The 60948-nt window shown below is 39.8% G+C and overlaps 2 protein-coding genes and 1 gene segment (V, D, J or C); 2 read left to right on the top strand and 1 right to left on the bottom strand.

Moving 5' to 3' along the window:
- Positions 1–2275: 2275 nt before the first annotated feature.
- LOC131979765 (T cell receptor alpha variable 3-like) lies at positions 2276–4941 on the bottom strand (the record flags this gene model as incomplete). The annotated part of the segment is given in 2 exon segments: positions 2276–2565; positions 4887–4941. Coding segments are annotated over 2 exon segments (345 nt in total), but the record flags the coding sequence as incomplete, so codon positions are not given.
- An 11453-nt stretch (positions 4942–16394) lies between these two features.
- LOC131980530 (armadillo repeat-containing protein 1-like) lies at positions 16395–24795 on the top strand. Of its 2 annotated transcripts, none has more exons than XM_059344785.1 (7): positions 16395–16564; positions 18696–18886; positions 18968–19059; positions 20801–20990; positions 21084–21200; positions 21806–21880; positions 22138–24795. In XM_059344785.1, the coding sequence occupies exons 2-7, from the start codon at positions 18728–18730 to the stop codon at positions 22324–22326; spliced, it is 822 nt and encodes a 273-aa protein (XP_059200768.1). In that variant the 5' UTR covers positions 16395–16564; positions 18696–18727; the 3' UTR covers positions 22327–24795. The 2 variants fall into 2 exon arrangements, with proteins under 2 accessions (XP_059200768.1, XP_059200767.1); XM_059344784.1 differs by having other exon boundaries at positions 16398–16576.
- Positions 24796–25432: 637 nt separating this feature from the next.
- LOC131980481 (cytochrome P450 7B1) lies at positions 25433–49132 on the top strand. The gene is made up of 6 exons (XM_059344727.1): positions 25433–25859; positions 40934–41070; positions 41140–41751; positions 41935–42141; positions 44309–44487; positions 44875–49132. The coding sequence occupies exons 1-6, from the start codon at positions 25783–25785 to the stop codon at positions 45166–45168; spliced, it is 1506 nt and encodes a 501-aa protein (XP_059200710.1). The 5' UTR covers positions 25433–25782; the 3' UTR covers positions 45169–49132.
- Positions 49133–60948: the final 11816 nt, after the last annotated feature.

The raw sequence follows: 60948 nt of genomic DNA, 5'->3' as shown, positions 1-60948 counted from the left end.
ACACTTCCTCTACTTTAATCTCTGAAACATGAATACTATTGATGAATTAATATAATTGTTTGATTTTGTGCTGACAATACTGTTGGGTCCACTGGTATGCCACAGAATGACTTTGCTAATTTGTACAAACTGGACTGGTTTGAATGTAAAGGAAACAACATTCTGGATCCCTTTGTTTTCCAACTGAGGACACAAACCCCCAAACTCCATCTCCCAGAAATCAAGTTAAGTTTTATAATTTCAGGACCCCTAGATATGTCTGATAACATCATCGGTTAGAGGACAGACTTGGGGCCTCCTGCTGAGACTTTTCTCCAGAGATAAGAGGTTCTGAAGGCACATAGTCCACCCTCCCCCGACTGCTATCTGATTTTCCTGCTTGAGTCCTATGCGGACATAGCCAAACCAAAGCTGTGCATCAAGACTTAATATAATAAATGAATACAATTTAATTTTCATTAATCAACACAAACCAACAGCACTCAGCCCAAGGCCACGGTAAAAGGTATATCAACTGCTTTAAAGAGTGGTGTGTACCAAACAACTCAACTTGGAAACCAGCAGTGAACAGTGTGCAACCACACCCAGCAATGGACTGCTGGGCTCCACCAACAACCAACTCTCCAGCTCTTTCTCTGTGCCTTTCTTCACAATCCTCCTATTGTGGACTGGTAACATCCTGGGCGTCGTTTGAGATTGCAGCAAACAATGGCTTAGTACAAGATTTCACCTGTAATCAATAACTTGATTTAATGTGTCTTGTACAGTATTATTGTTGTGATATCTGTGCAGGTTATTGGTATTAGGCTTTGCCACACCAGTTAATGTTGAATGTTCGTCTTCTCACAGACACAAGGTCGTGCATGCAACTTAACTCAATTAACTAATCCCTTTTAACCTGGCACATTGAATCACATAAAAAAAGCTCAGAATTGTCTTCAGACATAGACATACAACTCTAAAGAGGAACTCAAAGAACTTCTCCCTCTCCACCATCCTTGTTAGTACGGCTCTTTGTCTTCAAGCCATGTGGCGAGTTGGATAGCTGAGGCGGACATCTTGCCTCATAGCAAACCACTATGACAAAGTTCTAGACTAGACTCTATCATCAATATATTTACAGTGTGACTCACTCTAGTCCATACAGGCATCAACTAGATGAATGTAATGTAATGTTTAAAGATTAAACAGCAGTGGAGAGAAAGGAAGATGTTGGTGGCAGCCTCTCTGACTTTGGTTGCATCTTTTGAGCTTATTTTAAAATATCTTTCTAAAAAAACAAAAGTTTGTGACTCCCTCTAGTGGATGTTGTGGAGTATTGTGTTGTCTTTGCTCCAAAGGTTTTTGTACAGAGTTTTGGTGTTTCCTGTCACTGTGGGCTGCAGAGCACAGTAGTACACAGCAGAGTCAGACAGCTGAAGCTTCTGGATCTTCAGAGGAACTGATGTCTTGTTGATTGTAGCATCAAATTTGTCTTCCTGGAACTGTGGAGCTTTATATATTTTGTTTGATACAAACTTCAGCATGTACTTTGGGAAATCATTTGCTTCTTGTTTGTACCAAAACAAATACGGGAATGAAGCACTGGTATCAAAAGTACAGTCAAGTGTAACTGTCTCTTCTTCAGTAGAGATGATAGCTCTTGTTGGCTGGATCACCTTGTCTTCTCCTTTACACTCTGGGGAAGAAGAGAACATGCAGAGGAAGAGATGAATCAATGAAGTAGAACAATCAGTAGTTTTAGAGAGTTACCTAGCCAGAGAGTCAGAAACAGACATGTAGAATAATCTGGATATTCGCTGACTTCTGTCTGACGTCAGATTAAACCATATAAAAGTTATTTAGAAGTTATTAGATGCAATCATAAATGATCCGTTTCATTTTTCTGTGAAAGACATTAAAAGCAGTCACAGCTCAGGTATTTGTGAAAAATGCTGAGAAAATAAACATGTTGCTGTTTGTATCTTACCAAAGAAAAGAGCAGCAAGAATAATCCACAGCAAATGTTCCATCTCTACAACAAGGTTTAAATCAACAGGAGGAACTAGCTGATGTTCAACATTCAGTCTGAGAATTGTTCTCGTCACAGCAGCACTTATTATTGACTGAATGGTTGAACACAGTACAGAAGTAGTGCACCGCCTACTTGACAATGTGGCCCTCTAGTGGAGGTAAAACCTTCAGTACAACAGTGTGGAGAAAAGGCTTCCAGCAGCTTGTCAGTGTGTCAGCTTGTGTTTTTGTACAGAGTTTTGGTGTTTCCTGTCACTGTGGGCTTCACAGCACAGTAGTACACAGCAGAGTCTGTCACTGCAGCAGAGGAGATCTGCAGATCCAGATGGGTTTTATCCTTCCTCACGCTAACAGACAGTCCAGACTTTGTTTCATTCTTTGTCCCCAAGTGAAAGATGAGGAACTCTGGTGGGTTTCCTGGATATTGTTGATACCAGAAGAAATAATCGCTCCCAGTTGCTTCTTTGTAGTATCTGTAGGACAGAGTAACAGTGCTGCCTTCTAAACTGAACTCTTCTGTCTTCAGTGGAGTGAGTTCTTCACAGCTGACACCTAACGGAAGAGAAAAGAGTTTTACAGTTTACTATGTTATAAAACTCTCATGAAATTAATCACATTCATTAAACAGTAAAATGAAACAGATTTTCAAAAATCCTGAATGTAACGAGCCTGTTAGAATGGATAGAACCATCAGAGAAAACACACAGTGCTGCAGTGTCAGCATGTTGAATATAGGTAATGTTGATGGTTTGTGTATTGAACTCTGTTGAAGATAGAAGTTCCTCTCTCTTCTATAGTTCAGTCACAGTTTAGCTCCTCCCTGGATCTCTCCATCTCCTCTTAGATCTGTATTTTCCCCTTCTGTCAGTTTCACTTCCTCCTGGTTAACAGACTGGTAGCTGCATTTTGTACCAGCTGGAGGTGTTTACTGGTCACTCAACAGTAGAAAGTAGTAGTCTAGTCTGGGTATACCCGTACTGCTTTGCACGCTCGAATTTCATTTCAAACCTCCATCCCATCTGGCAACCAGGGCCGTTTCTTAGCCCTGTTTTAGGGATCCAATCACAGAACGGGAAGGGACAGCAAGACGGTGACGCGTACTACTCGACAGATGGCAGCAGACATGAAACTCTCTTTCGATCTAGCTGACGGCGTTTTAAATAGTTTAGAGCGACAGTTGATTTTAAAAGAACAACAATTGACTTTACACTCTTGTTTCACCGCGAAAAAGGATGATTTACCCTTGCTTCCGACAGGATTTGGCCAAAGCCTAATCTACCAAATAGCCCCGCCACTAGCGCCGTTACTAGCCCCGCTACTAGTGCTGCCACTAGCCCCGCTACTAGCCCCGCCACTAGCGACTCTACTAGCCCCGCTACCGCTCGCTGCTGTAACGCCGGTGATCTCGCTACGAGCCGGGGGACAGCGGAGCCGCCCAGAGACCCGCAGCAGCTTGTCTATTGCCCATAAAATCAGTGGATGTGTGTGGCTGAATGACATGAGGGGGAAATAAGGTTGAAAATAAATAATCTTGCAGAAAGTGAGAACTGGAGAAGCAAAGCAGCAAGCAACACTCTCTCACAGACACACACACACACACACACACACACCGCCGGTAGACGGTGAGCAGCCAGAGCCACAACATGCTGCAGAAAAACGTTGCAGAAGCACAACTGAGCATTTTAGTCTCAAAGTAAAGATGCTAGAAGGCTAGCCTGGCTATGTAAACATAAATTTCTGTCGCTCTACATACGTTATTTGGTAATAACTGATACGATTGGCTAAGTGCTACTTACAGACGCTTTTGATAGACATTCTTAGCGTCCAATAAATGGTTCTGGAGGATCGTAAACCACGCCTCCTCTACAGAAAAATGAATGGCTGGTTTCCAGACTAATCTAATTTGTGATTAGTCTGGTGTTAGCCAGGCTAAGAAAGGTCTGGAACACCAGAAATAAACCAGCTGCAATAAGAATTGGGTTTAATAAAATGTGTATTTACATACTGTCAGCAAAACGAGTGAAAGTTTTTATTGACTTTATAGGTCCATTGATCTACAGACAACATATAAATAGAAAATTAGAGGACCTATGATTGAACCCTGTCATACACCACAAGAAGTCACAGCCTGACAGAACAGAGAAACTTATTTTATAAAACAAAAAAAAAGATCAAACCTTGAGATACCAACCACTTCATGGAAATACCTGATTCCAATCTTTAATAAAATGGTTTCATATTTCAGCAGTTACCTTCAGGGTTTCATTGGTGCTCTTTCAATATGACTGTCCTTCAGTCTGTTTTATTTTAGTTCTTAGTTTAGTTATTATCTCCTCCACAACAAAATCTACAATGTATCATCAGCTATAGTTGAAGTGTGTGACTCCCTCTAGTGGATGTTGTGGAGTATTGTGTTGTCTTTGCTCCAAAGGTTTTTGTACAGAGTTTTGGTGTTTTCCTGTCACTGTGGGCCTCACAGCACAGTAGTACACAGCAGAGTCTGTCACTGCAGCAGAGGAGATCTGCATATCCAGATGGGTTTTATCCTTCCTCACATTAACAGACAGTCCAGACTTTGTTTCATTCTTTGTCCCAAAGTGAAGGATCAGGAACTGTGGTGGGTTTCCTGGATATTGTCGATACCAGAAGAAATAATCATTTGTATCAGCTTGTTTGGAGTATCTGTAGGACAGAGTAACAGTCCTGCCATCTAAACTAAACTCTTCTGTCTTCTCTGGAGTGAGTTCTTGACAGCTGACACCTGAAAGAAAAAATAACTCTGTTATATATTATGTTACAAAATTCCCTAGGTATTAATAAAGTTCATGAAACATGAAGTCAAACGTTTTTTTTAAATGTAGAATGTAATGTACCTGTTAGAATGGATAGAACCAGTAGAGAAAACATACAATTCTGCAGTGTCAGCATGTTGAATAAAGGTAATGTTGATGGTTTGTGTATTGAACTCTGTTGAATATAGAAGTTCCTCTCTCTTCTATAGTTCAGTCACAGTTTAGCTCCTCCCTGAATCTCTCCATCTCCTCTTAGATCTGTATTTTCTCTTCTCTCAGTTACACTTCCTCCTGGTTAACAGACTGGTAGCAGCATTTTGGACCAGCTCGAGATGATCATTGGTCACTCAGCTGCAGAAAGGTCTGGAACACCAGTAATAAACCAGCTGCAAGAAGAATTGGGTTTTCACTGACAAGCTGTAGAACATTTGGAGCTCCAGGATATCAGACTCTCCAGCTCTAAGATCAAGCCTGGGCTGCTCTACGGATCAGAGACATGGTGAACAACCAACACCACAATGATGAAAGTACAAACATTCATCAGTTCTGGGCTATCTTCAGGTCAGAGATCAAGATAGTAATATATAGAGGTGTGGACAAAAATCGATACAATATAATATTGCGATATTTTGCGTGGTAATATTAAATCGATACATGGCCGGCAAGTATCGATGTTTAGTGTTCCGTCATCGTCAGTATTTGTGTTTTTGTTTTTTCCAGAGGCCGTAGCAGGCTCTCTTTTAGGAATATACTAGAGATACTGGTATCACATGATACGAAAAGATCTCAGTGTTTCCCACACAGACCATTCTGTGGCGCACCGCCACAGAATAGAGACCGACCGCCACAAAATGATTCTGTTTTTTTTTTCCTCTCTAGGGGATTAAAAAAACTGTAACGTCTGTAACGTTAGCCAACACACAGAAAACACCACATTCACATCAATAAATAAATGTTACAATGAACCGGGCCGGTCTCAGAGCTGTCAAGACTCTCCGGTAACGTTAAGGCATATTGAATGGTTTCCTTAAATGCCGTTAACGGACGAGAGCAGTCAAAGCGGCTGCTTCAAGCTAGCTACATCGAGGGTAGGTTCGCTTCCTGTTTTCAAAGTAAAAGCACAAATTCTAACGTTATAAAGGGCAACGGGCGTTTTATTTTTGTGAATGTAACTGGAAGTGCGTTGCTCACGACGGCTAGCTTGAGTAGCGCCGAATTCGTCCGAACAAAATTGTAAACAACTGGTATTTAGACAAAGTAACGACGCACTGGGGATCTAAACGGTTACTTTCTCACCTAAAAAGGTTTAAAATGATAATAAAGTGATATATTTAAAGAATTTAGGACTTTACAGCCCTAATATTTGAGGGGATAGAGTAGACTACTATGCGCACAGTCAAATCAAAAAGAATAGACCACATTTTTTAAGTTATTATGAATATTATTATTGTTGTAGTTATCAGTAGTTTTTCTGAATGTTTCCTGCTTTAATCCAGATGAGTATTGAAAGTTTTTTTTCACGGCAAAAACGGCCTTGTCAAGAGGACAAGGAGCAGCATGAGGAGGTGAAACAAAGTTGAACAGTCAAATGGCTCGTAAACGTTAATTTATCTGAATGTTCTATAGGCATCAAACAGTGGTGCTCAGGGAGAAATAGAGGACAGCAGACAAAATGCTCCTGTAAGACAGGCAGCTGCGGAAACAACAGGTGAGGTGGAAACAGAGAAGTTTAGACTTTAAATAAATAAAAAAACGAGTGGGGAATGTAGCCTATTTTAATTCTGATTTGTCTGTGGCTGTTTTTTTGCTGTTTCTCAAGCAAGACTATCCATAAATGGGCCTGAACCCAAGGAGGTCCCTTATGTAGAGCTCTTGAGTTGTTTTTCAGGAAGCCAAGAAAAATTAGGTGTTCTGATAGGACATGAAGCTGTGCACTAAATAGGCTACAGTATAAGAACCTAAAAAGAATCTGAATCAGGCTTTGTTCCTTAGGTAGTTTGTTTATTTTCTTTATTTTATTTGTCTTCATATATTTTATTTTTTACATTATTTTACCAAAATAGTTAGAACAGGTTATTGGTTGAGGTAGGTCTTAAGTTAATTATTTGAAATAAAAACCTCCAATTGAAGTTGTTTTGTGCAAATCATTCCTGTCACAGAATCTAAAGATTGAACTAGTTGGGGTGAGGAATGAAACCAGGCAGGGTTCTGGTAAAAATGTTTTTAGTTGTCTTCTCTTAAATAACTTACTTTTAAAGAAGTAAGATTGAACTGAAATGCTGTAGCTTTATAGTGTCTCAGCAGGTGACTCTGAAGAACAATAGAAACAGTTTTTTTCATGTGGCAGCTTCAGAAAGTGTTGAACACCGCCCGCTGCATCCACCCGATGACCGACTCCACCACACTGCGACACTCGATTCACCCACCGGTGTCAGTGGAGCACCACACATTGCTACCTGGTCTGTGGGAAACACTGGATCTAAGGAATCTATTGGCACCATGTGGTTAGGATATCGTTTCGAGAAGTTGTCAAAACAACGCTGCAAATTTGGCAGTTTTTTTTTTATGTTCCATTCAATAAAAATTGAGAGCAGTGAAGCTTGTTGTTTGTGAGAGTTTGATAAAATGCTGCAGTTGTTGTCGTCCATACATGCTTGATATCAGTTCAGTTCAGTTTGACTGAATACTTCAGGCTGTGAGTTTGACTGTCATTGTGAAGAAATAAAAAGACTGAAGTGAGATGAATACACTGAGAATTTTCTCTGATTGGACAAAACAATTCTTGATTGAATTTAATTGAGAATTTTCTCTGATTGGACAAAACAATTCTTGATTGAATTTAATTTTGTGGACAAAAAATGCAGTTAAACAGATAAATCTCAATATATTGTATCAATACTCACCATATTGCAAAATGCTTAAAGTCGCAATAAATTCGTATTGTGACTTAATTATCGGGATAAAATCGTATCGTTGGGCCTTTGGGGATTCACACCTCTAGTAATATATCAACAACACACTCAGGCAGGTCTATAAATGTTTCCCCAAAGACCAGGAAAGACAGGCTGGAATCAGTGGGCTGACGTGGAAACAGCTGTAATGAAAGCCCAGGACAGGAAACCCTGGAGGACTATGGTCCACACAGAGCAAACGGCTCCAACAGCAACCCCAAATCTATTATTAATGACTCACTGCACTGTTTCTAATGAAGGGAAGAGCTGAAGGTTTTTGTACACAGACTGAGTGTTTCCTGTCACTGTGGGCCTCGCAGCACAGAGTCTGTCTCTGCAGCAACATCTCATCCAGACAGTTAACAAGAGAAGACTCTGCAGGTGCTCTGGATGTTAGAAGAAATAATGGCTCCCATCAGCTTGTTTGGAGTATCTGTACAGTACAGTACAGTACAGAGCTGAATCTGAGCCAGACTGGCACAGACTGTGTCAACCCTCTGGATCAGTGGCACCGGTACTTTCCCAGTGCTCCAGATCTGTTGTCAGTTACTCATTACAGGTTACAGTACCTGTTTTATTACTTTAGATTGTTGGCTCAGCTGCAACTAAACAGTACATTTACACAGCAGTGTTCTGTCTGTCCTCATTCTGTCTTCATTCAGTAACCTGTAAGTTCTAGTTCCCTATTATTACTTTTGTAACCCCTATTCTATGTATTAAAGCTGACTTATTTTTCCAACAACCTATCTTACTGTCTGCTTTTCAATAGAAGGGGGCCTGAGTTCATTTGATTCTCAGTTATTTATATTCCTATTTTATAACTGCGTTCTTAACCACAACACTTTCAAAACATTTAATTAAAATCAAAGGACACAAACAACTGTACTTTAAATCCAAGTTCCTGTATCAGGATTTTATTCACAAAATAAATAGTTGATAATGTAAAAGTAAATAAATAAATTATTTGGGTCACAGCTTATAAATCTGAGTTCACAGATACAGATTTCCTTTTGAAAAAACCTTCAGTTCAATCAAATAACCTTTAAATCAAACATTCAGTTTCCAAATTTAATTTAGTTACCTTTCAATTCACAATACCTTTATACCTTTTAAATTTGCTTCAGCCAATACACTTATCACCAACCTGTAATTTAATCCCAAACCAAAATTGTTAACACTTTATATAAACATTATATAAACATTATATATACATATATGTATATATATATATATCAATTTGTTTACCTGTGGTACCACACACACACAATAAATGTATAACCAAAAAAAAAGCCGGCAAAACACAAAATACCCAAAATAACCGTTGCAGGCCTGATACTTGCTGTTTTCCCGGGGTTCCTTAGAAACAGTTAGAACAATATGGCGTCCTCACGTCGGTAGAAATGAGTCAGCAATCCCAATGGCAAGCAGGGGAACAAAACGGCGGTTGAAGAAAACCAGAGAACACAAAAGGTCCTCTCTCTGGAAACACTGCGGCCAGCATGGGTCTCCCTCTCGTCAGCTGTCGTCTCCTTTTAGAAGATTAAAGTCCACTAAATGTCCATGCATCATTTTTTTAAATAACATTAGCGCTAGCAGTTTCATAAACAATAAGTTAACATGACGATAGCAATTTGCTAATATTAATAAACGGCACAGTCGCGAGCGAGAAGCTGGCGACACACAATTTAACACAACCTCACTGTAATTACCCATCACAGCTAATATTTACCTTTTTTGAAGATGCAATAAATATACTTTTTGTGAAGGAAACTAGTCGTCTGCTCCAGTTAAAAAGTAAAATACATTGTATCTCCTCTGACGGACAACGGCTCTTCCTTCTGTCTGGTTGGCAGGGAAAAAGAACTAACGGCACACACGCAGATTTTGGACCCAGTGTTAAATCCCGACCCTTAAACAAACACCAAAATCTGATTGGCTGGTAAAACCTTGAACATCCAATCAATAAGAAAAACCACAACAAGTTTGATAGCTCTAAATTGGAATGTAGTGGGGCGGATTAGCTGAACAATCGTTCACTTTGTGATAAAAGCATGAAATTTGGTAGATGTGTTGGTGAATATGTTTCAAACAAATCTGGATATTGGGCCACCTCAAAAGCGCCCCCTAGTGGCCGTGGCAGGCATTTGTTATACGAATAAATCAATAATGAATAAATACTGCCCTTTTAATAATACCAACTGGTGATGAATTTTATATTGTTGGAAAGCCTGATTAGTCACCTCTACAAAGAGGTACAGCTTGTAAGGATCGTGCATTCATGGAATGAGCAACGGGGCTAAACGTGTCGGTAGCACCCCCCAAAAATGTGCATCCCCTGTGGGGCGGATTAGCTCAATAAATCACAAGAATTGTTTATTTTGTGATAGAAGCACACAATTTGGTGGATGTGTTGGTGGATATGTTTCAAACAAATCTGTATATTAGGCCATCGCAAATTCGCCCCCAAGTGGCCATAGCAGTCATTTTCTTCGTTAAAATTACAAAAAATATTTAAATTATTTCTTAAAATATTTAAAAAATGTAAACTAAATATACAAACGTAAATTAAAAAGTGTAAATACACATATTAAATTAACAAATCTCCAGTTAGACACTCTTTCAGTTATTTTTCCTGCCCCACCACAATCGGGCTAGCCATCGAGCTAGCTAGCAAATGAGCTAGCTAGCATTTGCTACCTGGGACAAGCAGTGCAGTGGACTGTCCATCAAGGTATGTCTAAATATTTTATTTCACCTGTTATGAATAAAATATGCTATGAACATCATAAAGGCTACAGAGAAAAACAATCATCATGGGCCTTGGCGGAAAAGTAAATTAGCAAGATAGCAAAAATAGGTACTTAAGCTAGCTAGTTAGCTTGGAACATGTATCAGTGGCTGTTTGGTGTGAAAGCTTAATAAGACACTGTTAAATTATGTCCTGTGGAATGTGGACATCTCTCTCTGCACACACACACACACACACACACACACACACACAGGCACACACACGAACACACACACACACACACACACTATATGTCATATGTCTTCTTTGCCCATGTGGTTCTTTTTTTCTTTTTTTTAAAATGTATTTTATAACTCCATCAGAGTTAGTCAGGCGGCTTAGGACCAGATTTGAGAAGAAAGGGGACACGCCGGACAAAAGCACCAACATTTTTCCACATGCTCTCTATCACCAAAGGTTTCAACTTTTGGTAGGAGCCACTTCATCAAGATTGCAGATAGGAGATGGCAGCCATATAAGCCATAAGTCTATGAGAACCAATATATCTTCCAAGCCACTTAGAAGGTCAATCTTGGTGTCAAAATATACATTTTCTGGGTCAAAGAATAATTTAAAGCTATTGAGAATATCACTGGATGACTCACTGTAAATAATTTGTTGATCAAGATCTGACATGAGATGAAAGTGTACCCTTGATTTTTTTGAGCAGTGTACATGGCAGCTAATCCACACGTGAACATTGATTCCAAACAGTTTCAACTCAGGATACCCTGCTGCAGCACTTGAAGCGAGATGCCCAGTCTGAGTGAAAATGAACATATCTATTTGATCAAATTATCATCTAGTGATATTCTCAATAGCTTTAAATGATTCCTGGACCCAGAAAATGTATATTTTGACACCAAGATTGACCTTCTGAGTGGCTTGGAAGATATAGCATTTGTCATAGACTTTATATGGCTGCCATCACCGCAATCTTGATGAAGTGGCTCCTACTAAAAATTGAAACCTATAATGATAGAGAGTATGTGGAAAAAATGTGGTGCTCTTGTCCGGCGTGTCCCCTTTATTTGGCTAAGCCGCCTGACTAAGTCACACACCTCAGTACAAGGATTTTGCCAGAAAGAGTAACCTGCTACAAGTAACCCTAGTAGAATTTTTAAAATGTATGATTTTTTTCTCTGCCTAAATGTGTTTTATTTTTATTGTTGCAGGTCATACAATATTGAAAATTATTTTTTCTTTTTAAGGAGCAAAAGAAGAATACAAGCCAAAGAGGAGGCCGTAGCCTGTGAATGGGAATATCAAGACCTAATAAAATGTTATACAAAGTTAATGTTCTTTTCTATTAGACTGTAATAAAGCTTTTGTCACTTTAACATGTCTCTAAATTATATTTGTGGTGCTGAAAACATGAAACAGCAGCTGTAGGGTAGGCAAAGCATTCCACGCCAGTAACCACCGGCGGCCATTTTTAAAAATGGCCGCCACAGCCATCAGAATTTTTTTTTGCGATGGCCCAATATCCAGATTCACTAAACATGTATTCAGCAATGAGTGTACCAAATTTGATGCTTTTATCACAAAATGAACGATTGTTCAGCTAATCCGCCCCACCCCCCCGTCCCGGATGCTCATTTTTGGGGGGTGCTACCCAGACGTTTAGCCCCGTTGCTCATTCCATGAATGCACGATCCTTACAAGCTGTACCTCGTTGTAAAGGTGACTAATCAGGCTTTCCAACAATATACAATTCATCACCAGTTGGTATTATTAAAAGGGCAGTTTTTATTCATTATTGATTTATTCGTATAACGAATGCCTGCCACGGCCACTAGGGGGCGCTTTTGAGGAGGCCCAATATCCAGATTTGTTTGAAACATATTCACCAACACATCCACCAAATTTCATGCTTTTATCATAAAGTGAACGATTGGTGTAAAATATTGAGCTAATCCGCCCCACTAATGTACATTCAACCTAACCTGGAAAGGTGATGCATTCAAAGACCATAGTAAATTTAATCTTCAACTTTGTAAAAAACAAAAAACATCTATTTCAGTTTCCTATTTGATCTTATTAAATTTTGTACATATTAAAAGATACATTTCACAATAGCATGTGGGCTAATGAATCGTTTTAACCTTTTAACCTTTAGCCACTGGGCTACACTTTGATCCTGATGCTGTTATATAGCCGCAGTTTTCTGAGGAATGACCTCTCTGTTTTCTCTGTAAAGTCCTTTGAGATGACGAACTGTGCTTTGAGCAGAGTCTTCTCCCCCTAAAGATTTTCGAACAGGTTGTTTCTCCCAGCAGCTCAGTCTTTCATTTCTGAAGTTAGTGGCGCCTTCTAGTGGTGTAGTAATTGGGAGTATAAAGCACAAAGAGTCAGTTAGGGAAGGAGGGCGGTGAGGAGGACAGGTCCAACAAACCAGGACTTTCACCAGGAGATGGAGAGGACGGAAAATTACCAATAAAGACACAAAAAAACACAAAATTACCAAAACAATGTCAAGAAAGACCAACTAAATAGATAAAATTACCAAAAAAAATTATGTAAAATGACCAAGAAAGACACAAAAAGACACAAAATGATCAAAAAAGGTGCAAAATGACTTAAACAAAGTCATAAAAGACAACAAAAACCCTCAACTGTTTCCCAGCAGATCAGTGTTGGTGTCCATGTTTTACCAAAGTGCAGCATGTTATTCAAACATCTCTGAACTTTCCTCATCATGTTTTTACTGAACTATGTCACTTCCAGTAGTCACGTCGTCCTCCTAACTACATCACTTCCAGCATTTACATCATTTATTTCCTCTTTAAACTGTCTTTTAGAGCCAAACCAGGGACTGTTTGGCCCTAACCTTAGAGAAGTGCTGATGGAGCACAAATTCAACAAAACCAAAGCTTTTTGTTCCAGCACTGAACCTTACCATGATGTGTGATGATGAATGGTTGTTTCTAGAAACTCTGAACCAACGCTCCTACGGTGGTTTTGTGCTGACAGACGAGCTGTTCTGTCTTCAGGTTGGAGATCTTGTTGGTTTTCAGGTGATTCTCCATTCACAAGTTAGATTTTTTCAGCCAGGAGGAGGTGATCGGCTGAAAGGTTATTATGGGATGTTTGCCCAACGACTCGCAGTAAAAAACCTCCCCCAGTCTAGTGTGTTTAGCACACCCTCTAAGTAAATAAACCAGCTGGAGCAAAGGAGCAATATCTGAACTGTATAATTTGCTAATGTCATTGGGATGATAAGGGGATGGGACGGAGAGAGGATTTGGGGATAGAGATCTCCCCAGGGGACTGGAAATATATTTGTAGTAAAGCTCACACTCAAAATTAAGATTATTACAATATAAATGGACAATGCAAACTTATATCACATTATATACACATTAGACATTATTTCATTGCGGCAATGTGGGAAAATCAAGATTTTATGGGAGGAAGTTAAAAAAGCATTTGAAAAGGTTATCTCAAAAGATTGCTTGATGAACCCTGGCCTTTTTATTTTAGGATCCTATCCCACGGGTCACATGTGACCTGCACTTTTTGTAATATACATCCAGAGACTGTTTACAATCTATTTTTTGAATCCTATGGCAGGGCATCTGTCGTAACATTTGGGATAATATTGGTTTGCCTAAAAATGTACTATTTGGATCTACAATGTATGAAAAAATACTTATTATCAATATTTATTATTATAATTATTATCAAAAGATATTATCAATGTAACCTCATTACAATGTTAGCTAAGTTTTATATTCATAAATGCAAGGTTCTGAAAACCCAACCTGCTTTCTGAATGAGAACTTTACTTCAAAACGCTGTCTAACTCCCTCAACCAAAAAGCTGTAGAGTGTAATTCTGTGCTCCAGATTTAACATATTTACTGAATCTGTGTGAGTGTATAATTATAAATGCATATATGTATATATATATATATACATATATAAACTACACACAAAAAGTAAGGCAATTTGTGTTTGGTAGATTATTTTGTTGTTGTAACAATGCTTTTTGGCAATAAATCTTATACTGTTGGAAAGCCTGAAGCCTCCCCTTTGAAAAGGTACCACATGTGTAAGGAACATCCGTTTGTGGGATTAGCAGCAGAGCTGAGTGTGTAGGTTGCACCAAAGAAAAATGTGTCAAGTCTTCTCTGCCAATGCCTAGGCTACTTTGCCATTGACTCTTGTTTGGTGTTTGGTGGATTGGATGATTGAAGTTTGAAGGAACAAGACATATTGACAATTTAATAATTCATTAATTTAAGGAACATGAGCCTCAGGCCATTCCATCCTCTCCACAGCAGAGAGCCGTCGGCCATATTGTCTTGCAAACCTTGATTGCATATCTGCTGAAGTCAGCCTACGATGCCTAAGTGCTGACACTGTGAGAAAACGTCTTCTTGGGACGCCCACTTCGTGGCCTGTCTCTGACATCCCCCGTTATATTGAACTTGGCCTTCACTTTGAAGATGATACTAGGGTTCACTACAAATAATGCCGCAACTTGGTTTTGCGGAACATCAGCTTGAAGTTGCCCTATCACACAGACCCTATCCAGATCAGTCAAACGTGGCATGCCGATTCTTGGAACAGACACCAACTGTACTGACTGTACTGACTATATACTGTAGCAGGGCCCATTCTCACAGGTGCTGCCAATCAAGTTTCTGATTGGCACCTGATTGGCATCACCTGGGAGTACCAAAAGCTCAAAATAAGAGTCAATAGCAACAGCAAAATAATGAGAAGATTTGGCACATTTTTCTTGGGCACAGCCTACACACTCAGCTCTGCTGCTTATCCCTCAAATGCATGTTCCTTACACATGTGGTACCATTTAAAAGGCTTCAGGCTTTCCAACAGTATAAGATTTATTGCCGAAAAGCATTGTTACAATAACAAAATAATCTACCCAACACAAATTGCCTTACTTTTTGTGTGTAGTTTATATATATATATATATATATATATACTGTTACTGATTTCTTACATTCTTTAAAAATCTTGGCTAAACCAACATAAATCCAATATTTGTATAATGTAATCTTCACCAATAAAGATGAGAAAAAAAGACAAAAAAGTTCCTGAGCTGATGAGTCTATTGCCCTCTGCTGGATGGAACACGGGCCATTATAAACAATTTCATAACCTTTTTGCAGACATGATTATTCAGACATACAGTTGTTTTTTTCCCACTTTCTCATAGTCAGAATCTAATAAATCCTGCTTTAAGTTTATTTTGTTGCTCAAACTTTTGTAATATTACTTAAGTTACATTTCAATGCATGACTTTGACTTGTAACAGAGTTTATAGGCTACAGTTTTACTGCAAACAGCCAAACTCTTACCAGGTATATTTGTCTAGTATCTTCACCGTCAAAATATCAACTGAACAAGTGAATTTTAAAATAAATATAAAAATACACCATATTAATTGTTTTTAACATATATTTATAGTGGTATTTTTCTCCAGTAGGAAATATAATTTATTACTTTATTTCTTTTTATTTTGACATTAAGTTGTCAATCACAACTCGTCTCTTTCGTTGTAATAAAAACACCTTGTTGCCGTTTTTTTTAATTACATTTGGGACATTAATTAATGACGTTGTGAGTTGAAGTCCGGCAAAAAGTTCTTTAACTGATTTTAACGTTTTCTTTTATTGATTTCTAAATTTCCTTTTGAATGTTGTCCTGCCTGTTTGTCCTGATGATTCTCATGTCCTCTGAGAAGAACTTTGAATTGTCAGTCTCTCTCTCTCTCTCTCTGGTGAACCAGTGAATCTGATCCCGGATCAGCTAGGGTTGGGGGACCTTTAAGTCTTAGAACACGGCCTCTCATTGGTCAGCAGAATGAGGTGGCGGCTCTTCATCCAATCACAGGCCTTGTTGTTGCTCTGTGGCTCTGCTGGTTGCTTGTCAGCAGGAAGAGCCGCCGCCGTTTATTTACTGTCCCTGAAATCAGCATCAGTTTTACTTTGGAACCGGATCAGAGTTGGACCAGTGACCCGCAGCCGACCCGGACCGGACAAGCAGCAGGTACCCACTCAGGTGAGCTGTTAGCATTAGCCCGCGGCGGCCCGACGACGGAGACCCTAGAACAAGCTTCCGACAGGCGGCCGGCCGCGGGGCGACGCCCGGTAGAAGACCGGTAGAACCTCCACCGGTCCGAACCAGACCTCAGGTAGAGATCTGGTGGTTCTGAGATCCAGGTGAACCTCAGCGTGTTCATACGACCTGCAGACGGACTGGAAACCTTTCTGTTTAATACGACGGGTTCGGTTATCTACCAACTTATAACTTAAATAATAATTATTAGTTATCATCATTTTAAAAATGTTGGACTTTGTGTGTATAATGTTTTTCAGAGTTTAGGTGAACCTCATGTTCACACGCCCTGCAGAGTCTCTGCTTCTACTTTAATCTGATATGATTTATCTACCAACCTATAATAATAATAATAATAATAATGATAATTATTATTATAGGTTGGTAGATAACTCGTCATTATAATAATAATGATAATTATTATTATTATTGTTGATATTATTATTATATTTAACATGTGCACACTGTCACCAAAGATAGCGTTAAAATTTGGTGATTTAAGTACAAAATGTAAAAGTACTCGTGCAAAATATTATTATTATTATTATTATTATTATTATTATTATTATTATTATTATTATATTGTATATTATATCTTGCATAAATATAACATAAATAAATCAACTACAACCAAAACAAATAAAATAGACTTTAAACATTACACTGAGAAATATAGGGTTTTTTTCTCCAGTTCTTACTGCCTATCAAACATTTACAGCTTTACCATTTTTATATATCAAACTATAAGTCAATATAGAAACAAGCCTACTTATTATATTTAAAATGTTGGGCTTTGTGTGTTTAATGTTTTTCAGAGTTCAGGTGAACCAGATGTTGACACACCCTGCAGACTCTCTAACAGCTTCTGTTTTAATCTGATTTATGATTTATCAGATATTTGAACATTTGAACATCTGCACTGATCTGTTTAGCACTGTATTTATTCAACATTATTTATAATAGTTAAACTATTTTCACTACCTACTGCTATCTGCTGCAAAACAAACCCCTATTGAATTTATTTATATTACAATAGTATATATTACTATACATATGCACTTTACTGCATTTTTGCACTTCTGGTTAGATGCTAAACTGAATTTTGTTGTACAAGTACCTGTACTCTGTGTAATGAGGTTAATCTAATCTAATCTAATCTACCAACCTATAATAATAATTATTATTATTATTATTATTATTATATCTAAAATGTACACATGTACTTAAAGTATTCATGCAAAATAATATTATTATTATTATTATTGACTTGTTCATTCATGTAGTTGTAATAATGTGTGTGTAAATGAAGTGAAGCTGCAGTGAAAGTCCATTATAACTCTGATGTAGTGAGTAAATATAAAGTATCTCAGTCTGGTTTGATTGTCTGTCAGTGATCCGTCACATCATGATAAACACTGAATCAGCAGGTTTCTGGTTCAGTGTGGCGTCTTTACTTCAGTCAGCTGGATCAGCTGAGAGGAACTTTACATAAATACTGAGAGGAATCTGTACATTTATAATCAGCTGCTGTTCACAGACGCTTAAAGGACCCGTTCACATTCCTCCATGTCTGATTATACCTCACACTGAGCAGAGAGGAGAGGACAGGAGATGCTGGAAACATGACAATACTTCAATATGTGGAGAAAACAGTTTTTTTCTGAATATTTATGACTGAATACCATTTCATATAAATTTCAAAAAATTATCAGATAAATTCAACTATTTTTTTCTGGTTTTTGTCATTCTAACTGTGGTATTCTGCACTAAGACATGTTTGAGTTGTTCTGATTGTGCTGATTCCACAGAGCTGCAGGACTTATAGATTTATATAGATTTTATTTGTTGCAGTGAAACACGAGGACACAGAGAGGAGGATGTAAAAGAAACTGCTTGTGGGGGTCCAGAGGGTTAATGTCCAGATATTTCCAGATATTAATCATCATTTTGTTTCTGAAACCGTCGGAGCTCTCAGTTTTTAATAATCTTCTGTAGAGTTTACTTCGAGGCTTCAGTAGAGTTGTGAAGTCTCAGTCTCTGAGTGCAGGTCTGTTGTCCTCAGTGTCGTGTTTTATGGGTGAGTGAGCGGCAGCCATGACGGAGCCGGACGCCCTGGCCGTGGTCAACCAGCTGCGGGACCTGGCCGCTGACCCCATGAACCGCAGGGCCATCGTCCAGGACCAGGGCTGCCTGCCGGGACTGATCCTATTCCTGGACAACACCAACCCTCAGGTGGTCTACTCCGCCCTGCTGGTGAGCTGACGGAAGGGCCGGCCGGGGGTTTGCTCCGCCTCCCGCTGGTATCGGGCTAACTGTTATTGGTTGTTGTCTCAGGCCATCCGGTACCTGGCAGAGTGCCGAGCCAACCGGGAGAAGCTGAAGGGCGAGCTGGGGATGATGCTGAGTCTGCAGAACGTCGTGCACAAGTGAGTCTGACCCTGAAGTCTGTGTACCAGTTTATTATTGAGTCATCTGGTTGTTTTAAATACATTTAGGGCCCGAGCATTAACAGTGCGAGGACCCTATTGAAATTGGTCCGTTTATTATCATAACCGCAAATGAATCGCGTTTTTGAGGGCTTTATCATATTCCAAAACTCACCAAACTTGGGACAAAATTCAGTCCCGTTGAAAATTTACGTATTTCATTGGTTTCAGAAATGGGCGTGGCAAATGACCTACTAGCGCCCCCTAGAATTGAGCACCTAAAACAGGTTTGTCATAGAGACACGAAATTTGGTACATACATGTATCATGGGAAGACACACCAAAGAGTCTCTAGAACCCATACCCAAAAATGAACAGGAAGTCGACCATCTTGGATCGAAAATGGCGTTTTAGACGTTTTTCGCCATTTCCATTTCGCCATTTCGTCACATACTTTAACAAACTCCTCCTACAGATATAATCCGATCGACTTCGGACTTGTTCAGCACCATCACAAGGCCTTTTGACATCAAAAGTTATTAAAAGCTTTGCAGACCGTCACACTATGTGGGCGTGGCATGGCGGCAAAATATGGCATTTTGGCATAAATCACGAGACTCTATAACTTGAACATACATTTTCCTCTAACTTGTCATGCATGATGATGGTCCATCACTGAACAGTTCTACATAACAATATTTCATAAAGTCCCGCCCTTTTTGATTAGCCACGCCCCATTTTCCTAACTAATGAACCGTTTGTGGTAGAGACTTGCATGAGGTGTCAGTGTACTCAGCAGAGAGTTCTTGATTACCTCGCCCCTTCAATGGCCGATGGACCTGCCGTGGCCAGCTTCCCCGACAGCTCCACTCTGCTCGGGCCCGTTCAGCGATACTTGCAACTTTATTTAAAAATGTTTTGGACTCGACTCTAAAGTAGTCCTGAACCACAGCCCAAGATTTAATCTTCAGATGTTTGTCCAAAACAAAGAGATTCAGTTTGTTTTGATATGAAACAGAGAAAAACATCCAATGGTGACTCGTGAGTTCTCAGACGTCACGTTATGGAACAAACAGTTCTGTTTCTCAGGAAAGGTCTGATCTCAGGGCTCCAGAGACTCTGAGAAACCAGGAACTAATGAATCATCAGTTTTTTCCTGAAGTCAGTTTCACTGTGTTGTTGTTCTGTTTCATGAGTTTTCTGGCGGAAAGGTCGACTCATTGTTAGTTTGACCTGCAGATAAAACTCAGAACACAGATAAGGTTCAACACAGTCTGTAATTCATCACTTCTCCATGTTTGACTCGTGTGGAAGCAGAAAAATAAAGTTGCTCACTAGATGTTGTTGGTAGATGTCGTCTCCCTGAGGACAGTGTCAGCGCTGAGATCATGTGGTCCTCCTGTGCAGCTCCTGGAGCAGGAGGAGGTCCTGGAGGTTCCTCATGAACCCACACAGCTCTCTGATTCTTCATTCAAACTGCAACACACTCTATCTGATCAGGACCTAATATTAGCCGTGTTATTTTGAAATGTGTCATTAAAGAAAATGTGAATTAGTGAGTTTCCATGAACTTATTCAGAAAAAGAAAAAGAAAATAAAAGTTTCCATCTCCTTTTTAGAGTATTAACTCTTTTTATAAAAAAGACAAAAACACCTGAAGCCATGTTTCCATCTGGCTTTCCTCATGAGAATTCTTCAGGGCTTCCAGCTCTGAATCAAACATTTCCTCCACTTTCATCAGATCCACGACTCCCGGGGAGACGAAGCTGCTGGCGTCGGAGATCTACGAGCTCCTGCAGGCGTCCGGCGACGCCGACTCGGAGCCGGCGGAGGAGGCCGTCAGCAGCCGCCGCAAAGCCCAGTTCTTCCTGGGATCCAGCAACAAGAGGGCCAAGACCGTCATTCTGCACATCGACGGGCTGGACGACTCGGTGATCTCTTCATTAAGTCTTTCATTCATTCATTAATCATTGTGAAAGTTCCAGGTTTCTGTTGAGGACTAACAGTTAGCTGCTGTGTGTCAGAGCCGGAGGAGTCTGTGTGAGGAGGCTCTGCTGAAGATCAGAGGAGTCATCAGCTTCACCTTCCAGATGACCGTCAAGAGATGCATCGTCCGGATCCGCTCCGACCTAAAGGCCGAGGTGAGACACAGAACAGCTGATCACCAGTTGGAGGTAAAAGAGATGATGTCATAAAGATCTGAATTGGGCAAAAGGAAAAGAGTATTAGTTAACCCTCTGAATCCCAACAACCAGCTTCCTTCTACATTTTCCTCTCTGTGGCCTTGAATTTCACTGCAATTTTTTGCATAAAGAAGTATCACAATTTTAAGCTTTGTTTTGGTTGGAACGGAAATAGAAACTTCATAGCCGATGATCTGTTCACGTCTGTCAGAAAGTTCAAATGTCAACAATAAAATCTGTTTTTACAGTTTCTCTATACGATAATCGCTGGATTATTGGCGATGTTTTTGAAAAAAACATGTTTAAATTGAGTAAAAGTAAAAATTGGTTCAGAGGGTGAACCTACTTTATTAAGATATAAAAAGGTTTTCATCTTTAATTACAATTTAATTTTATTAAATTTCCTGGACCTGGAATTCTTTACTCCGTAAAGACAAAATAGACCAAAATATCCTGTTGCCCTGGTAACTTGAAGCGACACGTCTTTTTTCAGAGCACTTTGTAGTTCATTTATCTGTGGATGCAACCCAACATCAGATTAATGTGTAAATTATCTTTTTCAGGCGCTGGCGTCTGCGATCGCGTCCACTCAGGTGATGAAGGCTCAGCAGGTGGTCAAAGGAGAGAATGGAGACGAGGTCAGTCTGTAGTTTTCACTCCACAGGTTCACAGGTTCGAGGATCTAAGGGTTTTTAAAGATTGCTCTGGTAAACTGTGAACTCTTCTGCAGGATTCATTGTGACGTCTTTATAATTAGCTAGAACAATAATCTGCATGTGACGGTGATAGACGTTGAAAAATCAGAGGACCCAACACGCGACCCTGTGGGACTCCGTCAGCATCATTCTCAGTATCAGTTACCTCCTGAAGGTCCAGTAAACGTTTTTGTCTCCAGGTGTTGATCCCGCTGGCTGAGGATGGCTCGGCGGTGGAGGCGAACCTGGACCTGCCAGACTACCTGCCGGAAGACGAGAGTCCGTCTCAGGAGCCCGACAAAGCGGTGAGCCGGGTGGGGTCGGGCCAGGACGGGAGCAGCTGGGTGGGAGCCGCCGCCAACTTCCTGTCCCGCTCCTTCTACTGGTGACCCCGTGGGGAACCGCCCCTCCTCGACCTGCCGCCTCCTCTCAGAACCAAAATCTACCAGCTGCCAAATCTCTCCGCTGTCCGTCTCCACCGGAGACAACACTCTGAGAGGGACTTCTGACAGCGAGGACGTGCAGCTGCTCCTTCTGATCAACAACAGGATCCTGTTTCATTTTTCAGTCCGTCTCTGTACACGGGTCCAACTGTTCCAAACCAAATTGTCTTAATGGACAGGAAGTGTTTTGCAGCGATGTGAACAAACACAGACAAGATCAAATCAACAGGATGGAACAGGGCGTCCCTCCTCATTATTAATCTAACATCACTTCCTGTCAGGCTGCAGCTCACTCTCTCTTATTGTTCCTCTGCTTCATCCAGAATAATCACAAATATCCAAAACTCTCCAAATAATATTATCACGAACTGGTAATCAATGGGAACAAGAACAAATCTTTTCATTCTTTACAACTGAGATCGTTTCTTCACTGATTTATAAAACAGATGAAGCTGTTGAAGTTTTAGTGTTTTGACGCTGGCCAACACAAACACTTTCCTGTTTCTCTGATCACAGCAGCAGCTTCAGCTCCAGGGTTTGTTTCTAAAATGATGTCATGGTCTATTATTACCTGCATTTTTTTAAATAATTAACGTACAGACCAAGCTTATAGATGAGGTTCTGACTCATTAATATGCACACTTATGACGAAACACGAAGCCTGTGGCTGCCGAGCTAACCGCTAACTCCCTAACTGACTCGGTCCCAACAGAAAACTGTTTTCTCCTAAATATTGTACGGTGATATTCAACTAAGTTAAAACAAATCAAAACTCAAAGTGACAGTGAGCTGCATCTTCCTGTAAGCTCAGACATCTCACTCCTTCTTTCCTCCTGCATCATCGACAGAACGCTGCTTTTATTTTATTTTCACAGGTCCCGGCCCTGGATCCTGGACTCAGCCCCCGTCCTGGATCCTGGACTTTTGCCTTCATACTGAACTGAGTCTAAAGCTCCCTGTGGATCTGAACTCTGTTTTCTGGAGAAATGTTACCTGAGTTTGTTCCTGATGTCAACAGAAACAGTTTTGCACTTTTTCATCTGAAGTGGTTTTTAAATTAGATTAGGAGATTAACGTGTGAGTTCACTTTATTAACAGAGTGAGCAGCTGGTGAGGAGAACAGCTGATCAGGTATCAGGACATTCTGTTGTTGAACTAAAGAAGAAAACTTGATGTTACATGTTAAAGTTTAAGATACAAAGACTTGAGAGTCTCCACTGCAGGACTCGGAAGGTGATTTACTTCACATTCTCCTTTTTATTGCAGCTTTGGTCCCTCAGACGACCTTTAATGAGTACGTACAGTTCTTGCTGTCCTGTTGTTCATTCTGTTAGTTTGTGTGTTTGTGTACCTGCCAGGTGTGCTCATAGCTCCGCCCACACTGCACACGGTCCAATCACATCCCAAGGGGCCCGCTGTCACATGATCACGCGAATCTAAATTCGGTTTTGTCCCAATTATCACGAGACAGACATGTCAAGTATTTCTTCTGAAGCTTATTTTGTTGCTTTGTTGAGTTAACACAAAAAGTTTCTCATACTAAATGACTTAGAACTAAATCCAAAACCCAAACCCAAAACCCAAAACATAATTAGTCATAAAGAAATATACAATAACCAAGCCAACCTGCTGGTCTTTTTAGTTTCAGTCTGAGTTCACGGCAGAAACAAAGTTTACAGCCATGTAGTTTTAGAGGTATAACCAGGAAAATTGAATTTCAGAATTCAGTAAAACTTCCTCAACTGTGCAAAAAAGTTTTCACGCAGGATCACCACCTTATGAACAAACGTCAGCAGTTTATTCTCTTTATTCACATTCCTGTTGATAAGATTTTTCTCGACGGCACCTTCAATTTCTCATTCAGTCTGACTGCTTCAGCTCCTCACAGCTGTTAGAGGGGTTAGTTTCTCTGGCTTCAGATCCTCACAGAGTGAGAAAGAACAAACTAAAAAGTAAATCTCATCCAAAAACAACAGCCAACATGAAGCAATGACTGAAGTAAGCTGCAAACAGGATGAAGTCAACAAGTGTTCAGGGCTGTCTGTCTGTAATGAGAGGGACAGGAGTCAGCTTTTATTATATAAAGATGTTTACTGAACACATTGATCAGGATCCAACTAAGAGGAACAGGAAACTTTGGGTCTTTAATCTCATGAAGCAGTGTTTTTGTCGTCACATTCTTGTTTCTGAGCCGTAACTTTATTAAAATCAGTTTTCTTTCTTTAACCTGCATGAACAGAACTGAACTCAGGTTTTATTTCAAGTGGAACAATTCATATTTTTCTCTTTTTTATTATTGTTATTATTATTATTATTGTGATTTCTATTGAAATCCTGATTTTAATTTATTTCTATGCCGTGTTCCTCCTCAGTGTGCCGCTGTACAAACATTCAGAGAATAAAAACATGAATGTTTGTCTGTTTGCTCATTCTTTAGCGTCATTTTTCACAATTTTATTGCAACATTAAACTCTGATGTTGAAACTTTGAGCCGAGTCATTGAGTCATCGAGTCCTGAACATACGGTAAGGTCTGACACACGATCCAGTTATTCATATTTAATTATGTTTTATACTGTGAATGCATCCTTACTGATTTTATTGATATTAATAATAATCAATTAGTAGAAGCATCATAATCAATAAATGGATTTAAAAAAAAGACTTCAATCATAAAACAAAAGTTAATTTTGTTAAAGTTGAAAATCATTTAATAAGTTCTTAATGATTAACGTGGTGTCAGATCAGGACATCACGAGTCTACGCAGAGAGGGCGTCCGCGACCGGAAGATCACTGCACACTGCACCGTCCTTCACAATAAAAGCCCCAACTGAATTTGGCTAGTGATGGTCAGGATTTTTTATTTGACTTTTTTTCCCCCCACAATTTTCTTCATGATCTTAATGTTTTAAGTAACATGTTTTGTTACTTTTATATTGTATATATATTAATCTATTTTATATATCTCCGTATATGAACAGTTTTACTGTGTATTCTCGATAAATAAAGTGTATTATGTTAGTATTATTTAAACATTTTGAACAGCTGAAAAACTTTTTTGTACATTTTTCTGATTTTTTCTTAAACTTTCACTCATATTTTATCATCATCTGTCTTCTGACTGATTACTCGTTTCAATGTTTTTTTTGTAAACTCAATGAATAATAATTATAATAATATATTATTATTATTATTATTGTTATTTTTAATGTTGTTGCATAACGTTTTGCAGCTGCAGAAGAGAAACCCAAGAAACCTCCAACTGAGCAGCTGGGATTTTATTTTGAAGGTGTTATCCGGATGCAGCGTGTGTTCACGTATGTGTGTGTGTGTGTGTGTGTATATGTATGTGTGTGAGTCTCGGTGTCTTGGTGGAGGGTCGGACACAAACAGAAAGGAAAGATGTCCCCGCCGCTGCTGCTGCTGCTGCTGCTCGGCCTGCTGACTCTGCTGCTCTGCGTCTTCCGCAGCAGGCACAGGTCAGAACTTTACTGTCACTCAAACCAATTCTGCTTTAAACATGTAACTTTGTTATGTTGTAATGTTGTGATGTCGTAATGTTTCCTGTAAAGTCTGTGAGTCGAACGTGCAGCAGCTTCATCGTTTTTCTCTCCAGCTGATCACAGAAACATGTTTTTATATAATTAACAAGAACTAAAGACCTAAAACCTTAAAAATTAAAAAAACTAAAAACTATTTTGGGGATCTTTAGTAAATAACTTAAAACATAATCTCTTTCCAAAAACCTAAAAATATATAAAATCCAATAAAGTATTGAAAACTCCCAAAATAAATCTTTATAGAGCTTTTTTAAATGTATTAATACATTTAAAACTTAAATAACTTTAAAAAAAAATTCAAAGAAAACAATGTGAACTAAAAATGTTAATCAGAATTAGTTAAAGGCATAAAAAAAGTAAATAAAGTAAAACAAAATCACTTTAAACTGTAAAAGCGAAACGCTTTTTACAATATATGAAGGCACTGAGGTCCCTAAACAGGCTTTGAATCACATAAATCTGTGGTATCAGTGGAAAGCTGAGACTCTAACTGATTCATTGAGCCCAATGTTCTTCATGTGTGATGATGTTAGTGAGTGAAACTTCAGCTCAGTGTATAGAATGAGCTGCTGTGACCTCTAGAATAATCACAGCCTCATTAAACTTTACAACCATAAACTAGAGACCTAGCATCCAGAGGATGTGCAGCTTTCCTAGGTGTATTGATAATAAGAGGGTTTCTCAGCAGTTTGAAGAACAGAAGTGCTCGTCATCTAATCGCTGAAAATACAGAAATCTCCAAACTGACAAAGTTTTTGAACCCAAATCACAGCATGGATTCTCCTATGTTGTTCCAAAGGTCTTGATATATTGATGTGATATTCTGGATTTTTTTCTGACCATTTTTATCCATTCTCCATATGAATAAAATTTTACTATTGAGCACCAAATGTGTGTAACAAATGGTATCAACCCCAAAAATTGCTGCAACAACTTATGGGACACAGTTGAACATGGAAATGTGCTTCAAAGGGACATATATTAATGTTATGAACCCTTATACAACTGAATAGGTTTCAAAAAATAAATAATTAAACTAGACTAGAAAAATTTCCTCTGGGGAAATTCTGAAAGGGCCACGGGGGCTACTGCCGGTGTGTGTGCACTATGATGAGATTCTTCAGAGATTTCAAAACAATTAATACTAGTAATGTTATGATACAATGATCAAGTATTTATTTATACAGCAACCTATGCCCTTTAACCTCAAAATGTGTGTGTGTGTGTGTATGTGTGTGAAACATGTGTATCTGGAGGAGTGTGCACGCTTACACGTGCATGTGTGTGTGCGTACGTGTATGTGTAACTGTAATCACATCAAAGGATCAAAGGCAATCAGAGCAGAGCAATCAACAGAATTAACTGCAGCTGTCAAATGTTCCGCTACAGTGACAGCAGCCAGAGGTGGACAGACTGGAATTTCTGTCCGCGAACAAAAAGCATTTTTGGCAAAACCATAATACCTATCATTGATCCAACTTCACTTTGAGTGTCCTGGGTTCTTCCTGAACAGCTACATATTTTTGTGAAGAAAAATTAAGAAATAGCTTTGTAAGAGCGATCTGAAAAACTGTTAAATATGCTTTTCTACAGAAATCTTCCTGCGTTTTTAATATGGGAGCCAATGGGGCTTTTAATGCGTGTTGGTGGCGCATCTGTGCGTCCTACGCCCAAACTATAACTCTGACAGCTTTACCAGAGGATTTTGAGTGAGAAGACAAATTTTCCTACGTTTCTATGTATAAATTATTTCTGTAGAGTGGAATTTGCGGCCTGGAGCGCAGTTTTCAAATTTATTTTTTGACAATTTTTTCTCTCCCTCTACACTCTGGCAATGATGTCACACACTGTGACACGAACATTCCATGCAATACACACCCATTATAATCTCAGAATTTCTCCAAAAATGATCATCTATGGAAGAATTATCCTATCTTTATTCAAGAGCGTAGATTTTCAGTTTGAGAGCATAATTTGTCTTTCTCGTGCTCAGATTTGTTCTCCTCATGCTCACATTTTGCGCTCGCACTCTGATTTCTGCTGCTTTCTTTCAAAATGTGTGCCTGCACTTAAAAACCACGTGCTAGTGCTCACATTTCTTCTTCTTGGACACAAACATTTCGCTCGCACTCAAATATGTCCTGTGCGCGCACAAATCTAAAGTCTACGCGCTCAGATCTCAGCTCTGCGCTCTCAAAACTTTTGTGCTCGGACTCAGAACACGCACGTCCTCTCAGGTTGAGGTGTCTGCTCAGACTGAACGATGTCCCGCCCTGCGCTTAAAATAATGTGTTTCACCAGCCAATAGGGAGACAGATAGGTTGTGGCCCCGTCTTAGGTGCATTCCCTCACCCTTTTGAGCGCTCCGGAGGGGCAGGTATATGGTCTGTTTGTAAAACTGCTTCTCTCTTAAAATACACCAATTTACCATATAAGCCAGCTATTTGAATCGTCACCTATTTAAGACGCAGCATATTTATGTAGAAATAATCTTAAGTAGTCCTAAAAGAGTTATCGTAGTTTAGATTATATATATATATATATATATATATATTATTATTATTTGTATGTATGTATATATATATATATATATATATATATATATATTTATTTATTTTTTTAAGCAGTACAGCAGTGTTACGATAGTCCAGTGGTGAAGTACACTCTCATCTGTTGCATTTTAAACCATGGGTCGCCGGTTCGCCTCCCATCCGCCACATTCTTGCTGCATGTGTTATTATGATTTAAAATTTTAATTGATAAATTAATGTAACAGTAATACAATCCGTGTAACCAGCTGATTCTCTTATTGAAACGTTTAACAAGAGATGATGGGTAAATAGACTTGGCTACGTGATTAAAAAGGTATACTGAAAAATACACTATGATGATGATAATGATTTGAGGATAACATTGGTGCGTGTAATGCAGTGTATCACCATCCTATTTACGCGGTCAAAGCCAGGGGGCGCATAATTAGGCTAATGTTGGTAATGCTTTCACAAGAAGAAGACTTTGAGCAGGATTCGGAGCGCGGCAGCGAATGAATGGGAGACGAGATGGATGGCCAAAGACCTCAAGTAAGTTCATTGCTAAATGTTGCTACAACTCAAAACACATCGATCATATACAGTAGTTTCAATAACAGTACCGTAATTATTTTGACACTCGTACTTATCAACATATATAGCGGGCCTTCATTGTAACATGTACAACGAAAGTACAATAATTGGCAACGTATGATCGTACCAGCGGCAGGTAGGCACACATAATGATGCGCGAGCTGAAGGGAATCCCCGCTGAAGTCACTTCATTCATAATGAGTTGCTGTCCCGAGTGCCAACAAAGGCCCGCTATATATGTTGATAAGTACGAGTGTCAAAATGATTACTGTACTGTTATTGAAACTACTGTATATGATCGATGTGTTTTGAGTTGTAGCAACATTTAGCAATGAACTTACTTGAGGTCTTTGGCCATCCATCTCGTCTCCCATTCATTCGCTGCCGCGCTCCGAATCCTGCTCAAAGTCTTCTTCTTGTGAAAGCATTACCAACATTAGCCTAATTATGCGCCCCCTGGCTTTGACCGCGTAAATAGGACGGTGATACACTGCATTACACGCACCACTGTTATCCTCAAATCATTATCATCATCATAGTGTATTTTTCATTATACCTTTTTAATCACGTAGCCAAGTCTATTTACCCATCATCTCTTGTTAAACGTTTCAATAAGAGAATCAGCTGGTTACACGGATTGTATTACTGTTACATTAATTTATCAATTAAAATTTTAAATCATAATAACACATGCAGCAAGAGTGTGGCGGATGGGATGCGAACCGGCAACTCATGGTTTAAAATGAAACAGATGAGAGTGTACTTCACCACTGGACTATCGTAACACTGCTGTACTAATCGAAAATATATATATATATATATACATTGAAATAATAATAAAAAAAAAATATATATATATATATATAATCTAAACTACGATAACTCTTTTTAGGACTACTTAAAATTAATTCTACATAAATATGCTGCGTCTTAAATAGGTGACGATTCAAATAGCTGGCTAATATGGTAAATTGGTGTATTTTAAGAGAGAAGCAGTTTTACAAACAGACCATATACCCGCCCCTCCGGAGCGCTCAAAAGGGCGAGGGAACGCACCTAAGACGGGGCCACAACCTATCTGTCTCCCTATTGGCTGGTGAAACGCATTATTTTAAGCGCAGGGCGGGACATCGTTCAGTCTGAGCAGACACCTCAACCTGAGAGGACGTGCGTGTTCTGAGTCCGAGCACAAAAGTTTTGAGAGCGCAGAGTTGAGATCTGAGCGCGTAGACTTTAGATTTGAGCGCGCACAGGACATATTTGAGTGCGAGCGAAATGTTTGTGTCCAAGAATAAGAAATGTGAGCACAAGCATATGGTTTTTAAGTGCAGGCACACATTTTGAAAGAAAGCAGCAGAAATCTGAGTGCGAGCGCAAAATGTGAGCTAGAGGAGAACAAATCTGAGCACGAGAAAGACAAATTATGCTCTCAAACTGAAAATCTACGCTCTTGAATAAAGATAGGATAATTCTTCCATAATCATAGTCATTGAACAGGGATTGATAAAAAACTATAAAAACTAAAAAGTTTAAATGGAGTCTCTAGGTGAAATTATGCCGGAGAAGTAGACGTTTGAAAATCTCCAATTATTGTTCTTTTTTACTCATATTTTTGGCCGTCCCATTCACTTCATTTTGGGCAGTTTTTTGCAAAAAAAAAATCGTATTCTCTAGATTAAAGTAATAGCACACCGATCCCAATCAAACCGCACGTTTTGATATATAATTTGTCTAGTAGCGGGACGAAATTGTGTCCGGAAGAGGAAGAAGAAAAAATCCACAGTATAACAATATTATTATATACAATATTGCCCCGAGCACTGGTGCAATTGCCCCGTGGCCCTAATTAATTAGATATTTTTGACCAGAACAACTTGACACACAGTGCTCAGCTGCATCTCAATTAATATCCAGGTTCACAGCTTTCAGATAATGTTCGCTTCTATGTGGCATTTATGTTGACCTGCTATCTCCCCCTAAACATCCACTGCCCACAACCACAAATTCTCAAAAAAAGGACCCCAAATAGTAACTGGTTAATAATGAATCAGTGTTCTAAATTGCTAGTTTAGTAACTATCTCAGAGTGATTTAGGTGAACTGGCTCTTTTCTGCGTTTTACAGAGTAGTACCCCAACTCCAGGTGACTTAGAGAAAATCAAGTCATATCATTTATTATAATTAATAATTCTTTCTGATATTTATTAATAATTCTGAAATACACTTTGGAACCGTGAGACCCACACAAATGAGGTTCATTCTTACATATTTGATTTCCCCATGTATCATTTATTTGTAATCTTATGTTGCCAACACAAACAAACAGTGAATCTGATTGATTGGTATATTAACTCTAAAGACAGAGGTCAGGAGATATCTGAAAAGGACAGAAATATTATTTGGGATAATATTTTAATAATGATTAAAACTACCAATTGAAGGTCCTGGAGGTAATTCTGTTTTAAGAGAATAATTAGTTTCTTTATCGATCCAGAAGGGATCTTTGTACAGAGTGTTCCCGGTCAGAATGACCTGAACTTTCATCCACAGTTTGTAAGGAGATCACAGAAAAATGAGACAAACTGTCGTCTGATCTTTCATGATTAATCAATTTTGTCGTCCAACATTTTAATGACTTCATTAAAATTCAACCAGTTGCTCACTTTTTTTTTGTACTTTGACAAAATTAACAAAATTAATCAACTGATTTATTCACGCCCATGTTTACATTAATATCCAAAATATAAAAAGGGTTTTTTTCATCTTCTTCCTGCATTTTTGTAAGTTTATGTGAATTATTCTTCTTCGGTTAAATAAACTTGTTAACTTAATAATTATAATCAAATTACCATATTCATATTAAGTAGTGGTTGAAGGAATTTGGAATTATTTTCAAGGAATAGACTGACATACCGTTTGTGGTGTACAACATTAAATGGACAGCATGTTTATTCCAAAAAAGTATTTATTCTGCATTTAACCCTAATTGAACACACCATGCAAGGAGGTGTGGGCAGCACATTACTGATTGCCCAGGGACCTGTGCATGAAGGGTGTTAGAGAGAAAGTGTTAGAGATGGTTGGATCACAGCAGCACATTGCTCTGGAGAAAGAGTCGTAAAACCATAAAGCAGTCTGGGGAGTAGGCTGCAGAGGAGGAGGGTAGCGATAATGGCCCCTTATGTATCAAACGAGCGTACGACAGAAAGTGATCGTAAAGTGGGTGCTCGATTATTTCTATGCAAGGCTCAGCGTTAATCAATTTGGACGTGAGCGGTGGGCTAGATCAAATCTCACGTCTGGTCTCTGCTTGTGAACGCAAATTTGAGTAAGCATGAAGTCCACACGTCTGAGATGGAGAACTGATCTTAAACTATTGTATCGATGCCTGGAGCTGATAAAACTCTGCAGTGTTTTGTTTTTTAATGGTGACAAACCAAAGCATGTTTAGGCTACATAATTTATCATTAAAACATCATTTAAAATAAATACACTCTACGACCGTGAAATTCCTTAAACAGAATACTAGCCGAGGCTATTAAATGTTGTTGTCTTCTGCTATTTAATGTTTACCGTTATCTGGCTTGGACAGTGGAGCGTCAACTTCTCCTTCACCACCAGTGTTGCCCAGATAGAAACATTTCCAATCAGCGCTGCCACACACAACTCTGTCTGGGACAGAATTCTGACTAAATTTAAAGAAGTAAATAATATCTCTCCATCATAACAATAGCAATATTATTACAATATAATAATATTAATCTGGATATTATATAGGCTATATGGCCTTAATATATCACAACGTATAAATGAAATATTCCAACCTCACTGGGAGTTGAATAATCCATTGCTACTCTGCTGACAGCGGCACTGATGTCCATCCTTTTCACTTTTTATGCTGCCAAACAAAACCAGTTTTCTCTCTCTATTTGGCCGTATTGCGAGCCATCTGAATCGGGTAGTGCGTGGTATTAAAATTACGCTTGTTTCGATCCGCCACATTTACCAGCAGCCGATCCTTCTTGCACTGTGATTGGCGAGATACAAACGTTTAATAAATCCCACGTGAACCCTGTCGTAAGACGAAACATACGCTCAGATCTGCGCTCGTTTCTATGCTTGTTTGATAAATGAGGGCAATAGTCCTCCAGAGAGAGAGAGAGAGAGAGAGAATAACTCTTTACAAAAACCTAAAAATATATATTTTTTGAATCCAACAAACTTTTGAAAAGAGATGGTAAAAATGGCCGAAACATTAGTAGGCGGGTGCATATATGAAAAAAAACACCTAACCCTAAAAAATTCTAACAAAAGATTTCTCTGCTGTTTTTTGTAGTATTAGAGTTTACCAAAATCTGACCACTAAAAGGTGTCATTTTCAAGATGGGCAGGAAGCCACCAACACCAGGCAAAGCCATATGAGAAAGGAGAAATATGCAATTACTTAAGGGAAATTGTACATATTTTTCACATAAATATGCTTGTAACCAATTGCTTTAATATATATTTGTACTTGTTATCGCTTATCTATCATGCAAATATTAGGGATGCACGATACTGGATTTTTTGCCAATATCTGATATGCCGATTATTTACAACTCATTCAGCAGATTACCAATACAGATATTTTTTCCCGCACAACTAATTGCAGAGATTTTCATCTCTCTTCTGTAGTGGAATTAGCATACAGTATTATGCTGCATACTCTTCTCACATTCGTTTAATATCCATTCGTGTGCAAACAAGGAATTGACAATTGCTTTCAAACAAAATAAAAAAAGATACACCCTACTTAAAACTTGGATGATGCTCTCCCTGAGATAATCAGAACAATACCCACAATCAGGGCAAATTTGGCCAATTTCAAAATTGACATAATAAGTAAACATGACCTATGTTCACTGGGAACATGTGAAAAGTGCAACTGTACAGCAATTAACCCCAAATTGAATAAAAACATTTACTCTTTGACTGTAAATGTGCTTAAATTAGTCAGCTACATGTACCTTACAGACTGCTGGTTAAATTCAAATTTAACTTGAAACAGGAGCCCAATATGTGACTACTCAATCTGCACTGTGCAAACAAAATCACAAAAAGTACAAAAAATATAAGCAGCTTCAGTCCCTAATCAGAACATAATCAGTATACACTGCACAATTATATGAGCTACAAACAAGGTGCAACAGAGGGGTGATGTGCAAACAATAAAACATTTCAAACATATTTTCACCAGCTTCACTTCTCAGTTCACAGCCTCTTTTTAAAGTCCAATGAACAAGGCTGAAAGACTGACAGACATATATAGGCCTTGCCTATAAGTCCAGTGTGAGAGGCAGGTATTTTGGACCAAAATTAACATCTCTGCCTTTTCGCAATCTATGCGGTTTCTCTTCTTGTCTATGACATGGGCGACAGCATTGAACAGCCGTTCGCTTTCAACACTAGTGCTGGGCACACTGAGGTACTTGCATTTTACACGGGCAAGAGCTGGAAAGCGAGCCTGGTTAGACTTCCAGTACTCCAAAGGACTGGCAGCTTGGGGAATGGTGGCTTCACCCAGTTATATATGTACTTACAAAAAACAACAACAAACCACAAAAAATACAAAACAGGAGCATATTAAAATTTCCATGTAAGCACTAACAGCACTTATTCAGCCTTGGACCCGTTTTCATTTATAAAATTCTTATTCTTATGTATTTAATGTTAAGCAGTAGGTGCATGAACTCATGATAGAACTAGTGACTTCGTCCAGTAACTGTTTTTAGAAGACGCTTTAATTTGCATTTTTTGAATAGTGCTATACAAATAACATTTATTTATTATTATTACTATTCACCTGTGATGCTGTCTCGCTTGTGGATGCATGTTCCGGGAAGACATTCTCCTCTATGATTTCGTCATACATGTCCAGCAGTGTTCCAGTTCGGGCCTTCTTTGCTGGTTGATCTCCTGTACTGGCCTCCCTGTGCTCACCATCATCGCTGATGCTGCTGGCCATTTCATTGACAGCATTCAGTAGCAAGTTGCACGCTCCTTCCTTCATATCTGTGTCAAAATAACAATCTTTGTAGCGTGCATCATGCATGGTTGCAATGGAATAAAGAGCTTCGCTTTGCACACCATTAAAGCGAGTACGGACAGCTTCCAGTAGGGTTCTTTTGGCAGTTTGTACACCGCTGTCTGCTAAGCAGCCGTGTCAGCGGCACCACCGCTGGGATGACATCTGCAGCAGAGGCCTGTGCAAAACTGACTCAAAGGGGGCGAGTAGGGTGATCATATTTTCAAGAATTCCCCATTGATTTGCCGTCAGTGTCACTGGGAGATAAAAATCAGCCACATAAGCACCCAAAGCCCCCTTCTGCTCCACCAGGCTCTGCATCATTTAGAAAGTTGAATTCCATCTGGTGGACACGTCTTGTTGTAGCCTTTTAATGGGCATCCCCAAGCTCATTCTGTACATCTTCAAGTCGACTGCATGCAAGGTGTGAATGTTTAAAGTGTCTGATTATTTTCTTTCCCACTGCCACAACATCTGCAATGCTGCACTGAGACAACACACCTTCATTTACTGCAAGCTGTGCGCCATGCACATGTTGCGTGCGTTGTCTCTCACCACTACATGCACTTTCTCCTTTTGGATTTTCCACTTGCCAAACATGCCCTCAAAAGCAGTTGCGATTGCAGCTGCAGTGTGAGATCCTCGACACTCTTGTGAATGAAGGACTGCCTTTTTAAGTTCAAAGTTTTGGTCTATCCATTGTGACGTGAGGCTGAGCATGCTAACAGGGCTAACACTTGACGTCCAAATGTCTGTGGTAAAACTCTCCCAAGTGACATCGGCAACAAGCTTCTCGATGTTTTTGTAAATCACCGCTTGCAACTCGGGTAACGCCACATCAGAAAAATACCTCTGGCTAGGGTAGCGAGGTTGTGTAGCGAGGCTCAACATAGTTAATAAATCAGCAGAATCCGTCTTAAACAAATGAAAACGGCTGGTTGTCCAGAGCAATTCACTGCATCAGTTTATGTGTCATGCCTTTTGCCCTCAGATGGTCGCGGAGAAGGGACTGCTGGTGAGGTTTTTTTCCGCTGCCAGTTACATGTTGTTTCTACTTTTCCTTGTTTCCTACCACAAACTCGTCGTAACGGTCGAGGTGATGGCTCTTGATGTGGTTAATTAAGTTTATAGTGTCGAAAGACTTTGTCTTTGCTCCTCCTCGCATCACAGACGCTGAGCAGTCATTGCAAATAGCAATTTTGCTTCGATTTCAATCAAACAATTTTCGACACTTTGAAAAACCTCCACACCACGGACATTTTGGCTTCTCTCCTTCTTTCTCATGCCGCAGGTAGATGCACATGACATCATCATGTTGCGCACGCAATCTTCGCACCGGGTTTATTGCGCCGAGATTGTGCATTTAATCAAGTAAGCAGCAGCCCATTATTTAATCGGTTTATTATATTGGCGTGTTGGCCAATTCATTTTTAAGCCAATATCAGCCAATACCAATAACGTGCCAATAATATCGTGCATCCCTTGCAGATATGCTAATTAGAATATTACATGACCAAAACATGTATCAGGCACCAGCTTTCTGGTTAAGGAGGAATACAAATAGTCAGGGGGCCCTAGGACCAGACATTTTTTCCACATGCTCTCTATCTCCTTAGGTTTCAATTTTTGATGGGAGCCACTTCATCAAGATTGCGGATCGGAGATGGCAGCCTTATAAAATCTATGATTTTTCAGAATATACGTATGTACTGTATAAGACCTATATTAGTATATCTCCTAACGCTTAGGAACTGAGTTGGAAATTACGTAAATACATGGCCGAAATGAACATATCTATTTGGTCAAATAATCATCTATTAATATTCTTAAGAGCTTGAATGGATTCCTTGACCCAAAAAATGTAGATTTTGACACCAAGATTGACCTTCCAAGTGGCTTGGAAGATACATTTTGTTCTCATAGATTTTATATGGCTGCCATCTCCGATTGGCAGTCTTGATGAAGTGGCTCCCATCAAAAATTGAAACTTGGTGATGGAGAGCATGTGGAAAAAATGTGTAGCTTTTCCCCGGCGTGTCCCAATTATTTAGCTCAGCCTCCTGACTAAAAGGAGTAATGGTCATTTTAAAGACCTGGAGATTTTGAAAATGAGTCAAAAATTGGCAAACTATTAGTCTGATACTACTGTAAACCACTGAGAAACCTTTTGTTAGATTTTTTTTAGGGATAAACCATATGATGGGTGCAGCTTCTGAACACAGTAAACTGACTGTTTCTGTTTTATCTACCAAACAATAAGTGAAGCAGCAGCAGCAGCACGTCTCTCAGCGGAAACACATTCCTTCACACATACACACACATACACACACACACACACACACATGCACAGCCTGAAACAGGAGAACAGCAGCATGTCTCTGTTACATGTCGGCTCTTGTTTACTGACCCAGCTGCAGAAACCTTCAATGTGTTCCTGCCCCAGGTCACATTAAACAACACTGAGCGTCTCTCTAAGATTAATCAGTTATATATCAGTAATCAGAGATCAGAAAAGATGCTTATGATTAATAAAGTGTGAAGTTTTATGAGAACAGAGGATGTGTGTGTGTGTGTGTGTGAGAGAGAGAGAGAGAGAGAGAGAGAGTCAGTCAGTTGTCAGATGTCCCATTAAATCTGTAAATTATTATATTAAAATTAAAGACATTATAGATTTTTCACAATGTTATTCAAGTGCTTAATGAGCTTAGTTTAGTTTCACAATAAGGCCCCGTCCCTAACTTATTACTAAGATTGAATTACTTCACTTTGCAACAAGTACTCGTTCTCCTGGGTTTCCTGTTGCAACACAGTTACCTCCCTGGCTTTTATTCTTCTAAACTATTTAGTATAGTTACTTTGTTGAGCTTTTATTTTGAAGGATGAGGGTGAATAGTTCAGCATTAGGAAGGTTATTTTATGGAGAGTGCACCTAACAACAAAATATTGCTGTCTAATCGAAAATATAAGGCTCTCCTGAACGTGTTGATGTAGATTTCATGTCTATGGTTAAACAAATGTGAGCTACATTGTAGGTTAGAAAACTGTCTTTTTCTGGTTCTTCTAGAAATGTTTGGTCCCAGTTAACATTAGACTCTATGGGACAGTTGGATGGAGTTGCTGTCACATTGAGGCGCGCTGAGACAAATCTGTAAGTCCAACTGATTCCAGAGTTGGTTGTCTGCGACCGGCACAGATTTTTATACAATCTGGTCTAGAAATGATTTATAAAGAGGGAAAGTTTTGGGAAGGCAGACAGGTTGTTTGAAAAGATTTCAGATGATTTCCCGGCCTCTCTCCACTCTGACTGTGACATCATCCACTCTAGCTCTGAACATTCCATTCAATACACACCCATTATAAACTCTGAAAAAATCACAAAACTTAAACAAGTGTGACCTGCTCCATCGAAATCAGTCACATTGACCCCGAAACACATTTTGAGATTTGGATATGCCTGTAAAGAGGAGACTCTTAGCTTCATGTCAATACCAACATTATGTTTCTACGCCAAATATTCCATGAGATATGCTCATCCAAAGTTCGACTGTTATCAAAAGTTAGTTTTGAGAAAAAGGGCTTTAAAGAAAATTATACAGATTCCGCCATGTTACACAGGGATTAAAACACATTTATTAAGACTAGAGTCCAAATGAACACAATATTTTTGGGTCAAAGGTGATACCCCACATCTGTATGTGTAGTCTACTCATACTGTCACACATGCACATGCACATGATCACGTGCACGTGACCTCGTGCACAAGCACATACACAACACAGTACAGGCCTAGAAGCTCATGTAGATAAGTATCCAAAACATATGGAATACAATAATGATAAAATATGAACAAATATACTGTACATATGATGTAATACTATTTAATTTTAATAATATAGTAATACTTTAAAAATATTTATATAAAGAATATTTATAAAATATTAAATAGTGAGCCACATGCACACATGTACTTACACTTACTTACAAGTGCATATCCATACAATTAAAAATATAGATACAGACAATGGCCCTTTTAATATAATAATACAGAATATATTTTATATTATTTAATATTTATTTATTATTATTTCATAATTAAACTGTCACATGCATCAAGGAAGTAGGCAGTCCTGGTGTTGCTGCTTCTCACACTGCATCCTCTGATAGAGTCGTATGGAGCTTCACAAGATGGACCAAATGTTTTCATCTACAAAATAAGATAGCATTAATAAAAAATGCAGTCATCATCACAAACCTTTTGGGCTGGCTAAATCATATTGAATCATTGTTGAATGAGGCCTGATCATTTCTGTATTATTGCTTCAATATGATCAGTGTATTCACTGACACTAACATATTCACCATACAGTTTATGATTCACCATATCAGATCTTTTAAACAATACTTTTACTATATATTAACCATACTTTAGGCTGTTTATTTTGTTATAGCCTAAAGATCTCCTCACCTTTGTGTATCACAGCAAACCTGTCTCCTACAAATTATGTTTGTATATTACTGTTTAATAATTAGCCTCAGTTGTGTGGTGATAAGGTAATTACTGCCTGGATTATGTACAGAAACAACAATTTTTTGAATGAGTAAAACACTGATTTTCCTCATTATGTTAATAAATGTAATGTATAGGAGACAGTAGACACCTGAGACACACACCTGACACACCCACACCTGGGTTAACGTTACACACAGTGTAGTGTGATTATCAAGCATTATTAGCTGCTTTCTTAGCCTGCTCTATTGATTTTATTAGCCCTTACTAACAGAGAAAAAGAGGATAAGGTAGATAAACTATAAGTACTTACCATCAGTCATCTCTTTAACTAGGTCGCGTCTTCTCACGTCTCCTCCGGTGAACAGCAGCTAGCAGGCACCGCTGTTGTGAAGTTTGCGGCTCCACTTGTACTCCCGAGCTGTCGCAGTCTCTTTAACATTGTCCTCCTTTAGATAACTACAGTCAGAGACATCGTATGCTACCATCGGCTCATCCATCAGTGCAATATCTTCCTTCTCTTCTTCCTCCAACTCAATCTCTCCGTCATTATCTTGGCTAACGTTAGCCGGACCGTCCGCGTCCTAGTCGGAGGTCCCGCTGTCTCTCTCTCCTCTCGTCTCCTCACCTACTGGTGCAGTGAAATAGTCCGTAATTAACTCTGTCCAGTTATCAACACATGTAGCACCTCTATCTCTGATTAAATTGAAAAGTTTTGCAATGTTCTCCTCACATTTTTCCATCTAGTTAAGCCAGCGATCTTCACCACTATCTGAACCATGTCATCCAGCCTGTCTGTGTGCCGCGAAAAACTTTCTGACAACGTCACGTTTAAGAGCTTAAAAACTATACTTATCATTTGAATTTCATATTAATGTTGACATTGTCTTAAAGCTGAGACTTTATTTATTCAGAAACGCATAAAACCCCAAAACAGCCCAAAATCACTTTTTTCATGTTCAAACGTGTTTTTACAAGAACTGGCGGTTGCGACTTCCAACTCATTTCGATGGAGCGCGTCACAAGTGATCAAAATACCCATTCGGCCCAATAAAGGTCGGAGTCTTGTGACCCATTTAAAGTTTAAATAACTTCTCTATTTCTGCACCACAAGTAGTACACCAAAAATGGTGGGAAGATGAAGAATAATAAGAATGAGGAAGAGCAGATGTTGTGCCTGCATCTAATGGCACACCAAGTAATCTGTTGGGTTTCCAGATTAATCACATGCGCTAACACACCAGTTCAGTTATCTTTAATTAGATCAATGAGTGATTTAAATTAATTTCTCTTTGTTTCAGACGAAAGGGTGAACCTCCGCTCATTAATGGCTGGATTCCTTTCATTGGAAAAGCTCTGGAGTTTGGACGAGATGCTCACAAGTTTCTTGAGAAACAAAAGAAAAAGTGTGGAAACGTTTTCACCGTTCACCTAGCAGGTTGGTTGTTACTGCCTCCATATCCTTCAGATAAACAGCAGTGTTTACAGCATGTTCTCTCCCCGGCAGGTAAATACATGACCTTCATCATGGACCCGTTACTGTACCCAAACATCATCAAACACGGCAGACAGCTGGACTTCAACGAGTTCAGTGGGAAGGTTGCTCCTGTCACCTTTGACTACCCGCCCGTCAGTGAGGAGGCTTTCCCCGGGATGACGGAGCAGATCAAACGCTCCTTCAAGTTCCTCCAGGGGGAAAACTTGTCCACCCTGACAGAGAGCATGATGGGAAACCTCATGATGGTGTTTCGTCAGGACCACCTGGGCGGTCAACTGGTGGCGGACGGCGACTGGAAGATCGGCAGCATGAACAAGTTCTGTAACGCTGTCATGTTTGAGGCCACCTTACTCACCTTGTACGGCAGGCCCCGCTCCGCCGGCCGTCACAGCGGGATGGGGGCGCTGATGGAAGACTTTGCCCACTTTGACAACAAGTTTCCGCTGCTGATCGCTCAGATTCCCATCTGGCTGCTGGGGAAGACCAAGGCCATCCGCGAGAAGCTGATCAACCATTTTCTGCCGCACAGGATGTCGTGTTGGTCCGATGCGGCTCAGTTCATCACAAAACGAGTGGCGATGTTTGATCAGTTCGACACATTGAGGGACGTCCATAAAGCAGGTAGACGTTTTTAAATGAACAAAATTTTGAAATAAACTCTGATGAATTGAAAACACAGTGAAAGGGTCAAAGTTCTGTTTATATGTCCACATTGCCGTGGATACGCATTGTCCTGATGATAGGTGTCAGAACCGATGGTTGGACGTACTCACTGCGCTGACCAGACTCTTTCCCTTCTTTCAGCCCATCACTTTGCGATTTTCTGGGCGTCTGTGGGGAACACCATCCCCGCCTGCTTCTGGGCTGTCTACTACCTGGTGAGTCACCCCGAGGCTCTGCAGGTCGTCCGCCAGGAGATCCACGAGAGGCTTAGGCTCGACGGGGTCGAGTTCAGCTGCGACAGCGACGTGGCGCTCAGCAGAGAGCAGCTGGACCGGCTGGTTTATCTGGGTACGTCCTCACAGTCTAAGCTCCACTTTTCACATCTCCAACTCTGAAGTTAAACTCTACAATTCTACAATGTCATTTAGCAGACGCTTTTATCCAAATCGACGTACAAATGAGAGTTAATACAACACAAGAAAAGATGAAGTTAAAAAATATAGCAGAGTCAGAGCCGTGGTTCAGTTCGAGTCCATTAGGACATTGGAAGCATCGAGTTCAGCGTTATACTCATAGATCTTATCTGGACTGTGGAGGAGCGAGAGGAACTGACGAGACTGACTACACGCCTCTCTACACCTCAACCTGAATGACTCATGTTAGCATTAACTGGAGCATTAACTGGATGTTAGTTTTTGGCAAAAAAACATTAACAAAATGTACCTTATTTACCTCAGAAAACTGACCAGAGGCTCCTTGAAGTGTCTGTTAGTCCAACCAAACTTTGAACAAGACATTTAATGAACAAAACGTTCAAATAAACTGTCATTAAGTGAAAATACAGTGAAAGGGTCAAAGTTGTGAGACCAAACTGCTAAATGCTGGCGATTTATAGTCATTTGCATGTCAGCTGTGTACTCATCTGTGGGAGAAGCCGAGGGGGGGTGGCTCATGTGCTCAGTTCCACGCTGATTGGGATGTATCACAGAAAGGTGCGCTGAGCCTGACATAAGCACAGTTTGATACATGTGAGTTTGCGTACGTACTTTTCTAGTTTTGGGAGTGCCCCATCTTTCAGTATGAAAGCTACGCACTCTTTGATACATGAGGCCCCTGGGCTGGTTGAAGACCAGACGGATCATCTGGAGAGGCTTGGAGGTGCAGCAGGAAGACCTACCAGTAGAGAGTTGCAGTAGTCTAAACGTGATAACACGAGGGCCTGAACCAGGAGTTGTGTGGATTGCTGGGTCAGGTAGTAGGTGCTCTTATTTGTACGTCAAATTCATTCATTTAATTTATTAATACTTCTTTTTTCGAACCGAAAAATAAACAACAACGTAAACAACAACGTTGGTTAGATGCATATATACATACACATACTCACATACACACGTTATACAGATGTACATATAAACATATAGACATTTACACACATACAGTATATATAACCCTATACATTTACACACATACAGTATATATAACCCTATACATTTACACACATACAGTATATATAACCCTATACATATACACACACATTATATATAACCCTATACATAAATATAAGAACCAGTCGACTTATATACGCATTTCCTTATATCATTTTGGTCAGAAAAAAAGGGGGTAGGCTGAAGTAAAAAATACTTCTCTAGGCCTATCCCCTGGTATTCAACACTTCAAATAAGATCGTTTCTCTCTATATATCGCCACTTAATGTCAAATAAATATTTATTTTTTTCAAACAACCATAGGATATCAAACTATTTATTGGAGAATTTCTATTACTCCCGCAAAGAAAAAAACAAACAAACAAACAGCAAGAACAAAACAACACACTGAAGGCAGTTACAAGAACGTCCTCAACCAGTTTGAAACCTGTACTTATTTAGCATATCATTTTCTCATAAGCCTTTTGAATTTAACAATTGTTGTGCATGATTTCATTTCATGGCTACAGTCGTTCCATATTCACACTCCTTTACTTGTAATGCAATGATACTTAGAATTTGTCCTTATCAGAGGTGTTTTCAGCACACATATACCTGGCAGGGCATGTGTACTTACCCTGACCTGAAACAACCCCTGGATACTTTGTGGAACTTTTTGATGAATTACTTCAAACATACATTTTAAAATCAACATAGTCTCTAAATTTGAGTGTTTCCAATCTGGTGAAGAGTTGGTTTGTTGGCTGTCTGTAGTATGCGTTACAAACCATTCTTAGAGCTCTTTTCTGCACAATATATATAAGCTCCGTATTTGTTTTGTAAGTGCTTCCCCATACTTCCACACAATAGGTCAAGTAGGGGAGTATAAAAGAGCAATACAATGTATATAATGAGGCCAGACTGACAAGATGCTTAACTCTGATTAGCACTGCAATTGATTTTGATACCTTTTGACTTAATGTAGCTTATGTGTGCTTTCCAATTTAATTTATCATCAATTATAACACCTAGAAACCTTACTTTGGATAAAAGCTAAATGACATTGTAGAAACACGGTCCCTGATCCACAGAGAGCGCCATCAACGAGAGCCTCCGTCTGTCCTCGGCCTCCATGAACATCCGGGTGGTGCAGGAGGACTTCAGGCTGCAGCTCAGCAGCGAGCACTCGGTGGCCGTCAGGAAGGGGGACTTCATCGCCCTGTACCCTCAGTCCATGCACATGGACCCCGAGATCTACGAGGACCCGCAGGTACCACCGGAAACAGTTTCTACATTCATTCATTTAAATTGAAAGGACATTGAATAAACAAATGAATGTATCGTAATATATTTAAGTGCTTTGATCAGATGAAAGACTTCAGAGAGTTCAGAGAGAAGAACGCATTATAATTCAATAATTTGTCCATTAATTGCAATATTTTGGGTGCCCACCTTAAATTTTTACTTGAATTGAAGACTTAAAAGAACAAACAAATGAGGATCCTGAAATGTCTTGTGAATAATTTTATGAATCTGATGTTAAATATCTTAATAAAATCTCATTAATGAGCAGCTGAGTGTTTAATTTAAACTCCCTGAACCTAAACCAGCAGTCATGTGACTGTCTCATTAACAAACCTTCCCTTGTGTCTGTCAGTCGTTCCGGTTCGACCGCTACATCCAGTGCGGCGGACTGAAGACGGACTTCTTCAAAGAGGGTCAGAGGCTGAAGTACTATCTGATGCCGTTCGGCTCCGGCTCCTCCATGTGTCCCGGCCGATACTTCGCCATCAATGAGATCAAACAGTTTGTGTGTCTGCTGCTGCTCTACTTCGACCTGCAGCTGGAGGCGGGGCAGCCCCGAGTCGCTCTCGACTCGAGCAGAGCCGGACTCGGCATCTTGCTGCCCGCCACCGACGTTCGCTTCCGTTACAGACTGCGAACAGTCTGACGCCAGGTCATAGATTGTGGTGACTCGACCTGAAGTGACTTGACACACACAGGACGATGTTCCATCAACCAAACAAGTGACTCGATCAACTAATTAAGTGACTTTATCAACCACACAAGTGACTCGATCAACCAGTCAAGCGACTCGATCAGCCAGACAAGTGACTCAACCTGAAGCAACTCAATAAACCACACAAGCGACTCGATCAACCACACAATCGACTCGATCAACCACACAAGAGACTTGATCAATCAGACAAGTGACTCAACCTGAAGCGACTCGATAAGCCACACAAGCAACTCGATCAACCACAAAAGCGACTCGATCAACCAGACAAGTGACTCCACCTGAAGCAACTCGATCAACCAAACATAGCTCTATTTCTGTAATTTAAGTAATCCAGTAATCTTCTCTCTGGCTCTCAACGAAGGCGGTCTCCCTTTTCTCTCCTCTCCCCTACCTTGCCTTCGCTGCTTCGCTCCTCTCATCTCGTCTGGTCTACTGTCACTACTATCATGGATTTGATCAACTGGTCTCTCAGCTCAATTGACACCATCTTCTCGACGAGAAGCCTGGGCTCGGGGGAGCCCACCTGTCCTGCCGGGACGTTCGCAGCTGGCCACACAATGGACGTGTGGGAGGTGGCGAGTCGTGTGACTGGCGGCTCTTTCCGTGGAGGACTTTAAAGATATTGACCTATTCGGAACCATGATTACAGGTCTTTTGCTGATTGGATTAGGCATTGCCCTGGTTTATCGAGGAATACAGTAAATGGTGACAGTTTTCCAAAGCCCCATAAGGCTGCCCGACCTGGGCAGAGCTGTCTGCACTCAGACTGCGACTATAAACCGCGATATTGATAATATCTTGGAGAAACTGACGGCTTTGCAAAGGCGAATGGATTCGGAGACCAGAATTGGACAAGGAGAGTGGTCATGTAAATTGAATATGGCCACTCGCCCAAAGCCCAAACAATCCCAATCTTATCTGCTTTTGGCACCCTCAACCAGCTCTGACCTCAAGGGCGTTGCTGGAATCAACAACTCCCCTGGAAAACTCTGCAGCGAGACACTCTTCAACCCCTCCCCCACCTCCCACAGACACTTGCGGATTGTTGACTGTCTGGAACCTGACCAAGGCTGTCTCCATGGCAACTTGCTGTGTTATCGATATGACATTCTTACAAACTGAGGCACTGACTGATTGGGTTGCTAGACGAGGCGACTCCCCAGGCCTATACATACACACACAAACTCCTACACATATACAGATATGCAATCAATCCTCCTGCTACCCCCATAAGTTTTTTCATGTTGTAAAGTGTATTATGTGCTTATGTTGCTCCTCCCCTCTCCTCATATTATGAGGTTGGCTTGACTCGCACTGACTTGACCAGACTTGACTAAACCCAACCTGAAAGACATAGTGACACAACTCAACTGCAGCAGTATTCGTTCACCACCAGAATCATCACAGGGAGTGAAATGATTTTCAGCTTCAGATAATTAAATGCGTTCAATAATTCACATTAACGTTTTTGTTGATGGATCAGAAGCGGGACCGTCTGTGGATTCAAGTCTTCCGTGATATTTTGCTCGTTATTAACGTTGTTTTAACAGAATCACAGCAGGACCATGATATCAAACACTAAACTGAACTTTAAAGGTACACTTCAATATTTCACTTCTTTAATCACTCTTTAGTTCTTACAGATGTTACTCTTCTGCTGTTGATACGAAGGTTAAAGGAACAGTCCAACATTTCTCTGGATCTAGGACCGTTCTGGTTGTTGTCTGTAGTCTGAGGCTGCAGGTCGGCACTCAGACGCTTCAGTCACGGTGCAGTCTGGGAATCAGATTTAGCTTTTTATTGGTTTCACATCAGTGAAACATTCAAACTCAAACTCTGTTGTTGTGTAAACAGTGAGCAGAGATATCTGATGTTCCCTGGAACAGAGTCCAGCAGACTGGAAGCAGAGGGAAACTGTTAGCCTAGCTTAGCACAAAGAGTGGAAGCAGAGGGAAAGATTTAGCACAGTTCCATCAGAAAAGAAAACATCCACTGTCCAAAAACTCCAAAGCGTACATTAGCATTCTTTGCTAATCAGCAGTCTGAACATGTTGCTATGGACCCGGATGTGTTGAGGTTGTGACCCCTGACCCTGATGACTCGTGGTCCTGACCTGTGAGTCTCTCCAGATGTTTGGATTGTTCCTTTAACATTCTGACTGAACAAAACCAGGCCAGATGTTTCAATATTGAGCTAATCAGATGGCATCTTTTAGTAAACATATCCAGAGGTTGAAAATATACAGTAATGTTCAAAATAATACCAGTCCAATGTGACGAACGAGATTAATTCAGGTTTTTAGTATAATTTTTATTGCTACATGGCAAACAAGGTACCAGTAGGTGCAGTAGATTCTCAGAAAACCAACAAGACCCAGCACACTCTTAAGGCTGTGCAATTGGGCAATTAGTTGAAAGGGGTGTGTTAAAAAAAATTTAGCAGTGTCTGCCGTTTACTTTACAAACTCAAAACTATTTTGTACAAACTTTTTTATTTCTAGGATTTAGCAATCCTGTGATCACTAAACTAATATTTAGTTGTATGACCACAGTTTTTTATAACTGCTTCACATCTGTGTAGCATGGAGTCGACCAACTTGTGGCTCCTTTCAGCTGTTATTCCACTCAAAGATTCTTTAACAACATTCCACAATTCATTTACATTTCTTGGTTTTGCTTCAGAAACAGCATTTTTGATGTCACCCCACAAGTTCTCAATTGGATTAAGGTCCGGGGATTGGGCTGGCCACTCCATAACATCAATGTTGTTGGTTTAGAACCAAGATTTTGCTGGTTTACTAGTGTGTTTGGGGTCATTGTCTTCTTGAAACACCCATCTCAAGGACATGTCCTCTTCAGCATAAGGCAACATGACCTCTTCAATTATTTTGACATATGCAAACATAGTATTTTGACATATGCATATGCAATTTTGACATGATCCCTGGTATGTGATAAATAGGCCCAACACCATAGTAGGAGAAACATTCCCAGATCATGATGCTTGCACCACCATGCTTCAATGTCTTCACTGTGTACTGTGCTTGAATTCAGAGTTTGGGGGTCATCTCACAAACTCTGCGGGCCAGTTGATGTGTTCTTTGGGTAATTGTAACCTCTTTTGCACATGCCTTTTTTTTAACAGAGGGACTTTGCGGGGGATTCTTGTAAATAGATTAGCTTCACACAGACGTCTTCTAACTATGCACAGCACTTACAGGTAACTCCAGACTGTCTTTGATCATCCTGGAGCTGATCATTGCCTTAGCCTTTGCCATTCTGCTTATTCTTCGATCTATTTTGATGGTTGTCTTCCGTTTTCTGCCACGTGTCTCTGGTTTTGCTCTCCATTTTAAAGCATTGGAGATCATTTTAGCTGAACAGCCTATAATTGTTTGCACTTCTTTATAAGTTTCCCCCTCTCCAATAAATTTTTTAATCACAGTAAACTGTTCTTCTGAACAATGTCTTGAACGACCCATTATCCTCAGGCTTTCAAAGAGAAATGCATGTTCAACAAGTGCTGGCTTCATCCTTAAATAGAGGGCAACTGATTCACACCTGTTTTTCTACAAAAGTGATGACCTCACTGATTGAATCCCACACTGCTATTTTTTTTAACACACCCCTTTCGACTAATTGCCCAATTGCACAGCCTTAAGAGCGTGCATATCACGAATGCTGGGTCTTGTTGGTTTTCTGAGAATCTGCTGCACCTACTGGTACCTCGTTTGCCATGTAGCAATAATAAATATACTAAAAACCTGAATTAATCTGGTTAGTCACATTGGACTGCTATTATTTTGAACACTACTGTAAGATGTTTTAGTTTTCTTCAGAATTGTATTTTTATCGAAAATGTGATAATGTGATTTGAATAAATCATGAATAATAAACACTTGTGTTCATGAATCATTAAAGTCTCCGGACCGTTAAACATGCTGATAACTTCATTATGAATATATATAATATAAATATTTACTGTTTATATGCTCTGTTCTTAAAGCTGCACAGGTGAACTGTAATTCATACCGTATTTAATTCTTCTTCACTGAAATGACTCTGAACGACATTGATATAAATTGTATTTTAGATATTTTACAGGTCAGTATGAGACGAGTGTTACCTCAGTATTTTAGGACACTGAGGTGACTGTAAAAATGATCTAAATTATGTAAATGATCAGTAAATATGATATGTATGAAGCTAACTGTGAAAGGTGAAGTCACTAACTTCAGGATAAAAAGCAGCGGGCCGAGACTTTCCTGTTTTCTCTATGAGTCTTTTCAAAGTAAAAGCCATCAAGAGCTTCATGCATTGATGAAAAATATTGATGCCACATGGAGTTCACAACTCCAAGTGAACATATGCTGACTTTTACTGGTACAATAGGATTATCTCTCTTGATCTGTGTAACATTTTAATCCATCTCTCTGTCAGTGAGCATTTGCTCAGTGATGCATTGATTTCACTCAGTACATGGGTGTGGCATTTCCAGATGGTGATCAGACAGAATGAGCAGTACCCAGACACTCCTTATCCTGGGGACAAGAAAAGGCCACCCCAAATTGTCAAATTTTGTCATGAGTCACCATTCCTCAGATGTCTCAGGCCATGAGGGAACATAGCATTGTCATGCTGGATGCAGGGATGTCCACCAGAGGTTGCTGTGCAGCTGAATGTTACCAGAATCTGCATGTGGTTCCTTGAAGCAGAGCACATTCCAGTTCTGGACTGGCCTGCGTATTCTCCGGACATGTCGGCCATAGAGCATCTTTGGAATGTTCTGGATTGAGGTGTCCACGACCGTGTTCCAGTTCCTGATAATATGCTCCAGCTCCGTGTGGCCCTCCGGGAAGAAACGAATACCCTTCCACAGGCCACGACAGACAATCTGATCAACTCCATGAAGGAGATGTGTTGCTCTAAGAAATAGTGGACACACAAGATATTGAACATTCAGTTTCTTTAACCTGACCACCAACATGTTCAAAGGATTGTCACTCCTTTGCAGATGCCGATATCCAGATTTAATGGACGGCAGTGGTGGGAAAAGTATTCAGATCTCTTACTTAAGTGAAAGTACAACTACACACTGTGAAATTACTCCAATACAAGTAAAAGTCCTGAATTCAAAACTTACTGAAGTAAAAGTACAAAGGTATCAGCATCAAAATGTACTTAAAGTATCAAAAGTAAAAGTACTCGTTATGTAGAATGAACCCACTTAGATTGTTTTTATCTATTCTAAATATATTACTGGATTATTATTATTGTCAAGATAGGGCTCATTTAAACTACTTATTATACTGTTATGAGGTTTCAGTTATAAAAATAGCTAACCACTTACAATTTATGTTTTCTTGTTAAATCTTGACATGTAAAGTAACTAAAGCTTCCAGCTAAATGTAGTGGAGTAGAAGTATTAAGCTACATAAAATTTAAATAAGTTAAGTACAAGTACCTCAAAATTGTACTCAAGTACAGTACTTGAGTAACTGTACTTTGTTACATTCCACCACTGATGGATGTTGGTCTGAGGATTAGTCATTAACAAAAATGAATTTTGATTCGGTTCTTATTTTAACCCTAATGTTAATAAAAACTCTAAAAGTTGACATGGGGCGTTTATATTTTTGTTCAGTGTATTTATTAGGCTACGGTTTGGCTAGCTGGTCAAACGGCTGGTTAGCTTGTTGGAGAGTGTCTGAAGCTAACAGCAGTGACGTGAAGTCAGGTGACCATGGTGTAGTTCTTTATAGACCAATGTGGAGTCGACGTCACTGGTAGTTGGAGTGCAAACTGGTGGCAAATAACTGAAGAACATCGTTGCGATCTATAAGACATTGGGCCTCATTCACGAACCGTTCTTAAGAACAAATTTGTTCTCAAGTCCTACTTACGACGATTTTACGAAGATTGTGGCATTCATGAATTTTTCTTAGGTAAGAACAAATCCTAGGAACACTCAGGAGTACTCTTAAGCACATTTCAGTGCTGACATGTTGGCATGGTTGTGTTGTCTTCTTTTGTTAAGATCAATAAAATACATTACAGTGAAATTTCCGTCATATTTATGTTTTAATTATTCATTTCTTTTTTTCATTTTAATTAAATTAAATGTGCTAAACAGCTTAAATGGCCAAACGCTTTAACATGAATCAAGTAAATTGGAAATCATGCTGTCAATTAGCGATACCACACATTCAAGGACAGTTTGATTTCACAGAAGTGTGATTGACTTGGAGATACTGTACATTGTATTGTTTAAGTGTTCCCTTTATTTTTTTGAGCAGTGTATTTACAGTCATGGAAAAAATTATTAGAACATCGTTTTCTTGTTAATTTTAATGCATCCACTGCACGCGTAACTGCCTCCCAGGCCTCCTTTTTGTTTGTGTTGGTGCAACCTGCACTAAGGCTGCTAAATATAATTTTCTTCCTCAGAGTGATCTCCTGCAGCAGAACTTCTAGTTCTGAACTGCTAAAGTTTTTTTTTTTCTTTCTACCTGTGCTCCAACGGATTGACGCTTTGCTTTAGGCATTCTGTTGCTGTTTCCTCTGTGTGGCGTCTACACACGGCCCTGCAGTCCTTTTTATAGGCCCTTTTATGGGCATTAATGGGCGGTTACCTATGCTAATCATATGTTAATTAGACTCACCTCGCATGCCCGCTTTACGAGGAGATGGCATTCATCAATTTAAGAACACAGCTGTGAACAATTCAGCGGCTTAAGAACACGTTGATGAATCTGACGTAGGGTCTTCTTAGAAATCTTCTTAAGAAGGACTTAAAGAATCTAAGAAGATTCTTAAGAAGATATTGGTGAATGAGGCCCATTGTTACCGTTAGAGCCAGGGCTCTTAAAGTCTCCCACACTCTGCCCCGGCTCTTCTGTTCGAAACTTGGTTTTTACAAAACGACTGAATACAGTTTACCATTTATTGGAAGAATAATAATAGAATGCAATGACCAGCTGGACCCTGCTGTGTCCTCACCGGAATCACCAGTCAGAGGACCAACAAGTTCCTCATTAACAGTTTTCTTCTGGGTGTGGGACCCCGACAGGTTGGGCTTGTCCCAGTTGGTCAATTTGTTGACGCAGTAGCCAACCGATACTGGACACCTGGTGATATTTAATTTCAGAACTAGACACCTTCCCATTATTAGTTCCCTTTTTTGAAACCTATGGTTTCTTGTGTGTATGTTTCCTACTGAAATAACTGGCCCTGATCTAGTTCTAACCGGTTTTCGATGTGCTCTTTGACCTGCAGCTCAATAGAAGAAGTGAGCCTTAAATGTTCGTTTAGCACTCTTCAAAGTCACTTAAGTTTTTTTTTAACAAATGATAGTTTTAACACTTCAGCTAAGCTACAGCTAAGCTAAATATCCCTATCCTTCATTACCCCTGAAACTCGTCTGTTTCCCTATTGTTTTCAGAGGTCGATCGTTAATAGAAGATGTTTCCCTCTGAGTTTCTGCCGACTTAAAGTAACATTTACATTCATAGTAGCAGTAAATCTTGATGTTTAACCACTCTAACTTTGGCCGTTTAAGCTGTTTTGGGTCCTTTACCGTCCTGACAGTGAAACAGGAAAATTCTCAGCAGTGTTTAGGGTCAGCTGACAGTCAGAACATCTGTCAACTGAAAATAAACCATGGAAATAATTATAAAAATATTATTTGATGGAATGGACCAGCAGCTTCTGTCACTTTGGGCCACCAGTTAGGCTCCGCCCACAAAATACATCATAATTATTGTTAAACTGTAAATTGGTTTAAAGCATAACGTTTTACTGTCGCTGCGTTAACGCTTCAAACACAATAAAAGTGGCGTTTTTCTGTGGAGATTATCCTGCTGAACAAAACGTGAAGCATCACAAACGCTTATTTTCTGTCATTGTGTTTCCTCTATACGTCTGTTTCCACGTTTATCCTTTTAAAACCAGCTTTTTCAGTTTCACATACATCTGATGGTCTACCAAATGTAAAAACTGTAGGATTGATTTTGTAGCTGATTTATTTTGTATATGTAGTTCATATTCTTCACGTTTGAGACAATATTGAGATTTTTCTCATATATATATATGGCGGCACTAGGGGTGATTTACTAAGTTATCTCTCAAATTATCTTTTCTTCTATACTACCGACAACGCCACCTTGGGTTAGGGCCCAAGGACCCGTAGGAAAGGTCAATTATCAACTATTGTAGAAGGACACAGGTTCGTTCAAAACAGGGAGGTTAGGAGACAGAGTTCAAAATGTTATACAAAACTTTATTGTTAAAAATAAGCACAAGGTCTGGGATAATGAAAAAAATAAATAGGAAGGGAGCCCAACTGTAGAAGGGGGTGCGAGCTGAGGCTTACCGGCTGGAGGAGGGGTCAACAAAAGGGAAGTGACGTCCAAAAAAGAGGGGAACACCCCATTCACACAGCAAAACGTGAGGCGCACACAAAATAATCTTGAATGGGAATCACACGCACACAGGGGACCACCACCACCCAGGAGGAACCACCACCACCGTCGGCCTCCAACTCTAGGAAAATAATAAAAACACAGTTAACAGGGCTCACCATCAAAGAAACAAACAATATCCCAAAACATAAATGGGCTAACGAATGATCAAATAAGAAGCTAAAGAATAGTAAATTTAATTGATCAGAAATCAACCAAACTAATGAAAAAGAAAATTAAGGAGTCTCTGGCCAGAGATAAACTCAACAGTTAATCTTAAATCAATTAATCCATTTATAAAGCAAATTTCCCTCCCAAAAGAAAATTAAATAATTTCAACAAACTCCCCAAAATAAACAGGTTATTCAAACAAAACAACAAACAACTGAGATAAGAAATTATCAAAATAGGTTAATTAGAGAAATAAACAGAATTACACCACACCTTGATTAATTACATTAAAACACACAAACATCCACGCACACACAGTCCGATCAGGTGGCTGAGTCTCCGAATGGGACTCTTAATGTCCAGTACAAGCGGAGCCACACACCCAAAACACACACTGCGATGCGTGCAGCAGCAGCAGGAAACAGGGCCCGCCGAAAGACACAGGTCGGCCGGGAACGGCCGCCAGGACCCCCACACCAAGCCGGCGAAGTAGCAGCAAAGTAGCAGGTAGCCGTGGCTAAATAGCCGAGATCACTCTATACTGTTCTTACTTGGCCGTGACAGCGGGGGAGGACTGCCACCACACACCATGCGACCAGCAGCTGTTAGAGGGAGAGGAGCGGAGATGGCTTAGCACCTGGCTAAAACAATTAGCAACGGTGGCTCACAGCAACTCACCTATGCTCCGGTCAACATAGGCAAACGACCCAAATGCATCGCCACGGCCGCATCGGTAATGCCGATCTACGACAAGATTATGTTTTAGTTAAATAATACTTTAACGAGTGAAAAAACGGCGAGCTAAGGTGTGCCTACCTGTGCTATGCGGTGAGCGGCAGAGACAACGACCCGGAAGTGGGCGGGCCGAAGAGGCAGGAAGCGAGAAGTCAGAGGGGGGGGGACCTGTCCTACTTTTATCCTCTCGGTGTAAACAGTGATTGGCTGATTAGCCAGGTAGGGCAGGGTGAAACCGAAAATATAGCAGTGCCTCATACCACTACATATATATATATATATATATATAAAACCATGTTAATGAAAATCCCTCTTTCTGTGTCCACTGTGCTCCTTTTAGAATTTATTCATTAATACCTACATTTGTTTTTCATGTTATTTTTGACATAATGTGGCAAATGATCTCAAAGAGTAATTTCTTTTTCTTTTCTTTTTTTGGCAGCTTCACACTGTGACGCAATACTTTTGTTACTTTTGTAAGAAATATTTGTATCTTTTCAACTGTTTCAACATATTTTACAATATATATCCGTGTCTGTTATTAAGTGAAAGAGCAGCTTCATGTCTCAGTAAAGTGACAAGTTTACTGACGTGCTAAGCAACAATGAAGTGGTCGACGGTCGTTTAATAGTGTTTTACAGTAAATATGGTGACATCTGCTGGACAACCTGTCCTACTACATCTGTCACCGTGAAGACAGGCAAGACAGGCAGCATAAACAACAACAATAGTTCAGTAATAATTGTGAAGTTTGTTTTTAAATATTATGAAAGATTATCCTGTCACCACCTTCAAATCTGAACTGTAAACAGTAAAATAAGAAAAAAACACCACCAGCTGTATTTTAGGACAATATTTAATGAACAATACTGAACCCACAATGGATAAATGATGATAACAGATGCCGGTTATTGGGTCAAAGGTCACTGTCTATGGTCTGGACAGATGTGGATGTGAACTGGCTGGTGGAGGCTTACTCTGGATTAAATAATCAGGAGGAATGTTGTCTGATCATCAAGTCGTCTGTCTGACATCTTCACATAAAGAATTCTACGTCAGTGAAACACTTCTGACCCATCTGAGCAACAAGAGTCATTTTTATTTAGTTTATAAAGTCCAGGGGCCTCATATATCAACGCTGCATACGCACAAAAACATTGCATACGTTTTTTTTTTTTATACACCAAATTTTCCTCTGGGGATCAGTAAAGTATTTCTGATTCTGAATAAGATGGAGTGCACAAATTTTTCACAGATAACCCGCCTCAATTACTGTGTCAAAGTCCCGATCGCCGATTGCTTCTCTTTGGTTTAACATGGGGATGTTAAAGCTGCAGGAGCAAAGCGATCCATGACGCACAAATCCCTCTCCTCGGAGAAAAAACGTGTGTGGGAAATCCTTTCAGAATAAGTCAGGTGTGGTGCATATTTGATCCAGTATGTGATGTTTAATTGGGACAGCAAGTTAAGAGTGACTTATAAACTGATGACCAACGTTCATCATTGGTTCGACTAACAGACACTCCAAGGAGTCTCTGCTCAGTAACGAACATTTTTAACTAACAGCTCCAGTTAATGCTAACATGAATCAGTCAGGTTGAGGTGTAGAGAGGCGTGTAGTCAGTGTCGTCTGATCCCTCTCGCTCCTCCACGGTCCAGATATGGTCTCAATGCCTCAGATGGGCCACAAACCAACGGGTGACCTCTGGGGGCACTGCCACCACAGGGTACTGGGCTTGTTGTTCTGAGCAACGACAGTCAAACATGTTCTCAGTGGTTTTGGCCTCCATCAATATTATCATTATTGGTCTCCATCAGGCCTTTCCCTTGTCACTTATTCTGTTTATGGTTTTCATGGACATCATCTGAAGGAGCAGCTGGGGGGAGGAGGCCGCTCGGTTCAGTGACCTCAGAAGACCATGTAATGCTTTGGGATGGCGCATGCTACTGTTTAAGAAGAGTAGGAACGAGTCTCTAGAGCAGGGGTGGGCAATTAATTTTCCTAAGGGGCCACATGACCAATACCACGAAGGTTCCGGGGGCCGGACCAAAACTCTGAACTAAATTCTGCTTAATATTAATTTAATCGCTTTATAAAATACAGTAAATTATCTGGTTTTGAGCTGCTACTGATAAGAATACATGTTATGATAAGACTATTAATGTGGAGTAAATCAAATATAGCAGTAAAAAGTAGTAAATACTCCAATCACTATATCATTTTAACATTTATAACTATAATTAACCTTTAGCAAGGTTCCTATTGGTGTATTTGTATTATATAGCTTGTTTTTTCATGTTTGTAAATTTTCTAGGTGTTTTACAATGTTGTGATGCTTTTATTTTGAAAAGGCGCCATCCAGTGTGAAACGGGTGCTTTTCTTCTGTCATATATATTAGTGGCTATATTTGTTGTCTTAACTACAGTAAAAGTGCTTGTTTGGTCAAGTGCTAATGCTTATGTTTGTTAGCTCTTACGGTGGATTCACAAGGTGACCAAGGAATGTCTTATTTTTATGTTCATGGAGCTAAGATTTAAAATAAATCTTGTGAACTATCAGTAGTCAATCAAGAGTCGAGTCTTTGCAGGTGGGTACGTAAACCACCTTCAAAATAAAAGCACTGCGATTGTATTGATTTCTAATTTCTAGGTGACCTCATGTGGGCCGGACGAGGACAGCCAACGGGCCAGATGTGGCCCGCGGGCCGCCCAATGCCCGGGTCTGCTCTAGAGGGTCTGAATAGTCTAAATATAGAGACAAAGTCTCTAAGTTGCTAACACTGCTTGCTGTGTTGGTCTGTTGTCACATTAACTCCGTTGGTTAGCCGCTACTAAAGTACCTGTGTGGAAACAGAGGCCAAGGGGAACTAACTAGTGGGTGGAGCCAAAACACTCATTACATTACATTACATTACATGTCATTTAGCTGACGCTTTTGTCCAAAGCGACTTACAATAAGTGCATTCAACCTGATGGTACTAGACACAGACCACAGGAATCAAGGAATCAGACGCTTTACAACAAGGACTTAGTGGAAACACGCCCATGGTTCTCTGAATGGTGGACTGGCCCCTTTGGGTGGGGATAAAGTATCTTGGGGTCTTTACACCAGTGAGGGTATGATGGAGTGTAACCTCTGGTCCTGAGCTTTGGGTAGTGACTGAAAGAATAAGATCACAGATATGACCTGATGACATGAGCATGTTAGAGCATGTTAGAACGCTGATGCTAACAGAGCTGCTAACATGAAGACTCTGAGTCTCAGCTGGGAGGAGCGTCTCTGTTCCTGCAGAGTCACATGCAGCCAGGGGCACGCTAGTGTTTTAACTTTACTTCATTTTATCACTTTACTCACGTGTGTGAATGTTTTGGAGAGTTTAAACACGCTGTGACTGTTCCTTTGCTTGTGCTTACGGCTCAGGTTGTGTCTGTGTGTGTGTGTGTAGTGAGCTGTCAGCGGGGCAGCCGTGCAGACCTCATTATTCTGTCGACACGCCTTGTACGGTAACTCGGCCTGTGTGTGTGTGTGTGTGTGTGTGTGTGTATGTGTGTGTTTGTGTGTGTGTGTGTGTGTGTGTGTGTGTTTTCATGGCCTAGTGCCAAGCATAAGGCGCCACTTTATGAGCATGATGATCTCACCTCGACCCACCTCCAAACACTGTGTGTATTCAGCAGCTCAGATTGTGTCTGTCTGTGTGTGTGTGTGTGTGTGTGTGTGTGTGTGTGTGTGTGTGTGCTTCAGCATGTTTTATAAAGACCAGTTGTGTAAAAGTCTGTTTAAGAGAGAGCTAACGCTGTGTGTGTTTGTGTGTGTGTGTGTGTGTGTGTGTGTGTGTGTGTGTGTGTGTGTGTGTGTGTGTTTGATGCTGAGTCTGGATTATAAAGAGTGCATATTCTGGTTTTAGCAGCAGTGTGTGTGTGTCTGGACTGAACTGAACTAGCTGTTAGTTAACAGACACAGTTGAGTTGTTGGATATTTGTGTGTTTTGTTACTTCATCAGTTTTCCTGCTGCCACTCTTTAAGGTGAAACACATGAGGATTTCTGGTTTACCAGCTTATCTTCAAAGTTTAAACTTTACAACTATGAATCTAAGTAAATGTTTCTGTTATGAAAGTGACCAAGACTTGTGTTAAATGTTGATATTTGTGTCAGAATCTCTTTATTCTACATGTGTCATTTAAAATAAAGCGTTTGCACTAACCAGTGCAAACGCAGGATTAGCACTAACCAGTGCTAATCCTGTTAAAAACATTAAATTCTGCTCCTCAGAGACACTATGAAGACATGATTGATTCTGCTGACCAACGGTCACATGACAAATATTCACTGAAAATCTGTTTACACAGAGCTGAGTAGAAAGGACAGGAAAAGCTGTTTACACAGAGCAGAGAGGAGAGGACAGGAGAGGCTGTTTACACAGAGCGGAGAGGAGAGATTTGGAAAAGTGTTTATATATTTTTGTAAGTTTTATTTAATTTTTTTATTTATTATTTTTATTATTCAGGTTAAATTCATGTGTAACATTGAATAACAAATCTTGACATGGAGTACAACGGTTTTATTAGAAGGAATATTAACAACCTGTTTATCACATTCAGAGAATAAATATTAATATTAAAGTAAAACAAGACATTAAATCTATCTGTACAGATGAATACTGTTCATTAGAAACTCCCAGTCTCAGTTAGATGTCATAGGACACTTCAGCTGATGATTATTAATATTTTTTTCCCATTAATGCTTCAGATTGTGTGTGTGTTTTTTGTGCTTTGATGGCCTACAAGGTTTGTCACTCTGACAAAAGGAAAACTTGTAGAAAAATAGAACCTGGCAACTCTTTACAATGAAACTGCTTAAATGTAAAGATTTAATAAGGTGTAAAATATGAAAATAACAAATAAAGTCCCTCTCTCACAGGAGACGAGCCAGCCGGTTCCTCTAATGTCCACCAGGTGGCACTCCAAGTGAAGTGACCGGCTTGGAGAGTTCAGCTCTCAGACCATCGTTTTATTGACGTCGAGCTCCGCTTGTGATTATGTCACACCTCTCCTGGGGCCTCATGTATCAACGCTTAGTACGCACAAAAACATTGCGTACACTGTTCTTCCCCCACACGCCACATGTATGAAAAGTGAAGATGCCGTGAGAATGTGCGGACCGCTGCGCAACCTTTCGAGGTGCCATGAGAATGTGCAGTGGCACCGCAAACTTTTGTTTGGCAGAAACTAGTCTTTTATGCTCCATTTAAAACGTGTTTCATATCTAAACTCAAACAACAAACAACTGGCATTGGGTTTACAGTTTATAGCTTTCAGACAATGGAGGAAAATACCGTTTACCGCCATCAATAACCTGTTCTAAATAAGAGGGGATAGCTTCTTTTTTTTCATCTATTATCATATTTTAGATTTCACCTGCGTACTGCTGCTTACTTGTGCAATAATAGTATTTTGAATTCTGCATGTTTTTTAAGATTGTATATTTTCTTAAGTCTATATTTTCTGCTATTTCTACTATTTTTACATACAGTATCTCACAAAAGTGAGTACACCCCTCTCATTTCTGCAATGTTTTAATTATATCTTGTCATGGGACAACACTGAAGAAATGACACTTTGATACAATGTTAAGTAGTCACTGTAGAGCTTGGATAGCAAAGTAAATTTATTGTTACTTCAAAGTAACTAAAAATACAACAATGAATGTGTAAAATGCTGGCAACAAAAGTGAGTACACCCCAAGTGAAAATCTCAAAATTAAGCCAAAATTGGGACCAATTAGGCATTTTTCCTCCCTGTGTAATGCGACTAGTTAGTGTAACAAGGTGTCAGGTGTGATTGGGGAGCAGGTGTATTAAATTAGGTATTTTCACTCTCATACTGGTCACAGGAAGTTCAACATGGCACCTCATGGCAAAGAACTCTCTGAGGATCTAAAAAAAAGAATTATTGCTCTACATAAAGATGGCCTAGGCTATAAGAAGATTGCCAACACCCTGAAACTGAGCTGTAGCACGGTGGCTAAGACCATACAGCGGTTTAAGAGGACAAGTTCCATTCAAAACAGGCCTCGCCATGGTCGACCAAAGAAGTTGAGTGCGCGCGCTCAGCGTCATATTCAGAGGTTGGCTTTGGAGAACAGGCGTATGAGTGCAGCCAGCATTGCTGTAGAGGTTGAAGGGGTGGGGGGTCAGTCTGTCAGTGCTCAGACCATACGCCGCACACTGCATTCAATTGGTCTGCATGGCTGTCGCCCCAGGAAAAAGCCTCTTCTAAAAAAGATGCACAAGGAAGCTCGCAAAAGGTTTGCTGACGACAAGCAGACTAAGGATATGGGTTACTGGA

This window comes from Centropristis striata, chromosome 11 (genome assembly GCF_030273125.1).
Source record: "Centropristis striata isolate RG_2023a ecotype Rhode Island chromosome 11, C.striata_1.0, whole genome shotgun sequence".
Classification (NCBI taxonomy): domain Eukaryota; kingdom Metazoa; phylum Chordata; class Actinopteri; order Perciformes; family Serranidae; genus Centropristis; species Centropristis striata.
This window is presented reverse-complemented; position numbering and strand designations above follow the sequence as displayed.

Bases quoted from the DNA above. Each gene is read 5' to 3' on its own strand.
- LOC131980530 (XM_059344785.1), top strand. From the start codon at position 18,728: ATGACGGAGCCGGACGCCCTGGCCGTGGTCAACCAGCTGCGGGACCTG. The intron at 18,887-18,967 runs GTGAGCTGACGG...TTGTTGTCTCAG, and splicing joins TGGTCTACTCCGCCCTGCTG to GCCATCCGGTACCTGGCAGA. The intron at 19,060-20,800 runs GTGAGTCTGACC...CACTTTCATCAG, and splicing joins CTGCAGAACGTCGTGCACAA to ATCCACGACTCCCGGGGAGA.
- LOC131980481 (XM_059344727.1), top strand. From the start codon at position 25,783: ATGTCCCCGCCGCTGCTGCTGCTGCTGCTGCTCGGCCTGCTGACTCTG. The intron at 42,142-44,308 runs GTACGTCCTCAC...CCTGATCCACAG, and splicing joins GGACCGGCTGGTTTATCTGG to AGAGCGCCATCAACGAGAGC. The intron at 44,488-44,874 runs GTACCACCGGAA...TGTGTCTGTCAG, and splicing joins AGATCTACGAGGACCCGCAG to TCGTTCCGGTTCGACCGCTA.